The 66,244-nt window shown below is 40.8% G+C and overlaps 2 protein-coding genes across 2 annotated transcripts; one reads left to right on the forward strand and one right to left on the reverse strand.

Annotated features, from left to right (window-relative positions):
• Window positions 1-2,383: 2,383 nt before the first annotated feature.
• SHQ1 (SHQ1, H/ACA ribonucleoprotein assembly factor) lies at window positions 2,384-38,542 on the reverse strand (the record flags this gene model as incomplete). The annotated part of the gene is made up of 11 exons (XM_079540485.1): window positions 2,384-3,035; window positions 20,938-21,058; window positions 23,069-23,192; window positions 24,985-25,038; window positions 25,735-25,889; window positions 33,102-33,226; window positions 34,154-34,266; window positions 35,189-35,340; window positions 36,539-36,661; window positions 37,434-37,498; window positions 38,400-38,542. 11 exons carry the CDS (start codon window positions 38,540-38,542, stop codon window positions 2,384-2,386), a joined length of 1,827 nt encoding a protein of 608 aa, XP_079396611.1.
• A 1,773-nt stretch (window positions 38,543-40,315) lies between these two features.
• GXYLT2 (glucoside xylosyltransferase 2) lies at window positions 40,316-58,176 on the forward strand (the record flags this gene model as incomplete). The annotated part of the gene is made up of 7 exons (XM_079540208.1): window positions 40,316-40,530; window positions 46,871-47,060; window positions 47,267-47,398; window positions 53,710-53,961; window positions 55,017-55,140; window positions 57,219-57,391; window positions 57,994-58,176. The coding sequence occupies 7 exons, from the start codon at window positions 40,316-40,318 to the stop codon at window positions 58,174-58,176; spliced, it is 1,269 nt and encodes a 422-aa protein (XP_079396334.1).
• Window positions 58,177-66,244: the final 8,068 nt, after the last annotated feature.

A 66,244-nucleotide genomic window follows, 5' to 3' on the forward strand; every position in this document is an offset into this window, starting at 1 on the left:
AGGATGTTTTGTTTTCTTCTCTTCCCACTATTTTTGCTTCACGGATTCAGCAAGCCTCAGTTTTGGCTAAACGAGTTTGCAGAGCTCTCCTTTTCTTTTAAAGGACTTGTGTTCTTCTCAGAAAGGTAAAACTTCTTTCATACCAATGTTGCTCATCCTGAACACGCTGGGCATGCTGGATAACGCAGTCACACAAGAAAACTTTATGGATTATATGGAAAATCTTCACCACTACAAAGATCACTTACAATGCTCATTGCTGTTGCTATCAATATATAAACCAAAATCCATTACTGGCTCTGCAACCAATGAAAAGAATTTTGCAAGAGATGGAGCTGAGCATCAAAAATGACCACGAGTGGATGTTAACTGGACATGGAAATGGATCCTGGGGGTATAACACCACAATATCAAGTGCAGAAATGCAGAGGAACAGCAGGAACAGAAGCAGAGGGAGATGTGTTGCCAGCCTCCAAGAACCGAGCAGACACCAATATCTTTTTAGGAGGCAGAGAGAGCTCAGCCATGCATGGCCTCAATGGTGAGGACAACAGCAAAGTCATCTGTGAGATAACACCACATGTGTACCAAGTTCTCATCTGCAATCTATAGCAGTGTCACACTGTACAGGCACCAAATCTTACTCCCAGTCTGGATTCACACTTGACATCATGCAAACAGCTCACAAATGACATTAAGAAATCATGCTTTTAGGCAAAGAAAAAAGATTATCCCAAGATGTCATCCGCAGAAGTAGCCAGTCCCTGAAGTTAAGTAGGCCTGCTGGAGAAAGAATGCTTTCAACAGTATGTCACAAAATGGGAAAAACAAAAAAAGAGCTGAAGACACAGGATATGGTAAAAATTGATAGGCGTTCTGTGATGCATTTCTGAACTCATACTGGCTCAACCTTCTCCAGCCCACACTCAAGCAAAGGAAGCTTTGGAGTTCACACCTGTGATGTGGTAAGGGAGAAGGTTTCTTTTTTCCCCTCTTTAAACACTTTTTTTCCCCCAGATGAATGCTGCATAATTGCAGCGGCAGCACAGATTTTATTGCAAGCACTTAGAAGAATAAGTGCTCACTGACACGATGAGAAAGGTTCCTCCCCTGGGGAACAGAACATAGAGGCTGACTGAGCAACTGGTAGGTATTTAAGAACATAAAAAATACTGGCAGAGCAGGGTCACAGTTCTTACTGAAAAGGAGTCATCACAGGAAGACAACTGGTCTGCTGGCTTCCAGCACAGTACAACATTGGTGAAGAGAAAGTCCTTAAGCATAGGGTTTTTATATACACACTCTTTGAATAGCTGAAAGGCTGCAAAGTAATCATGGCTTGTTCCTCCAGAGGTATGGATCAGATGATCCTGTTCTGTCAAAATGCTGGGCCAAACCTGGTGCTCCATATCCCATCCTGCTTCCCCCACCAAATCCTCCAGTAGAGGCTGAATAGCAAGGTACCATTTGCAGCTTCCACCTCATTTAGAGGACTTACCTACCATTAGCAGAACGTAGCACAAAACAGAGTGAGAAGATTATTTTAACATCTGAAAGACAAAAAGGAGCAAATGAGTTGGCCAAAGCTATTCAAACAAGTAACAAAGATATGCCTGGGCAGTGCAGGTTTGCTTTTGGTCCCGTACTCAAGAACACTGTACCTTGTTTCATCAATTTGGTTGATATCACTTTGGTGCTATTAAGAGTAGATACAGAGGAAATAATTAGAACTTCTGTTCTTTAAAAAAGCAATAGTACTGTTCATGTGTGAAAATTTCAAAAACAGCACAAAAGAATTAATAGCAGTCAAAAGCTGAAATAACTTACATGAAAACCACAGCAATACAAGCTATAGGCCTTTCTAAACTGAAACTTTCCTTTATTTAAAAAAAAAAAATAGAATGCACCTAATATGTCAGGATTAATTACATTTTTAACATCACAACATCAATATTTTTAATGTAGTTAGCTGTAAAGTATTTCAATATGAAACAATGTGGAAAAATGTCTAACAAGTTTCTGCAAACATGAGAACATTTTAATTAAATCCCAACATGTAAAAATAACTAAAACACTACAAGTGTATTCAACTGTATTTGACTACAGCATCATTCTTCTACATATCTTAACAAAAACTCTTTCTAAAAGCTTACTGAAATTCCACATTCCTACACACAGAAATCAGTTCTCATTCTGTTGAATTAAAAAAAAAAACTGTGAGTACCATATAGTCACATCAATTCTTTTCAGAAGAAAACTTGTCTTTGAAACTGCCAACACAAAGAAAAAGATTAACTTCCCTCTGCAGCTTAGGATAGCCTTGGGAAGACCTCACTGCAGCATTGTGGTGCTCGTGGGTCACACTGTGCTCTAACACAGCCCATTAGTCTTCATCTTCATTTGTGCTGCAAAGAAAAAGCAGTGGATTCGTCTTCGAAGGCACCTCCAGGAAATCCCCCTTCCCAGGAGTAACCCTGGGAAACCTGGCAGGTTCAGACACACGGTTTTCTTCTTGTTCCTGTAAAGCAAAGCCACTTGCACTGGCCAATCCTTCAGGTTGTTCCGAAAGTCTCATTGCAGTGTGCATTTGCTCTTCTAATTCTTCTATCAATTTCCCAGCAACAGAAGTAGATTGCAAAGAAGCCTTTGATTTTTCATCGCTAACCTCAAGCGTTGAAGCGTTTGTGCCTTGCCTTAATCCATTACAGTCAATAAGTGGAGCTGTCCTCTCTTCTTGAAGCACGCCTTGTAAAGAATTTATTTTCCCATCTTCAGCAGTTGAGGACTCTCGCTCATTTGAATCAGACCCTTCTGTCTCAGATGATGAAGTGCTGCTTGATTCTTCAGAGTCACTTGTCTCCGACTCGGAGGATGGCAGCTGTTGCCTGGAAACCATGCCAGCAGCTGTTAACTTGCTCTCTTCTTCCAGTACCAGCACTGCTGCTGCTTCCAGCTCTTCGAGCTCAAATCCTAAGTGCGACTTTGTAAGCGTGGTTTTCTGCAAGGATTCAGAAAGTGCAGCCAACTTTTTTGACCTTTAATAAGAAGAACAAAGCGTATTATTTAACTTCACACACAGAATATTCCCAATTGATATGGAGAACACAAGCCCTAAACACTGGCTAGTCACTTGCTTTACAAACAACTGCTTACTTCAGTTATGACTGTAAAAATAAACGTTGCACAAAAAATACCAGGATGTGTCATTACTGTTCTTGGGGGTGACTTCTCCCAAGGCTGGCCATATCCCACCAAAAGACTTCAGAGATTTTCAGGAAAGAAATCTCTGATGTTTTCCCTTACTGTGTATTGCTGAAACAAGTCCACCTCTGAGGGGGTTTTCATTCTTTAAGTGCTGAACTTGCACTGTTAATGCTCCTGGAACTATTTGATGCCCTCAAGTGTCTTCAGATTTTGTACTGATTATACATATTTAAACAGCCTCCCAGCTCTTCTACAGGTGATTTGAAATTAAATCCAATCTCTCCTCCAAAACACACACACATTTAGTACCTATTAAAAACACATGCTCAATAAAAGTACAAGATTTATTTTGAGTCGCATGCATTTACTTACACAGAAAAGACAATGGTTAAAAAAAATCAGAATATTAGCAAGTTGGAGAAGCTATCCTACAACCACACTACTTATCCCACACTTCCCACTCTTTGGGTCTGTGATACCTTCTTGTGGCACTGAGGTGGCTGTGAAGAGATGCTCATTTACACCGGCTGCACACTGTGCTTTACACTTTCTTTGTATTCCAGTTGAAATTTCCATTTCTTTAAGTGTTTTCAGGTCAGCTCACGCTTTACCAGGAAAGCCCATCACAGATTTATAAGCAGAGGGAAGAAAAAGCCAAAGAATGCCTTGAAATGGGTAGGCAGCCAGAGGGGAAAGCGGGTATACAGTCGCAAGCATACATCCTGTTCCTTGTTGCACAGTTCTGCCTTAGACTATCAATCAACTTTTCACCACTTCCTGCAACAGCAGGTCTACTATAAATCCTGCAGTAACCGACTGGGTTTCATTTCCTCTGCCAAAACCTGCTAACCTGCAAGGCACGACACACTGACACCGGAGCAAGTAGCTGATAATGTAATACATGACTCCTGCGAGGCAGAAGTTAAAGCGCTCGTTCTCTCAGCTGAATGATTTTAAAGATCTTTATATTCTATTTCCCAGGGGGGATAATTACTCAGTATAACATACTCTTTTTTTTTCCTCCTAAAGGAATTGTATTTAAATGTGGAGGAAGGGAAATGCAATGCAATTCCTTACCCATTCTACACAGAGCAGCATTTCAAAGCCTAACTTGGAATGCAATCATTAACCTTCCTTGGACCAACCGACACAGTGGAAAACTAAGGAAATTGTTTACCACAAGCAACTCCAGTCTAAAAACTAAATCGTAAGTCTAAGCAACCTTCAGTGTAAACACAAGTTCCAGATTTTTCAGAAGTTGCCTACTTGGCATTATAGACACAGATCTTCTGGCATAATACTTCATTTTTTATCAGGAATTTGAACTTTAAGTTATGTAGTGTTTAAGAAGTTTCCAACCTAATTTGGAACAAAGCAAGCATTTTCCTGAAAACTATAATGAACAAAAAAACAAACCAATGAGTGAAAAGGTTCCTAAAGCCTCACAGGTAAGTGGTAAGAATAATCTGTCTTGTAGGGAAACTTGTTCCCTGAACTCATTGGAGAGAAGCTGGTTTATGCTTTCAGTCACCAAAGTTCACATCCCTTACAGAAAATCTTTCTCTTCTTTGCTTTGGAAGGAAGTAGGGAAACAGTTTCCAACATCATGTGTGCGTGTCCCCTCCCACTGTAAGGGAGGTTCATTATACCAAGGTGCAATTCGTTAATTTTGCTGTCCTGTCATATCCTTGTAGACAGCCAGGCTCCACAACCTAAACGTGCACTGTGACATAATATTCTGTACCTCTTTCACATGCAGTTCCTTCTAATTTTATGGACATCCATGAGCAATTGTATGCACAATTTCCTTTGGCAGTGCATCTTCAACTCCAGCTACCTGCTCTCCATCTGCCATTACAGACAGTCAATTTTTCAAGTTCTGTTTATCCACACATTTCTTCTATCACCTCCTGTCACCTTGTTTCCTGAAATACTATGTGTATTTCTGTTTGTATTTCCACTACTGCACTATTTCATAGATATGTTTCCTATGAGATATTCAGTCCTTGAAATCACTTAGAATTCTTCTTTCACTGTTCTCTTATAATGTTGTTAACACCTTACGTACAGGAACATGCCACAGGAAGGAGTCAAGTATTACAGAGATGTATGGCATTTTGAACATTTCTACATTAATAATACTCCACTGTGCTCCAGATTACTAATGATAAGAGGTGAGAAGAAAATACAGTGCCTGACACCACACACTGCTTTACTACAGTGAGATGCACTACAACCAATAGATAAAAGAATGGGCTGTGTAAAGCTGCAGTTTTTGAGCACTGTATACTCAAGTGCATTTCTATCAATGAATTCAAAGAGAATGAATGAAAACATTGGTGTCTGACAGCAGCAGACAAACATTGGTCTCGCTGGACAGCATAAAGCTACAAAAGGCATTCTTCTGAATAGCTCAGCTTACCTCCTAACTGATCAAAACAGAGTACAAAATAATGATTATTAACTTGTAAAACAACTGTGGCTTCAAGATTCACGTGTGCCCCTTTTTCTCTAGAACTAGAACTACAGGGAGAAGACGTGCTTTTCATCTTTACAAAGGATTATCAGAAGATGCCATTGTTTGAACAACCTGCCCTGCCATCCTAACAGCAACAGCACGAACACACACTCTGCTTGAATGGCTACATGTCTGCAAAAAGCCAACACCTCCATCTGTCCTCCTGCTATCTACAACTGCATTGCTTCAGTTCTCACAGCTGTGTCCCATGGAGCAGCGAAAGCCAGCACCACACACAAGGTCACAGAGCACGTCTCAGAATCGAGCAAGGGTGCAGACCACGCAGACCTATGCAACCTTCTCCAACTGCATGGACACCCCAAAACCACATCAGACCAACCAGAATAGGAGTCTTCTGAGCAGTCATTAAAAACCTAGAACATTACTTTCACCAACTCTTAGTATGGTTTGAGTTGGAAGGAATCTTGAAGACTATCCAGCCCCAATCTGTCACTATGGGCTGGGGCACCTCCCCCTGGATCAGGCTGCCCAAAGTCTCACGGCTATATTTTAGCTCTTAGCTGCATCAGGTATTTGATTTTAACTGGATTTAAAACAGCACAAAAAAGCCTCTTTTGGTAACTCAGATTTCTTAGTAGATGAAACACTTCCTCTCACCATCCGCTTTCCTCATCAAGTCTCTCCCAGAAAAAACTGGAAGTCTGCAGAGCTCAACATTTCAAACAGGAGGAAAACCTCAAAGTCTCATACTTCTGACAAATATACGGATAAAAACAGAACTCCAGTCCCAAAGTTCCCAATTTCTTCTATGAAAAAAATAAAAAAAATTGAACAACAGCACTATGGGTTGGGTTTTTTTTTTTTCCTTCTTTTTTCCTTAGCAGAATTACAGTTAGTATATATCAGTCCATCTCAATTAAGGCAATTAACTAATTTCAAGGAAAACAATTTCAGGCGTGCATTACACATCAGCCTTAAGAAAATATATTACTCTCTGGACAAAAACAAGGCAAAAAGCACAGGGATCAGAGCATGGAAATGCTTCTGAGAGGTACCGACTCTGAGCTGATGATTTCCTTGGCTGAAAAGCAAGCAATAATTAAGGAAACAAAAGTGAGACACCAGCAATGAGATATCATGCACTACAGATTTGCTGTAAACAAGCCCCGCTGTTTCCAAAATCTTTGGAGTAGCATTTTAGAGATTAAACAGCAAATACTTTAATTTTTCAAGTATGATTAATGGAATTGCATGATTACTTTAAGACACGCTCATTCAGTATGCGTATTTGTGGTAATGATATCTTATTATTATGGTAATAGTGTTCTTACATAAACCTGCCTAATAGGCTTTAAAGGTGCCACACAAGGTAATTATTAGTTATCAAGATGTCAGTTGCTTAAGGAAAATGTTTAATTACAGGTTAAATGATCAGATGCGTGTTTTGTTTAAGGCACAGCTTTGAGGAACAGGTAACAACAAGGCATCTCGGGTCGTCTGAAAATAAGATTTCAAGGCAGAGGTGCTGTAAAATCCTGGTCTAGAAAGCAGAACAGTTTCTCCATGGGCTAGAAGAAAAAAAAAGTTTCATACATCTCAGATTGTAAAAGAGTAGCAATTGTGTGAAAAGAAAGTATCAGAAGAGCTTTTGCAGGGAGGTTCATCAACAGCTGGAAGGAAAGCCCACCAAGCAAAGTCACCATGCCACAGAAGGTAAAGAATAAACACAGGGCACGGGGACACATCCAGACAAAACCCTCTGGTTTTCTAGGATCTAGAGGATTTCTAGTGTTACAGTAAAACTAAGTAACTATGCATCTCTATACCTTCAGTGAGAAATAGCACAAAAAGGTTTTAAAGTAGCCTTTCCATCTTCCTTGCATCCAAATCTCTTGCCTCAGTAGCTCAGTTATGTAAAGAAAAAAAAAAAAGAAAAAAAAAATCAAACAAAACCCAGAAAACTTGAATATATGAAATCAGCACCCTACACTTCATTTCTATGAGGTATGGAACTGCACACTTGATCATGGTGTGCAAGTTGCATATAGAAAATACTGTGCAAAGTATTCACAAAACATGGGAGTAAATAGTCAACTGGCCTGACAGCCTTTAAAAACTGGAGCCAGTAATATTTCACTATGCAACAGAACATTTGCTTGGAGGAGTACAAGCTGTAGCTTGCTGCTGTTTTTGTAAACAATGAAAATTATTTCTACTAATCATAAGTGTGTCTTTGCATTTACAGATGCATACAAACATCAACTTTTCTGAAGTTTGTGGTGCAAACCAGGCGTAAAGCAGATAGCAAACCACAAGTGCAATGCAATAGGATTTTCCTCCTGTCTACTATTGCTCAATCACAACCAAGTCAGTGTAAGAGCACATGTGCTGTCATAGCAGATTGAGCTGTTCACGCTCAAGTACAGTACGAAAGCAACAAAGCACAGAAACCTACATAGCAGACATTGACAATGGCTTTGGTTACCAGCCTGGTGCTTAAATGTGACCCAACTGGTCTTGGAACCAAGATTTATAACTGAAATCTTGTTATATGATGCTGTTCCAATGTGGTTAGGGCCTATTAATTGTGTTACAATGGGAATCAGTTCTCCATGCTAGCAATGCTAACTTGGTTCCACAGAGCTGACAAGCCCTGTTTCACATGTAAAACACTTTACATTAATTATCTGTAAGCCTTACAGGCCAGATAAACAAGTCTCAAAGAAACAGTAGATACTTCAAGTGCAGACTTGCCTTTGTAGCATTTTAAGTTTTACCACAGAAGAAAATGGGCCTGTTTTATTGCCAAGCAGCAGCCCTGGTAGGCCAACAACTCCTCAAGATGCATTCAACTACAACCAGCATCACGTTCTGCCAGTCAGCAGGGCTGACAAACACAGAGCAGTTGGGTAACTTGCCTCCAGCCACGGCTCTGGACACCTCAGATTCATCTCACAGCAAAGCTGCTGCATTAAGCTAAAGCCTTTCTTTCTGACTGCTGGATCACACAGTACTCCCAGCTGTCTAAATATTACACAATTACTGCATGAGAAGTTACTCAGTTTTAGGAGAAAGCCTCAGTCTATATTTAAACTACCTTTCCCAACAAGGCCTGGCAAAATTCACACTTATGAGAGAGTTTCACACACCCATTTTCTGAGATAAAACAGGTAAGATAAGCAGTAGAACCAGCCAAGAGCACAACCACTTTAAATGTTTCCAAATTACACACCTAGAAGCAGTAATTACAACTTCCCACAACTACTCTTTAGCTAGAGGCATCATAAGAATTAAAGCAATTCTGGAATTAATACTATCTCAGGCATCACCAGATACTATCCCAAAGCAGAGTCCCAGCAGTTCAGATGAAGAGGGCGTGGAAGTGGAAGTATGTACAAGATACTAAAGCACGAGTTGAACTATAAGGGATACCAGTTACCCACCTTGTAGCAAGACTGGATGAGGACTGGCTGCAATACAACATCACTGGTGCTGCACTGTCACTGGCAACCAACAAGATCAAACATCTCTCCACACTTGAATCATTACATATATTTTTTTCTTTCTAGCTGTTTGAAATTGTTTTTCCATAATTATGATACAGAACTGAAGGACAATTTGATTTTAATAAAATACTCAAGACATGAAAAAGGCCAAGTTTGATCAACTCTGACTGTAAAAGCAATAACAAGAATGGCACTGGCTGCAGAAGATAACTTCATTAATGTAGAAACACCTGGATCAACAGGCACAGACAAGCAAGAGTGGTCACTAATAAAGATTTGATAATATAAAAATCCTCCAGTTCAGGAAAATAATCCTTACAAATGGACATTTATCAGCAATCATAAGAAACTCACACTAAACACACCATTTACTTGCCCAAACTACTACAGTCACAGGTTAGGAAAGAAAACAAGCTTCATAATCTGCACAGAGATAAGAGTCTCTGATTCAATTATACCTTATGGCATCTCATATAAAACACTTGCTATATTTCACCACATTTTATTCCCTTTCCAAGGTCATTCTTAATGAGTGCTTCACTATTCAAGGACTTCTAACCACACAGAAATTGTTTTGAAAAATGCAAGCACAGAATGAGCCCCGCAGTGCTTAGGAGACTTCTAACAAGGTTTGTTTGCTGGAAGCAGCAGTGAAACCCCACCACCAAATCAAGCTCTGAAAGTAATTCATGGCAGAGGCTGTAGTTCTGGGACATTTTAAACAGCAACAAACGCTTTGCCTATCTGCAAACCCACTACATTACAGACCATAATAATGATCTGCTCTTATTGCAAAGTACCTTACATACCCTTTTCCTCCAATTTCCTGCAAGACTGGGGAACTACTCACAGATTTTATTTTGTCCAGTTCTGGGAACACAACCAGCCTCAACAGCAAAGCATGGCTAAAACTTAACGAAGCAGAACAACACTACCCTCAAATCTGAGGCATGAAGTGGAAAAGAAAATACACCCATTAACTGACGCAAAGGGCAGCTCTTTCTTGGAAAGAAGCACATTCATTCAGAATACAGATAATATTTTATCCTTGCACAGACAATACCACAGGTCCCTAATGAACAGCAAAGTCTCAAAGTCAAACATTTTCCATTCCCTCCTACAAAAATGGAGAGTAATTCCAGAAAATTCCTTAAAAAGCTATTTACAGAATAAGTAACATCTACTAAATCACTGTTCCCAGATTTTTTGTTGGTGTTACTTTATCATTATTACTGAAACAAACCTTCTTAAAGGTGGTCCATCAGAATCCTGCTTGCCTTATGAGATCTAAAGAACCACAAAGGCAGTGCCATTAACAGCCAGCAGGATAACAGAAACTGCACCATTCAACAGTTCCACCTACTTAGTTTATTATACGTTTTTATAGTGAGAGGCAGAACCAATAGATAACCCCATTAAAATCTCATTAGCTCTGATCAATGAGCAGCAAAGGTAATGTAAGAACAAAGCTGAATTTAATGTGTTTGTGAAGGAGAAACAGAACAATTTTCTTCAGGACTCAGGTAAGAAATTGACCTGAACTTTAACTAATCTTCCACATTACCTGCAGCAAAAGAAAGACAGATGAGTGTAAACACAACACATTTGTTCATGTGATGTAGTACCAGGTTACCCACTGCCTTTGTAGGAAATGAACAGCCTCCAGAACCCAGAGCTAAGAACAACTCAGTTTCTAAGTTTCCTTATGAAAAGCCAGGGGTAAAATAACATGGCCAGTGTATTTGGGATATTTTATGCAACCGCACATAAAAATTAATTCTTCTCTCAATTTCTCAAGGTAATGGATTGTGATTTCTAGCCTAAATAAGTTGGGTCTATGCAGTTAGGTGATCTTTACACTTAGTGATAATGATTTCTCTTGTAACAACTCTTAAATAATAGGCAACTTTAATCAAATTTGAGAGGCTACAAGTTGAAAAAGATCTTTAAATTCCTACATATTTGATGAAAATATTCAGAGGTAGATCTGAAATAATCACCCCTACGACAAAAGGCAGGGAGAACGAGGCTACGCGTGCAATGGTTCGGAGGGAGACCACAGCACGGCTACGCCAAGGAGCTCACCTCTACTCAGCTACTGCATGTGCTGCCTCTTGCACAGTGGAAGTGTTGAAGGACATGAAGAAACCAGGGCACAAAGACTGGGATTGTTGTACAAAGGTTACAGGCTCATTTTCCCCTTCTTCCCTTGTAGGCATCAAGTTGGAGATTGGAAAAAGTATTCACTGCACACCAAATCTTTACCTTAAACATAGGAAAACCACACGATAAAATGGGGGCACTGAGTTCAAGACGTAGTCTGGAAAATACATCTCTCTGTACAAGAGGGAACAGCCAAGAGAAACCTACCATATGTGTCCAGGTAGCAGACAGCAGTCCTGAGCACAAAGCAATGGCTGACGGGGAAGAGTCCAACAGGCTTAAGGGAAATATAAAATGCTTTCATCTCGAAATTCTGCATTTCAAAGGGCACTGCATGAATTCGGGAGTTAAGAGTGATACGCTGCAATCCAACCTGCAGCCTTGTAAACATGAACTGCTATCTACATAGCTTAAAGTATTACAGTTTGTTAAACATAAATCACATACAAAGCACAGCACCATCATTTCAATTTAAGTGACTGTATGTTAATAAATCTAGGCATTTCAAGTGACTTTCCATATTTTTTCTGAAATTCCACAGCACTCCTTCTATAATGAACCTGAATACTGTATGAGCTGAACTTCACATTTATAAATATTTTAAGCAAAGATGAAGCTTTCCAGTATAATATTTTATTTTAATTACTTAGTCTTGCTTGGTCTTTTTGGTTAGTTGCAACTATGCATATCACATTATAAAAGAAATCAAGTACAGCTTAGTTCTGTGTAAATTATTATGAAAGCATTCATAAGAAAAAACTTGTAATTAATACTGGACTATAAAAAGGAATCACTGTTTATACTGTAGGAATAGTTTAGGTGAGCTTAAAAACAGTTCAGTGTTGCCAAAATAGCTTCAGTGAGTCGAAACAAGTGTAAACGTCTAACAATGGCACAGCTCCCAAAGTTCTACATGATAACTAAAGTAACAAGTGGCAAATAGGTAACTCACCACACAACTGATGCAGAGAAAGGAACAGGTCGTGAACTGTGATGGCAAATGTTGACTGTGTTACAGAAATGGAACGCCAGCACTCATTCTACATGAGCCTCATCTTGCTCTTAAATATCTCAACTGCCATCACATGTGACTTTGTCTTGACAACCTCTCACGATCTAGGATCTTGAACTCCTAACACTGTAAATCATAGTTTGTACTATAACATGGTAATGAAAGATAATCACAAAAAGCAGTGCTGAAGATGTGAATTTTAATGTCAGAATAATGCTGGTGAGGTCATCATGCATGAGGAAAAATAATGGAAACAATGATAACAGATGGACTTAAAGGCATTGTTAATACATTAAAACAGTATCCTGCCCCTTTACAATGGGATTTACCAACCTAACAGCAGAAATCCTAGTGAGGTAGATCAGCATTCTGACTGCAACCCCAACCTGCAGCCATTCCAGTCACAGACCCCTGTCAATTCACACAATCTCAACACAGAAACACATAAACCTGAGCACCTTGCAGGCTCCTGGCGGGTCAGCACACATCTGCAGGCACCCAATTGCTCAGCCCGCTCCCACATCCTCCCCATCATCCCACCATGCTTGTAGGGCTCCTAGTATCAGGGGCTCCAGGGTTAGATTCCACCTTTAGGCACTGTAATGATAATGCCCCATCCACTGAACCAAGCCTGCTCCAGAGAAGGCTGAAAACAAAGCAGGGAGGCATTAACAGCCCACAGATCAGCTCCCACTTTGATCACAGCTGCACACTCCTCCTGCTCAGAGGCAGCAAGCACAAGCACTGCCTTTCCAAATGGAGGCAGAGGAGCCAGCTGAGATGCACGGGCTGAAAGATGTGACACCCACTGCTGACCCTTCTGCAGGCAGACAGGAGCTGCCTCCCAACAACTTTGGGAAATCAAAGCAATAGCCGGAGGGGGGGAAAAATGGCTTTCTTCTCTCTCTTCTCTACCCACAGCAAGGTGCATTCAGACACAGCTTGGAGGAATACGAGCCATAGGAAAGTGATGGAATAAATGAAAAAAAAAAAAACAAATAGAGGAAAGGAGAGGAAAAACATCAAAGGGAACTGCAGCTAGCAGCTGGGAGGAGAGATTAAATCCCTTGTTAAAAATCCATGTTTTACAGGGCTTGCTGAAACATATATAAAGGAGAATTTCTGGCATTATATCCACCTGTCTATCACACTTCTCAGCCTTCGGGGCAAGCAATGTTTTGCTTTAAGCCTCTTAAGTAATATGTTACATTACTTGGGTATTGTTATTTACAAAGTGCTCCGCACACACCTACTGCTCTACAGACAATTGAAGTGACAGCTCAGGCCTTAAATAAGATGCAACATTTAATGAGGAGCACAGCAGCACAGGATGACAGTAAACAAAAAGAAACTATATTAAAAACATGCATCAAAACAGTGAAAGATGAGAAGCACAATGTGCTTGCAAATTCCTAGTTACTATTTTTAAATCAAAGAACCGTGATCTGAGGATTAAAAGCAAATGACTTGGCATGGAAATAAACGTGGATTCTCTACCAAATTCAAGCATCGACAGCCAGCATTCTCTTCAATAAATTGGCGAGCCCTTACCTAGGTTCTATGTGCTAAATGACAGTGCTTCCTTTTTAGCACTAGAAAAAGCTACTTTAAAAAAATAAATTGTAAAGAACCTCATCTTGCTTCTGTATGAGACTCAAGATTAGCATTTGAAATACAAGGTATGTTTCTGGACTATGCTACCTTGATTGAAACAAACAAGACCGTAAAGAATAACTCAACCTATGGAGAAAGAGCCAACTCATAATTACACTTCACCAGGAAAACATATGAACATATTGCTGAATTTCTCATGTTCCATGTTCAACCAGAGGTGTTTTTGGATTTTAACTTTATGTTACATAACAGACAAATGGGCAGAAATCTCTGCCCATCACACAGACACATCCACATCAACTTCTAACGTCATCAGTTAACTACAACATTTTTGTGCTCTTGCCATACCACAAGTCAATCAGACGTATATTCAAGGAGCCTTTGCTCCCATTGCTCTTTCCAATTCTCAACCTCAATCTGAGAAGCAGAGACTAGAATTACTGTGAGCTATGCCACAAATTATGCCACCTTCTTCTGCAAAATGACACTATTCTGCCTCTTCTGCACTCACTGCTCTCCTACCTACTGAGAGAGGCACACACACTTGAGTTCCAGCAGTTCTCAAGCACGACCCAAGCTATTTTTCCTGGAGCTCTTGCCCTTAACTATCTCCTGCTCTCCACCCCTCGACTATGATCCACAATCTTTTACTGTAAGCGTGCCATCTTAGACTTGATTGTATTAAAACACATGTTGTTCAAATGAGCATATGTTGCCAATCTGGGTCGGTCTGTGCAACTCATCTGTTCAAATCATCATTCTCTACTTAAAAAAGATCCGTTTCTAACGTTACCATTAATTTTTATCTATAAAAAGATGCACAGCACTTTCTTACAGATTGCTAAGGATATTGGACCATACTCAGACAAAAACTCTGAAAATGTGGATGATCTTAATTTCATTAGGTAATAAAAGAATCCATCTCTTCCCAGTTCCTGCTTTTTTCTTCTAATATTTCCTCTAACACACCAGCAATTCCAACACTTGGTAGTACGTAAACAGAAACATGCAGAAACCAGACCCCAACAGACTAAAACAGATTGCAAAGAGACCGTTTGAAGCAGCCACTCCCATGCTCAGTAGAAGCTTGAAAAGCAGCTGGGACATCTGACAGTTTATACACTGCTACAGGCCACCAAAGAAGTGAATGAACAGCAACCCTAGTGCAGCCCAATTACTTGGAGCAGTAAGCACACGCAGCACTGCACACTGAACTCGCTGCCAGCAACAGTAATGCCAGCACATAAAGCCTGCTAAGAAGGAATTACAATAATTGAGGCTTGCAGTTGTGAGCAACCATTGCAAGTCATCACAGGACACCGAGAACAATGCCTACATGACCAGATAAAACAGCTTTCTTACTGCATTCAGCTGAGAGGTGTAGCAGTATCAAGATTTTTTGCTTTATCTCTTGTACCACAGACGGCAACAAGGATGTTGTCTGATAAATAATATAACCAGCTGCATCAGAACACAGACACTAAAAGCAGATGCTAATGGCAAGGTTGCTTTAAAAGCAGCAATGTGAAAGTAGTTTTTTCTCTGCATCACCATCAAAAACTGGAATTTAAACCTGAGATGGTCACAGCCTTCACTTACCATGGGCAGCAAACAAGGTGAAGTGACACCTGAGCTACAGCCAAGGCAGGGTACCACTGAGCATGAAACTAATTCACCTAAAAATACATCACTGAGAGTTGAGATTTTTAGTAAGGATAAAACTGCAGGAAGTACTTTAAACACTGTGCAGCTCAGTTTAATCCCACAGAACCAAGCAGCAGGATTTCCATCCAGAACATACAATTGCTGTGCCTTTGTTCTTCTGAATCGTGGCTTCTGAATCCAAGAGGTTAACAGCTGAACATTTGCATATTTCTCTAACATTTGGGAATGCTTTAAACCACTGAGTAATCCTTCTTCTGTCAAGGATTTCCCCAACCCACACACACATACACAGATAGAAAATTTAATAAACTAACGTGCTGGTAGTACATCACTGAGATCTGTTAGGGAAGTTTTGTTCCTGAATCCTCCTTTCTGAGCTTTGTGTTTTCCTAATAGATGCTCACAGTCATCATCTACTCCATGCACCCCTCATTAGGCAGGACAGTCCTTAGCTGGATGTCACAACTAAGTCACTCTTAGGAACACTGCAGTAACACAAAGAATGAATAAGATTTAATAAACACCAACCCTAAAGGTAGCAAAAAAAAAAAAAAAAAAAAGCGAGGACAAAAAAGGCTGTTTTTTCTCTATTAAAATATTTTGTGCTTCACAAAGGCCCAGACCACTACAGAAAACAAATGCCACAATCAAAATAGCTTCTACTTAACTTCCCAAAGCTTTCTTCACAAGTAACAACTGGGTCAGATTTCCTAAGTTAGCAGATGAGTGATCAGTCTAACAAATAATATGTAATATATCTCAAAACTCTAATTATATTATCTAAAAGATCATATTTCACTACACATTTAAATACATTACATGTTATGTTTTCCCAAACGTAGTAAAAGCCTGTAGTAGTTCTTTTCAGGAAGGCTGCTATATACGATCTGCATGCACTTAAATCAAGCACCTTGTATGAGGGAGCCTATATGATGACAAGCTGCAAGGAAAATACTGCACATAAAGATTCCCCACAGAGAACAGTGTAAAAGAACAGTGTAAATTAATAAGACAGAGAGCTGCACAAATATTTCCACTGAGGAAAGACTTCTGAACATTCAGTGGGACAGTGTGTTCAGATGGGCACAACAGCAAGCTATCTGCACCACTGCCATTATCAGTGTGGTTTTGGAAGAAGAGTCAGCAGGCTGCCTTACACATCCAAACCCAGGATTTGAGTGTTTGGTTTTTTTTCCCCCAGGTATTTAAATACCTTTAAGTCTTTAAACTTAAATTCATGTAGAGCCAACAAAGCTGTCACAAGAAATACAAAGAATCTTCCCACTACCAAACTTTTGCCAATGCAATGGACTAAAACTAAAATGCTGGAGATAGAAATCCTTACTCCTGTTTTAAAATCTGAGATGACAGGTGGCACTAAAACTCCTAACATCACCAATCTTATTTCTTCCTGGAAGACCTGTGTTCCTTGATGCCTTTGCAATGCCAGACCTTAAAACTTCAGGCCTGCATTGCACTGTATTGATTAAAACAGAAATGCAGACAGCCCAGGGAAAAGGAAAAGGGGGGCTCAACAATCACAGTCAATCTCATCACCCGACGACACACTGTGAGTGTAATTAATCCTACATTTACTTAGAGAACTTCACACCCTACACATAAAGCAGCAACTCCCTGCTGGCTTCAGATTAGGTAATTATGTTGTAACAAGGACTAGGCTTCCACTATAACAGAGATGAAAAGGAGAACAGAGCCATGAAGCTAGCCTACCTTTCAGGGTAGGTATCACCTGCAAATCAAAAGAAGCAGGCTTAACATGTTTAGGAATACTTGAGTTAGAGATTTTATTTAGTTAATTCAAATAACATATCAGCATCTACAGAGACTGCACAAACGCCACCAGGAATCACAGTTCTTAACTCTAAAGTAAACAGTCCATGTTTGAAATGGCATTTGTACCCACACTGCCCAAATTAGCAGGATTATGCTTGTTTCAGGTGCAAGTATATGTGCTCTGCAACATGAAGTTGTGACAGCAGAGTATGTATACCCTAAAGCTGCCTCTATACAGATATAAAAAAAAGTGGCAGGCTAAATTCCATGGGATATGCTGAAGTAATTTAGCAGCTCATCTCTCTTACCATAATAGATCTCCTTTGTCATACAAGTTGTAACTACAACAACACACAACACAAACTGTGACTTCCTAATATTTTGCAGTAAGATGAGGTGGCAAGTTAAAGAAAAACAGTGCTAACAAAAGATATATAAATTATATGAGACCAAAAACCTTATTCTTCTGCTTTCCTGGGGAAGCTGGCGGCCCTGCCTGTGGCAGGGGGGTTGGAGATTCATGAGATTCATGATCCTTGAGGTCCCTTCCAACCTGGGCCATTCTGTAATTTTGATTCCTCATACCCATTAAGTCTGGGGATGCATTAACTACAGATCTGTGCACAAATAGGTGTGGTAATTCCTGGAAAATTTCCAGGGGCCCCAGCAGTTTCACCTCCAGTTGAGTACAGGAAACACACAGTTACCAGTAATGAAGCAGTACATGCCTAATGCTAAACATGTATTGAAAGAAGGGTACTTTAAACTAGCATGGGCTCCATTGTTCTCTTCTGAAGGGATACAGAAGAACATGCATTTAACTGCCTGCCTAGACAGCAACTCTGGGGAAGCTGCTCAGCCCTGCACTTGGCTGTGGCACAGCCAGCAGATATCACACAGCCACTCTATAAGAGGGCACATACATAGAACAGTGGACAAAGAAAGCACTGGAGGAAGACATCAGGCCATGTAAGGGAACACAGCACGAGTCAGTGGGCAAACTGCTCTGACATCTACAAAGGATGCAAGGGGTCACAGGCAAAACTCTCCTCCAGAAGGGAAAGAGTTCTGCATTAAACCTGCATTTGATTCCCTTGCTCTCAGCAGCCCATATGCAGCTGTGAGACCACAACTGGCTTCCTCAAAGATCATTTTTGCTTCATCTCCTGTAGGAGACCAGAGACCTGTATGTACCAGAGTGAAGTGCAAAAGATGGAGAAAAGCTCAGATTAGCAATACACATTTGGTTCTAAATTCACCTTGGACATGCCACCATATGTATCACAGTGGTTTGTAAAATCTCTGACCTACAGAAAGAAAGAGGCATGCAAACCAGACAAATTAAATTTAATTTTATTATGGAAATGAAAGTAATAACAGAAGTGACAGCAGGGCAGATGATAAGCTCACTTAGCAGGGCGATCAAATGAAGTGATGACATGTCATTATGACCTCAGGGGTTAAAGATGCAATTTTCCATCTGGTTGCATCTGGCTTTTCAACATAAATGTTGACACCACCTGCTGGGACTTTCTACAAGCTGCCTCCCTAGGTCTTTGCATAGCTTTTGTTACCCAGGTTAATATTTACTCTTCCCTTTCTTCTGATTTGGCTGAGCAACAGGCTCCCTTTTTTCAAACCCCAACAAACAGTAAAACAATTTTACAGCGCATTTTACACAATAGATAAAATATTAACTTAACAAGCAACTCAAAGAGATGCTTCCAGCCCCTGCAATTCCATGATTCTGTGATCCTAAAAAGCAGGTAGAACCAGGTTTAAGACTGCAAACTAGAGGATGAAACTTCACCAGCCCATATCTTTCTTCAACTAATACTTTCAGGAATCTTCTTTTACTTAGTAACAGGTACCTGAATAAAAGTCAGCTTATCTGGATAAATACCTAAAGAATCAGACTGTACTCACCATATCCAATTGATTATCAGCCACCTGCATTTGTTTTTACTCAGCAGCTTAATTGTTTCCAATTCCAGACACACTGTGCTTAAAATAAATCATCTTCTGCCAGTCCAGTGACACATTCACTTATTCATCTAATTAAGCCACAGCCAAACGATGATCTCAAACCAAATTTGTAATCAGCTATTGGCAGACTGCTGGCCATAAGGTTTTGTTCCCACACCGGAATTTAAAAGCTAGTAACCACCAGTGGCATTCCATTGCTGTTAATTTACCATTAAATAAGGCTATTCTCTTACTATCATTTAACATACCCTTTACATTTTTTGCCTGAGACAAGCTTTGTTCCTAAACCTGTGTCTCCCAGAGTTCCCTCCACCAATACAGGTGAGCTAAAAACATTGCTTTCAGCTGTTTATAAAGTGCCCAGATTCTCCCTTACGAACAACCCAAAATCCATTTCAACTGTAAGCAAAGAGGCCCCAATCTCTTTGGGAAGAAAGGAGCCCTTCACAGATCTTTGAAGAGTGACCTGGGACTAAGATATGAATGGAGAAGATAGAGACTAAGAAGGTTAATGAAGCTTGCATGGGGTAAAGAACAGTTTAAGAAACAAAACAAAGTATCCAGACTGAATGGACACAAGTAATTTCATCAAAAGACCATAAAGATTTATGTCCCACTCCCAAAACTTCCCTCTAGAGGCAATCACCAGAGGGATGAAATAAGCTTCCTTCCCTGGACAGTGTGCTGCTCACCTTAGGCAACTGGAAGTATGAAACCTTTGCTCTCACCAGACCAATCATTTTTTGAATAAAAAAGTCCCATTAACATGTGTAAGAAGGCATCCCTGTTCACTTAGAACGTGCTTAACTTCAAGCTTATGTTTGCTTCACTGATAAACCGAACAAGAATGACTTAAGCACATGCTTAAATGCTTTCCCAATTCAGATCCTAAAAATAGACAATGATTTCTACAGTTCCTCTTTTCTCTTGTTCTCCTAATGACAGACAACTATTGTGCCATGTCATTATGACAAAAAGATAACTTAATTGCCCTCATTCCAGAAGCTGTCAGTTCTGCTTAACTGGTACATAATGTATTTGTCTGGAGTAAATGTGTTAATGCATCAGTCACTTATATCTAGCATATATTTTCTGCTGTATTTAAAAAAAAATTGGTTTTTATGGCTGACTTCCGAGACATTATATTCACTGATACACATAGCAGTGATATTGCTGTTCTGCAACTCATTTATTTAAGATGCATTAAATAACTTTCTCCTGAATTTATTTTTCAAGACAACTTCAACCTGAACACGAATTTTTCTCAGAAGCTTTTCTTTCCCAAACCATCAATATCAACAAAAATTCATATCTTATGTAAAAATACAACCCCTCTCTAGATGCCACTACATAAAAAAGGCCCTCATGTTTTCTCCCATGCTGTAAGAATACATGGATAGGACCAAACACATTTCCATTTATGACACACCACTTCCTCTGGTTTTACTGATACTTGTCCATAGATACAACATGCTAAAAACCTTTCCCTCACCAATAACAGCTTCAGAACTTACTTGACTCTTTGAATCCAGATGCAATAGTCTGTAATGAAGAGATCATTAAGGATGTAGGCAGGGTCACTCTCCCTAAAAATCCTGTGAATGTCCAGCAAACATTTCAAAACTGCAGCTCTTCCTAGAAATAGATTTTCATTAGATAGTTTTTTAAAAATCATCTTCCTCCCCTCTCAGGCATTAGTAATTTTGCTACCTACACCCACACAACATGAAGTGGACCCAGAGTCTCAGAACAGCAGTCAGATGACTGTGCCCCTCAGCATCCACACCCATGTGGACACAGAGCCTGACTTCAGCAGGCATTTCTGCAGGACTCCAGCCTGGAGGCTCAGCCATGCCAGTACTTCTCCACAGCTGAAGCAGCCGGCTCCTACAGCCTCCCCTTTCCTCTTCTCTGCACTGTGCTGCCCCAAGCTTCAGCACAGCCATACAGATTAGGTTATAAAGTAACTCAGAGTTACACCCCATCATTCCCTTGCTGAAAAAACAAATATAATTTGACTTGGTGTACGCAAACATCAGTCTTAAAAAAGGAAAGGCTGCCAACACAGCCCACTGCACGATGCAGTACCCAGCATCACAGCAATCACATAAGCCAAGGTAAGTGACACCATTGCTAGCATCCAACCATGGTTCTAAATCAAGCAGAACTTCCACTCTTTAGAGAAAGAGTAATTTGGCCAACTGTGCCTCCAGAAAAAAAAAAATCCATTTCAGGCTCAAAGAAGTGCCACTTAACATAAAGGTGATAAATGATTTCAAAAACAAAAAACTTGAACATTATCTTATGCCAGAGACAGAAGTCTGCAGTCAGTTCTTCTCTATAGGCAGTGAATCACTGTGAAGAGAACTGGGTAATGTAACTCAATTAGCTGGAATCACCTACCTTAGCTTGAATGTTGCTAAGGGGTTAAGTGCTGGAACACTAAAAAAAAGTTCCCTGCTTAATGAGGGGAAAAAGAAAAACATTCAAATGAAAATAACCACTACTGCAAATGGAATCTAATAACCTCCTCCCAAGAGACAGGCTCCTCCTAGGCTATGAAACCTCAACATGGATGAAATTACATTTTACAGAATATATACAAAAAAAGAGATCAGAACTCCCCCTGCTGTCTGAGCACAAAGTTTGTGTTTTTGTTGTTCAGCACATCCAGGCTGAAAAATATTGACAGAGAATGAAAGTGAAAAGAGACACACAAGATGGCAGGGTAGAGAAAAGACCTGCAAAGCATAAAGCAAACAGAACTGAAATAGTAACACTGGTCTGGAACAGAAACAACTGATGTAAAGTTAGGATAGAATGCAAAAGAAAGAATCCCAAGTATAAGTGATGAACTTGAGATTCTATCACCTTCAATGCTTGTCAAGCCAGGCTTGTCAAACTCAACTATTTTGACTACAGTGAAGTATGCTCTTTTAAGAAGAAATTATATGTGGAATTAAGATTTTGCTAAACTTTTTGGTTCTAGCTGTCAAGCTGCCAGCCTGAATCATTTACAACATCCACTACATTTACTCATCTGCCATGTAACAATGTAAATTAGTGACTATGACACTAAGTCTCAACAAGTCTTCCTTCATAAATCAGAATTTTAGATGATATTCATGGGCCTTAACAGGTCTGTCATTGGAGGAGTTGCAGTTCTAGCCAAACTCAGCTCCTTCCTGCTCAACACAGACACTCTAGTTTTCATTGAAGACCTTTCTCCTAAAGCTTCACAAAACACAGTTGGACTACATCTAATTAAGATACTAGCTCTGATCAGAGCTTTTCCCAAGGTTGAGATCATAGAATGGTTTGGAAGGGACTTCTAAGACCATCTAGTTCCAGCCCCCTGCTGTAGGCAGGAACACCTCCTCTAGACGAGGTTTCTCCAAGTCCCATCCAGCCTGGCCCTAAAACCTTGATATTCATAACACTCTCTGGAACGAACTCAGACCACAACTGCATCCACTGCACAGTAAACAAGTGGCTTCACAGGCTCTTTCCTGGTAAGTACACCAGTTTTATTGTCTCCCAAGCCCCCAAAACAGAAAACTTTCAGGAACGTGGCCATCAAGTTCTGGTGAAAGTGGCCCAAAAAATTACAAAGATTTTTTTTTTTTTTAAAGAACACAAACTTACCCAGCTGCAGTATCATGACTGTATCATTGAAGGCACGTGTCACCAATCCAAAATGTCTGTACAGTGGATAGCACACCACCCTTCTCCCAAAAGATACCAGGACATCATGAATGCTAGTGAAACACTGTGTGTCAGGGGAAAAATCTCAATTAGTCTCTGTATCTTTCAACACAAAGAACTACTTTTTCTTAGATAAAAAGTCACAGCAGAATAAACAAAAAGCACAGTTTTAGGCATTATGCATCTGAAATCTGTACTTCGAAAATCAACATACTAAAAATAGGAATAAGATACTCACATTTAGCTTGCATGGCAAGATAACAGAAGTTCTATACATTTTGGTGGTTTTGTATTAAAAATAGAATTGAGGGAACATTAAACATCTAACCTAAGCCTTTGCCATTCTTTAAATTAAAGCAATAAATTACATCTGCCTCACATTACTATGTATATAAAGGGAAGCTATAAAAAGCCTTTTAAGAATATAGAAAAAATTAAAACCACATGATATTAACAAAATACATGTGTACATATAAGATCCCTAAAAACGATACAAGAATCTGCCTCATGAAGACTACAGATATTTAAGACAGGATAAACATCTGCCCAGGGAAAGCAGCTCACTGCCCTCCTCTAACAGTGAGGAAGACTCCTAATTTACTCAGACCAGACAAATTAGTGAGTTATTACACACTCTTAAGACAGTGGTTTCATTTTCAAAAGAAAATATATTCCATTTACGAGCTCAAATAAAGATACTTATTGCATCTTGAGCTCACCATTTATTAAAATAAAAATGCTTTGTTGTTAGTGAGCACTTTTTTTGCATTCTATCACTACATACCTCAACCCAATTTTCATTTTAACAGATCACCAATAAGGTCTTCAATCATTTCTATTTTATTTAATATTTAGAGCCTAAGGTGTGTATGTGTATGGCAGTCAGTTCCAACAGCCCATAGCTGAGGCAATCTTGTTTACAGATTGATGCAAACACCCGCCTCTACATGGTTAGTGGAACAGATATAGATATTAACAGCTTGGTGCCAGGAGACTGCATTTGCTGGGTGTGAAGTATACTGTTGGCACAGGCTGCGCCAAGAACTGCTACATTACTGAAGGAGATCTGTGTGCACTCATCCTCTGTGCTAGGACACAGAACTGGGGAAATTCAGGAGTTCGGGGAAATCGCTGTACTTCAAGTGTACTCTGACTGCAGAACACAGCTACACAAATGAACACTGCTACATCAGCAGTCAGCAGAGCACATTCTTATTACCAGATGTAACATCTCCCACTCCTAGAAATGATCGTGGGACTGAACCCAAATGCCCTGGCAGAAATCTCACATTTGCTCCTGCAAACTGAGAACCTGGCTTGGTAATATCAGGGATGAGGGACGAACAGGCCCTTATAGCTTGCTGCCCACATGAGAAGTAGTGGCCTGCTGGCCAAGTTATGCCCTGTAAGAACATTTCCTATCACTGGGTTTGCAGATGCTTCTGGGCTTCCCAGCTGCTCTCCAGCACAACCTGAAGCCAAGCAGTGGAACAGAGATGCCAGAAGCCACCTCATTTGCAGCCAAGAGGAGCAAGCTAGAAGCACAGACCAATGAACTAAGAAGGCTGAAGAAAAGTGCAGCAGCAAAACTCTCAGAAGTGGCCAATAAACTGCTTAACTGTGGCCTGCCAACAGAGCAGGCCTTGTAGGACAAAAGAAATCACAACCCCTGCTTTTTACACCTTCTCCATCTTAACACACAGCATTGCTTTAGCCAGCTAAAAGGGAAGAGATCTACAACTTCTGATCAAGGAGCTACAATGCTCATTTTCTTGCCTTAAGTAGAGAGATGCACACATGGCCAAAAACAAAAAACACACCAAATACAAGGCACAAAATATATTTTTTAAACTTACCTCCAGCCAGCACAATGTTGCACTCAGTTTCCTGACATTCCAAGATGATTCAACCTGATTTAAGCAGAGAGCATAACATAAGTATTATCTAATTCCATATTCAAGACCACTGGCAAATTACTTAAGATAAAGTTCTGGCAGCAATTTAAGAACCTTTGTGAATGTAAAGGAGTAATTATATTGCATGCACTGAAATGGTCACAGGACACTATTAAAAACTGTATTGCAATGCAGATGTTAAGTGAAAAGGTTTCTATATTGGGAATATCTAGCTCATGCACAAAGCCTTTAAAACACAACTATTCTTTCATTGGTGCAGCATTTTAAGGGAATTCTGTCCCTTTTTAGCAAGCGCAGAAGCTTAAATCTGTCCAATACATCAAAACAGCTCAAGCTAAAATGCCTTGCTTTGTAAAAACAGCTCAAGACTCTGGCTTTCAGAGAGGATCCTAAAGCCAGCAGTAAACAAAGTGTCATTATTCTTAAAGGGTGACAGATTCATAATATCTCTGTGGTAGCGTGGTCTGGTGGGATGATTAAAGCTAAGAGCCAGGAAGCCTAGATCCATAATCCTGGCTCTAGTAAAGATTTGTGTGGCCTCAATGTCTTGGTTCTCCTGTTAAATAGAAGCCAAAGAAAGACAACGTGTTTTCCACACATATCATACAAAGCTCTTGCAAAAAGCATCAAGATTGGTATGAGTTCCTCACTCACTTGCAGTATCGTGCATTCTGTTTTTTATATTCTTACATTTTTGTCTCCTTCATTGACACAGATTTCATAGCAATATGCCAGAAGGATATCAATTAAACCAAGATACACATGATGACGACTTCTTTTATCCAGAAGATAGGACTTATTTGTGAACTTCCTCAGCTGTTCTCTCTCTTCCTCAGAGAAGATCACTACAAAAAGTAAAAGGATAATTGATTATGAATTTAAAGCTGACACTTTCATTTTAAAAGGTGATCATACTACTTTGATAGTCTCTTTAAGAAGCAGCATTACTAATCACAAGTCATTTATCACTCAAAAGAGTCTAAATCGTTCTTACTTTCATTATTAAATTCTGTAATAGTCTTTTCAAAGTGAATTTCCAGCCTGCCAAGCACTGTGTGTAACACCAGCAACCACAAAGCCCTCTGAAAGCACCAAGGATTTACATGGGTGCACGAATGTCTTGCAGAGACAAATACACAACTGAGACCTCAGGAAACTACTTCAAGTCCACAGTGTACGAGAAAGACAGGAAAGCAAGAACAAATGCATTTGTTATTTCAGAAGACTAAGAACTAAAGAAACAGAAGGATGAAAAAGAAATATACAGTTCTTTGTATTCTTAAACCTCATTAATTTTGCCTTGAGACTTAGGCAGAGATTTAGGAGCTTCATTTACACTGTTTGCTTAAATCTTTCTGACATCTAAAGGAGAGCAAAAAAAAAAAAAAAAAAAAAAATCAAAATCCTATGCCTACTGATGTCAGTACAAACAGCAGCTCCTTCCAAAGAGCTGTGGTTTACAGTGCCAGCAACCATCACATCTGGTTTATGTTCAGCATACCCCTTTCAGTTCAAAACGGCTGCACTGAGCCAAACCAACGAACCGTCTCACCCAGAACCTTCTCTGTGTTTCAGAAGGAGGAAAACACCACCACTACCACAGCTGTCATGCAGTGATAATGCATCACAGCAGTTCTCCAGGGAGCTGTGGTATGGGCATGAAGAGCTGAGAGAGAACACTGAATGGTAAAGCTCCTAAAGAGTACTCCAAGCACTTCAGAGAGGATGGCAGAATTACCTTAAAATAACAGCAGAGATTAAGTAGATAACTGACTAAAAGCCATCTCCACACAAACCTGAAGGAAATCAAGTAGTCATTCAGAAAATTAAAGCAGCCAGAAGCCTGAGCTAAGAGGTCTCCATCCAGGGCAGCATGGAGCACAGGCATTACAGTCAGTAAGCTCTGATCTCCTGAGTCTCAGAGATGTAGCAGGCACATCTTGGTCAGCCACAAAGTGACAAAGCACCATGCTACAGCATGTCAGCAGATACTCTGCTGCACTGCAAAGTCCCATTCCTTCACATGAGCAAGTACCAGCAACACCAGAACCTGCCCCTGCTGTACCTAGCTAAACCAGACAGCCAAGCTGCTGCTTCCATCCCTTGCTCATCATCCTTAGGATAGGGAGCAGAACACAAATGTGCTTAGAGGTGTTTGTCCTCAAACCACTGCACACAACCCATGCTCTCTCAGGGATGCGAGGTTGCCTCTATCCCAGGAGCTGTCTGAGGCTCCTTTTATGACTTTTGAAACAAACCCCTCTGATGCCAAAGGCACATACATATGCGCACACCTCATCTCAAAGCATCAAATTACAAATTAGGAAAAACAGTTTCGAGCGTTTCTCCTTTATGAACTTTCTTATTGTTTCTATCAGCTTCATAGCCATGAAATACTTGATTTAAATTCCTGCAGAAACTTCTTTACGAGCTGAACATTTCCCTGGAGTCAAGCCAGCTTCCATTTATTTACAGGCTCCCACAAAAAACTTCCCACTTTTATGTCATCTAAAGAAAGCTGATCTCTTCCATTTGCTACAATCAAATACAAAATGGCAATTTAGCAAAGGTATGCTAATTCTGAGTTTTTTCATTAATGCAACGCAGTTCAGTATCATCCCCTAAATCACCAATACAGAGCATAAATCTGCATTCTACCAGAGAATTTCTTGGTAGGTTCTTCAAGCATGCTGATTGCTGACTGCTCAGCAAGTCATCTCTGTATTAAAGCTCTCCATACAGCTATATGTGCAGTGTTGGAGCATATCTGAAAAAAGTTCAGAAGAACATTGCATAAACCCACTTTGTAAGTGGCCGCAGAGGGACATAAGGAAGTATCACATCAGGGCCTGATAGGTAGAACGAGGTGCAACTGGGAATAAAAAAAAGTATCTTCAATCACAGCAAGCTTTCCACTGAAAACCCCTTCTTGGGCAAACACACCATTCATTATTAAAACATATGCAAACAGTGCTTTCACCCTGAAGGGAAACAAAATGAGGTGAAACCAAAGCTAAAGAGGAAAAAGAAATCCTAAATAAAAACTAGACAGGTCTGTAAGCAAAGGCTGCTACCCCAGATCACAGTCACAAAGCTTAAGATCACTTTCAATGACTCTCTTCAACAGCTCTTTGCTGCCCGTGATCTCTGTAAAACCAGACCTTAAGTGGTTTTTGTAGTGTTTCTGTAATGGAGAAACACAGCTGTGAATGCTCTGCCTCTACACAGCTTGCTGCACTGCACAGAGCTTCACAACAGTAGAGCAGTTTCTTACAGAGGAACCAAGGAACTCCTCCTTAGCAGGAGCACCTATCGCAGACAACAGGACTTCTGATGAATGCAGAGCACTTACCCTGGGCTCTCGTGGCTCCAGTTCAACTCAACCTGCTTTCTGCAGTTAACAGTCAAGATGTACACATACCAGGAATGCAACTACTGTTCTTCTCCACATATCATACCATTATGTTCAGAATTGGATAAGCCACTGAGAACCCACATAGCACTGCTCTTAGTCAGTGTCCTTCAGGTGGAAGTTAGTCTCATAGACACTCATCAAAATCAACCCATGTGATAACAATCATCAGTTAAGAAACAGCCCAGTGCTGAGAGCAACGACATGTTTAAATGTTTTACTATCAAATCTGTAACACAATGGAAAGCACAGCAACGACAGCAGAGCAGCAAGGTCCAAGGCTGCAGCAAGTGAGGATTTGCTCAAACACAACAGCCATGGGCACAGAAATGAAGGAAAGCATTTGCTTACCTTCAGAAGGCCTCAGGCACACAGGGACCTCCAGCAAAATCCCCTTGCCTCCACTGCCAACCCTTAGATGAGGTCTGGGAGGGGGTGCATCCTGGCTCCATCCCTTCCATCACTCAGGTACATTGCATGCAGCTAAGCTCCCCTGGGTTGGCCCTGCCTTCTCACCAGGTGCTCAATCACTGTTTCAGGCCATAACTTGCACTCCATTACAAAAATCTTACATTTCCTAAGATCTCTATTCCAGAGGAATACATACATGCGAACCACACTTAAGTAGAAAACACAGAAACTCAGTTTAGTGAATTTCATGAAATCCCTCTCATGAAAGAGCTTTTTCTTCTTTGAACACAAACTCTGAAGCATTGCAATGTATACAACTGGACCATAACAGCTGAAAACAAGTCTACTAGACAAGAGCAAAGATGTAAAATCAGACAACTCCCAAAGGTAAACATGGCAAGATGTTCGTTAGCTTACTGCAAAGCACCAGGTGTTCTTAATAAAATAAATCTCCAGGGAAAATAATTCAAGTTTACAAACAAAGATCTATCCATTCCTCAAAGACTAAGATATAAATTATCCAGGCCTGGAACTAATTATTAACATGTCAAAATCACCACCTACTTTGTTTTCACATTTCAAAAATAAAAGTGCATAGCAGGAGATTATCAAAACAAGTAAAATCATAATTACTGCACTGCTATGCTAAGCCTGTATTTTGTACACTGGAATTACCAATGCTTTATCTAACAACACCTCCACAACAATTAAAGCAATAATGTGAAAAGCAGCATCTGAAATCTTAAGTCTGCAGATTTTCTTAAGTTTGATTTTAAAATAATTTGTACATTTGCTGGTGCCTAAACCACACATCTTCCTGCAACAGCATAACTGCATGTTCATTCATGGATGTATAAAGGAATCATACAAATTAATATCATAAACTTACCATTAGACAATACTACCAAGATCACCCTTACTCACGATGTACTTTGTTTTCTTATTTTGTATAAGCCATTCATCACTGACAGAACCCAACTGTCAGCGAAGTACAACCTAATCTCTAAGCAAGGTGAGCAGGTCTGACACTCACAGGGTGTTTTGTTACAGTAGGGTGAAATTTTATAAAGATCACATCACCTAAATTCTAGATAAGGTTTGGGGTATTCAGCAATCAGTCCCATGTAACACATGCAGCTCAAGACTGCTGTGAAACTCACCACTCTAAATGTTAGGGGTACTCAGATGAAACATGCTCCCTAGAAGGAGCCAACTGAGTGCTCAGCCTCCTAGAACCACAGAAACTTTAGGTCAGAGAGGACATCTGAAAATCAGCTTGTCCAGCCGTCCAGCAGAAGCACAGCCTTGCTCATGGGCCTGTCAGGCCAGGTGTTACATTCCATCACTTGCTCAAAGGAAACTTAACATTTAGAGCTCAGCAACTTCTAACTGAAACACTGTGCCACAGTACTAAGATTTTACATGAGTACTTTTCTGCTGGTCAGAAACTGGCAGCACTAGGCATAGGGGAAGATTAGCCAGTAGAAAGTACATAAACCAGGAATCAAGTCAGTTTTTGATTTTAATCAGTACCAAACATGTTTCTTCCTCAAGCTCTTGCCAAGATATGAAAAGAAAACAGGCATCACTGCTCTGACTAGAAAGATGCTAAGGGACTTTATTTAGGACAAGCAATCCAACACATCCCAGTGTTGGATGCTGCCTTAAATCACTGCAAACTTAAACCTGTGAGTAACAGAACAAACAAAGCAGATTTTCTATTGATTCGTCCCTTGTGCTCCAACAGTTCACTTCCTGATTAGGTATGAAAGGTCACCAACTTCCTGCAGTGCTGACACACTGATAACATCTCTGTCCTTCAAGAATTCCACAATATCTGGAAGATGGCAGGGAAGATTTAATGAAGGTACTTGTTCTGCTGTTTGTGGGGCCATTTTCACAGAACTTGAAGGAGGCAGATACTTGAGACCTCTAGAGCTCTTCTGCTGTGGGGATACTGCAAAGGCAGCACCAAGAGCAGCCTAAAGACTAAAGACAAAGATTAAACCTAGGCACTCCTTACCACATGAAGGCTTTGTTTTTTCCTCCTCCACACCCTTACGACAGATATAAACATAATCAGATGCAGTAGTCCTCTGGTTATTACAGAAATAAGTTTGACCTGACACTTAGCAGGTGAGTAATTAAACAGGCTCAAAGAATCACTACATGTCGCTTCAATAACACATCTTACAACACACTGCAGTATGCAGCTTCGGTTTTGCACTTCATAGCTGAGCTCTAGTGTTCAAAGGCTTCTTACTCCAAGCACACACTACCACCAGCAACAGCCTCCTTATCCTTTCAGGCACGTAACAACCTTGGCTTAATACACTCAGATTTCTCCCCAATTCTAAGGGATATAATGCAAGATTGCTCCAGCAATAAAGCGTAAAAACAATACAAGAACACCTGGAACCCACCCTATTCTTCATCAGATCCCAGAACAAACAGGCTGGGCTCCCTCTTGCCTTTATCTCCACATAAGGGCACTTCGAGTGGAACCTGTACTCCCTCTGATGGCGATTTCTCTCACCACAACTCATTCGGGTTTAAGAACCTCCAATGGTTTCAGGTCCTTACTTGCTGCTTGCCATCAGTCTGCTGCTACCATTCAAACAATGTTATCAGAACTGAGGTCTAAGTTGAGGGGCATGGGAGGGCTTATGGAGATTGTTATTTTGCAACCCAAAGACAGATGGTCACTCCTGCTAAATTTACTCAAGATCTCCAAAACCACAAAAGGCTTTGCAACATGAAGGTCACACAAAGTTTTTTAGTCAACTTTATCATGGAAAGAAGCTGGTTTTAACAAATCACTTAGAGAAGAAGTAACCCTCTGCATAGCCCCAGTTTCTGTCTAACCTTAATCAGTAGGCTTGCCAGGTTTTCGTGCACTTTCCCTATTGTTGCTGCTGCCCCAGAAGTCCAAAATCTGTGCACGTGTTTTTCTTCAGAACTTTGATTTGGAATAAAAGGAACAGTCTTTATCAATAAAACCATCCAGCAGCTCTTCATTTTTCTTAAATCCCTTGGCACAGACAAACGTGATGAATATTTCACTTACTAAAGGAGTGAATGGATAAAAACAAAAGAACTCCTTGCTGTTCTGTTTTCAAGCCTCTAGTACCATTGTCCAACGCTTTCTGAACTACATGCTAATGGCAGATATAATTAATTTCTGGATTCAAAGAGTGAAGAGATCAGAAATGAAGATCAGATTACATTCACAGTAAAACACAAGGAACTTAAATTCCTTTGTTATACTCTCATAGGGAATGTGAAAGTGCAGGTATTATTAGTGGACTAATATAACATCTGTTACAGCACCTCTGCTAACCAGATTATCATTATCAACCTCAGAAACAGTGTTTTCATACTGTAGAGGAAATGAGCAAAGGAGAATAAAAGAATGTGCATAGTAACTTAGCATACTCTCTGCAATCATTGTGTTCAGAAAGGTTATCTGTGCTCTGTTAACAGTACTGTTACAAGGTCATCTGCTAAGCCTGAAACCAACCCATTTTTCCCTTGACAAAGCACTAGGAGCCATAAAAACAGCAGTACAATGTAAGTACCATGAACATCTGTGACACTGTGTAAATGAAATGAAGTATTCTACAGACACTCATCAAATAGAGATAAAGGCTGATAACAGTTCAATCATCCACAGCTGATTCTCAAACTCACTGTCAAGTGTCTACACCATACTTTTAAGTGCGCACAAATACCAGTTCAAACTACTATTCTTTTGAAAACACAACTAGGAAAGGAACAACCACTTAAAGTCTGGATTAAAAGAAAAAAGTGGAGAGTGGGACAAGAAGCAGGAACGTTTGTTGGCTCATCTGTGAGCAGAAAGACAAATCTGATTTGTGTTCAGATGCCACGACTTGCCGACCCTGGCAGCTCCTCTGAAGTTTTGAGGCTCACAGCATACTCTTGAAAGACACTTTCTTCCATAAAGATATGAAACTCTAAAATGGCCTCTAACAACAGCTCACTCCAAAACTTATTACAGACACCAAAGAGATCACACTACACCAAGAACTAAATACTTCAGTATATAAATGTCCCTCAAAAAGCAGAAGGATAGTAACAGGATACTTTTCTTCTAGACTCAAGATTGTAGAGCAAAATAATACTTTTTTTCCTTGAAGAATGATAACCTAGAACATAACAAGGCTCCACAGCAAATATCATTCAGTAACAGATAAATATACAGTGTTCTCACCAGATGTCGGACTGTCACTCTGACTACTTTCCCCCTGCAAGGCCATCATTTTCTCACGAGCATCAACCCACCATGGTTTGTACTTCAAGATGTGCTGAATAGCTTCATCTTCAAAGAAGTCAGCTCTGGGATAGAAAAGGTAACTCCATGTGAGTATCTATCAATGCACACACAGTATATACTTAACTTCGCTCCAGGGTGCTTTCCAAAGCTTACACATACAACTCTAAAAAATAAGAACAAACCTGATCACCATCTGTTCTTTAACCTTAAGAGATGTTACTCCAAAGAGAAGGCTTCCTCATAGTGCCACACCAGCAGCAAACTTGACTTTATTGGTAAGTTTGCTCATTTTCAAATAAGTATACTTTGGAGAGAAATGGTGTGTGGCTAAAGAGCAAAGAAAGCAGAGATAAGGACTGACCTTTAAGTAAACAAACACATGCCTTTGCAAGGTGGAAAAGGAAGTGTTGTACGTTGATTACGGAAGAGGCACATCCCAGCACAAAGCAGTAGTAGTAAAATATCAATATATTAAGTCTGCAAGGATTTATATTAAAGGATTTAAGTTCTAAGCCTTCTCTTATCATTCTAGCTTTCTCTTCAAGTCAAACTATAGTATAAATACTGAGAATAGAGAAAAAACACATTTCTTAATACTTTATCATACCAAAAGATGCCTAAACTACTGAACACAGACTGCAGTTTGGCTTATCCTCACACTGATTTTTTATGCCTTCCTTAGGTGTCTCAAATATACACATATTAGCTTGCATAGATTCTCCTTGAAGTCACAGTTCACAGCAGAACTGCTTGAGTACCAACTGACTTCCAAGCTTAATTAAACAACAGAGTAACCTCAAAACAAGAAAGAATGCCTTGTGTCAATGTCACACTTTGACTATCCCACATCGCCCAGTCTAAGGAGACAAAGGCAGATGAAAAGTGAAGTCATTATTTCCAAAAGTCATTTTAAACCCAAGCATCCATAGGGAAGGCAAATACATTTCAAGTGAAGTATTTTTTACCAGGTGAAATAAATCAGTACTCACAGGTAATGATCAGGATCAAACTTGGCAGCTTCAGCTTCTAGGCGCTTCATCCTACGTTCATCTGTTGGAGTTTGGTCTGGATCCTTAACATCTATAACATCACCAAGTTCATCCTTGGTGCAACAAAAGGGAGGTGATAAAGCCACAGATCAAGTGAGCAAGATTCCTTTAGTAAAAGTTTAGGAAGGATGTTTGATTTTCCTGTCATATCTTTCAAATTCAGTCTCTGTTGTACAGCTAAAACATCAAGGCTTCAAGCAGAGGCAATAATCACCAATTCTAAGGCACCTTCAAATGTTATGAATTATATTAAGGCTTATTTACCATAAGGCAGCCAGGTTATTTCACACTATTATGAAAATTGTACTGTTTGGCAAAAATACACAACCACAAAGAGATTAAAAATCAAATATTGTTCTTATGACTTCTCCACTCTGAAGTGGCCATACATTAATCAACAGGCAATTGCAGTGCCTTTGGAACACCAGGATGTAGAGTTACACTAATGCTGATGAGAAATTGACTACTTCAGAAATTTCACAGTATTAAGCCAGTGTATATATCCTAACAGAATACAAATACTTTCTCTACACAGCAATCATTCTGCCCTCAGACCTTAAATGATTACAATTCATGCAGTAATGATTTACAAAGTTATACAATTTGTTTTAAATGGCTACTTCTTAAATCACTTGGTGAAAGAATTTAAGTAGAAAATTAAAGAAATATAATCCACTACTTCAATAAAAGCTCTGTATGCTATGAAAATTATCCTACCTAGCATGTTACTGGTTGTAGATTAGCTTTTGTCTGTTTACAAAGAAAATGAACAGCTGAACATACAGGGACATAGTAAGGACATTTTGAAGATCCTGTTCTACCAACTAATCCATGAAAGAAGTATACTGAGAACTGGGCAAAGGAGAAGAACTGTTACCTAACAATCTCCTCCTGGCTACAGAATGACCCAGGAAGGCCACCCAAAGAGGAAGGTACTTGGAACTTTCATGACAGGAAAAAAAGGCATGCATCTACCTGCAGCCGCTGGAACACCCCTGAGCGCAGATTCCCAAATCCATAGTAGCACTGCAGTGACAGAGGGCCTTCTGCAGCTTCTTTATGAAGGGTCTGCTCTACTTCCCAGTCAAATTCTTCCTCTTCCTCCTCCTCCAAATCAGCAGGGACACCTGGGTACATTGCATGATCAGAGAAAGAAAACTCATGCAAGGAATACATATGATTTAAAGAAAGGCAAACATTGATAACAAAATAAGCATTTTTTATTTCATCTTTTAAGAAAACTCTTGCAACACTTGGCTAACTATAACTTAAAGAAAACAGAAGGGGAAAAGAAGTAAAACATGAACCACACAACTTCAAATCCATTTTATCTTATCTAGTCGAGTGAGAACAACCTGAGAATTCCCCGATGCAGTAAACCAGGCAAGAATGCAGGAAGCCAAATATGTTCCCTCCATTGGTGCAACACTCGAATTTCTAACTGTGGACGTTCAGAGTTGTTGGACCTTTGCTGCCTCCCTCTGCAAAGGGCAGCCTTGCCAAAAGTGTAACTCTTACCACCTGTAACATGCAAAATGTCACTGCTTGAACACACAAGCCTCATTTTCCAATTCCATCCTAACCCTGAAGGGTGGCACAAGCCTGCATGTTCACATTGGACTGTTGGACTAGACTGCTGCTATTACAAAAGAGTTTGGTGAACTACAGAAAAAAAGCACAGGTTACTCAAGTGTTTAAGAGAACAGATGCACACATCAGTGAGCCACAGGTCCTGCTCTAGAATTCAAAGATTTTCAAGAATAGAGACCAGGAAAGCTAAAGCTTTGAGAATACATGCTCAATGTCAAACAATTGTTCCAGTGATTTCAGCAAGATTTGGATTTTATTCTAAGAGAACCACAAGGGGAACATAATTAAGTTATCTATGATGTAAGGCAGATACCCACAAAATTAAACATGGTCACATTTTCTGAAAAGTACTTATGTTAATCAAGTCATCCACTAGAATGTGTGGTTTTAATTAGCTTCTGCCCTTAGAGCCAGTTGTGCTATCTTGCAGAAGATTCACATTGTGTTTATCATACAGCCACTAGAGGGGTACAAAGATCTGCAGAGGATTAGCATATGTTAAACACGTTTTGAAAAAGAGTTATCATAACTAAGCCTACAGATAGAACATGCATCAACTCTTACAAGACATTCCTTTCAATAATCCACAATAATTCCAGATTCATTCAAACTCTGCTTCTACCTTGGTCTAGTCAATATCAGAATTACACTTTTTATTAATTACTAGGGAGATCTATTTCCATAGCTATTTCATTTTGTACCTATACTGATAGCATAAGTAAGTTTTTGTCGTACCTATCTCCTCCACTAAAGGTTTTGCTGTCCTTGATTTCTTCGGTGCTAAAAGAGATGTCAGCATGTCCAGTCCTTCAAAATACTGCCCAGGACTCTCCTTAGGTAACTGAATTGTAAAAGTCCCTTATATAGTAAAGGCAGAACATAGTTATTATCACATTAAAATAATCAAGACAAACAAAAATGCTCATTTTCTCCTCTATTGAGATAGGTTCATGGAAACTGAGATACATGCAAGTAGCAATTTATTATGCACCAACCTGCACGCGTGTTTTTAAACTCCCATAACAAATTTCACAAAAATCAAAGATATTACAGCATGAAAGAGATTATTTAACGAACTGTGGTCACCCACACAACCAACAGAAACAAACTTCAATGGATTGTCCTCAGCAGATAACTATAGGAAGCCATTCAACCTTCTGATTATTGTTTCAAGTATGAAACAAAAGCTTTGTAGGCCTTTTTGTTTATGAATACACTTGTTTCAAAAGGTGCTTTATTCCAGAAACACTTTCCAGCAGTGTGGCTGAAGTGTTCTCTCTTAAATCTTAGAGAGGAGAATGCCTCAGGACTATCTTACTTCTGCTTACTGCTACTCTTCTTCACAGACTTGGAAGATTTTACATGTTTTAACAATGGCATGCTTGCCTCCAATGGGCTTGAACCATTTCATGATTAGGACAGTTGCATGTCATTTGAGCTTAATGATAGCCTACATACAACAAATCCTCAGCAAGTTTCTTTTTCTTTTAATACCACGTAACATAGGAGAAGTTAGGCTTATTTACAGGATCACACACTTTGCTAAAGTTTTCTTGCAGTGAAAATGCACAGAAACAAGTAAGTGAAGAGTATTTTTCAAGACAACTATACTAAAAATAGTAAATGATACCTTTGTCTGTATCATAAGATGCCTTTTCTCTGCCATTTTCTACTACTCTTCCAGGAAGTGTCAGTCTGGATGAAAAAAAAACAAATGTCTCATTGAATGCCTAACTAATTCTGCAACCTCACATTTCAGCACATAAAAATGTAAGGCACATTCCAAAGGCAGCACAAATAACTATATGATTCCTGTTAGTAATAATGGAAGTTATGAAGTAAAAATCTCTCTGTGGCTCTAAATCAATGACAAAGTCACAGCCAGCACAGACACAACACCCTTGGCACTATCTGCAGCATTTGGAAGATTCTGTGTTTTAAAAACTCTAAATTAATTTCATAGTGACAGGACATGAGACAGCCAACTCAGAGCTTTCCACTGAACTCATAAAACCCTTTGAGTCTACTAATATATTTATAGAAGTACATCCAACAAAACAGGAAATAGAAAATAAGAAGGGTTAATGGCTCACCAGCTCTTACAGACCAAAGGTTCTCTCAAATCTTCCATACTGAGCTGATGATCATTCCATTCCTATAGCACAGCAATGAACTGGCTAAAAGACAAAGCTAGGAACATCATTCCCTGGCACCTACACCACATGGATTTATCAGGAATGTATCAGATTCTTCCTTCACAAAATATATTGTATCTGACTCTCGATGGGGAAGAGACACACCCTGTAACACTTCAGTGCATTCAAAGAATTCAGCTGTCAGTTCATTACTAAAAATCAACATTCACATAAAAGTAAAAATTTAGTTTTTTAAGTTTTTAAATTTTAAGGTGACTTAACACCTGGAAACAAATATACCAGATCCATAGAAACAATTCCATGCAGAAAACAGGCTGTGTGCAGCCTACAGCATAAGAGCAATAGACAAGGATCATTCAAGAAGGACCCAAAACAAAGGTATTTTCTACCAACATTTATTTTATCAAGTCCAATGGCTTTGAAATGCTTTCACTACTCACCTAAGAAAGTAAGGCTTCACATAAAACTTAAAGTCTTCCCCTTCAAAGAACAAGTCAAGCTCTGACACTCTTGCATAAGGCACTCTGATGATTATTGTAAGAAAATCTGGATCCTGGCTCAGCTCAAAATCTGGGGTTATCATGATGAATCCAGCACAGGAGAACCTGCCAGCAGGAATACAACCCTGTAAAAGAGGGGAACAGGAAAAGATCACTGCAGCTGCTGCTTTATAGCACTAAGAAGCGTGTGTGAGGACTCTCTAAGGCCATTTCTGATTCCTGCAGAGTCAAGGGGAAAATATTTATGAAAAGAGCACAATAAAAAAATGCATTCCCACTGATGACCTGAAGGTATCACCTTGCTGCACCGCAAGAAAACAATTTTACATCAACAAACAGAAACATTTGGAGCACATGGAATTAATTACACTCATTACAGGCACATCACATCCAGTCCCAGAATGTCAGCTTCCGTAAGTTCTGCTTCAAACCCCGCAGCGAGCTGACCATAAACCAACACCTCACAGCGAAAGCCAGCAGCACACAGCGAGCACACCGCACCGGCCCGCAGCACGAGGGCTGCGCCCGATCTCGGGGCCCCAGATCCGGAGCACACGAGAGGGAGCCACAAACCGCCCCGCCGCTCCTCACCGGACAAACGCGGAGGCCGCAGCTCAGCGCTCCAGCCGGCAGCTCCGAGCGCCCGCTCACACTTCTGCTCCGCGCCCTCCCGCCCCGGCCGAGCAACTCCCACCACCCGCGCGCCTCTCACCGCGCCTTGTGGGGCCGAGGCGGGCGGCGCGCATGCGCAGGAAGGGCTCCGCCCCGAGGGCCGCCCGCCCGCAGAGAACGGCGGGAGCGGCGCGCGGTTGCGCCTCACGCTGCGCGAGGGGGATTTGGCCGCGCTGCGCGTGGGCTTGAGGGGTTTCGAGTAGAGACTTTATGAAACCAGCGGCGGCAGGGTGCGAGGTGTCCGACCTCCATCAGCCATGCGGGGATGAGTGCCGAGTCACACAGATGTGTTGTGTGGAAAAAAATCACCCGGCCCAACCCTACGCATCCCCGCGGACAGGGCGGTACCCGAGCTGTTCTCGCCATGCACGGCAGCGTGTGCCGGTGCTCTTGGCTGCCGCGCCTGAACCAGCCTGCCGCCCAGCCTACAGCTCGGCGAGAACTCGGTGACCTCAGCGCCACGGGATTTTGCGAGGCCGGCTATTAGAATGTATTTGGGAGCGCCCTGCGGGCATTCGCTGTCAGGCTGACCGCTGCTGTCCGCTGTGGGGCTGTTGGGTGAGATGACATTTAAAAGTCCTTTCCAACTCAGACGATTCCGCGATCAGACGCTGAACATCAACCACGAAGGGAGGAGAAAAGAGATGAAAAGGCGTACCGAAGTCCCAGCATCTCAATGCTCGTAGTCCTTCGCTGTTCTGCAGCCGGTCCCGATACAATCCAGCAGCCGAGGGACGGGCAGCCGGGCTGTGGGACGCGCGCAGCAGCCGCCCGTTCCTCGGGCAGCCCGCGTCCCCGCTCACCTCCCCCCGCTCGTCCATCCACACGCGCCCTTCGCTGCACCGAACCCTGACACGAGCAGAACTTTATGAGCTTGTAAGCGTGAGGTACCTTTGGGTAACGCAGCGCGCACCGCGAAGCCCAGCCTCCTCCTCCCGCCGGGAGAGGCGACGATTGGCATTAATTCGCCGGCATCGGGCTTCGCGCGAAGCGGCCGCGCTCCTGTTCCTCCGGCCGCGAGCGCTGCGCCGGGTGAGCGGCTACTCCAGAGACTACGGTAGGGTGCGCCCCGCCCCTGCTGCCGGGCGCCGGCCGGGGCTCGGCGGCCACGTCCCCGCACCGGGCCGCGGGCGATGGCGGCGGCGGGCGCGCAGAGGGGCGGGCGGGCGCGCTGAGCTCGCGCCATGCGGCTGTCCTGCAAGGTGGCGGCGGCGCTGCTGGCGCTGGGCAGCCTGCTGCTGCTCTACCTGCTGGTCGGCAGCGCCGCCGCGCCTCCGCGCCCGCCGCCCGCGCCCTCCGCACCCGCCCGCCCCGCCTCACCCCTCGGCCGCCGGCAGCCGAGGCTCAGCCGGAGTCCGCCGCGGAGGAACGCGCCCGGGGGCGGACTCGCCGCTGCCAGGTAACGGCGGGGCTCGGGAGCCCCACGCGATCGCCCCCGGTGGGAGCGCCGCCCGCCGCGTGCCGTGCCCGGCCCCCCGCCCCGAGCGTGCCCTGCCCGCCCTGCCCTGCCCTGCCCTGCCCCGCCCTGCCCCGGGAACTCGCTCCGCTCGGCGGCCCTCCAGGCACTCTTTCCCTCATCCCGTGTCTGTCCCAGAACTGCGTGGCGGTGGAAACCTCCCCTGGTCGCCCTGCTTTAAGCGTGCAGGTCTGTGTGTGTGGTTTAACTGAGCGCGTGCCGGAGGTGCCACATAAGTGGAGGCTCTGCGCTGTGCGGGCAGGAGCGCCTCTGCGTGCCAGCGATTTTCCGAAGCGGCGGCTTTTCCCGGAGTTCTGGCCTTGTGTCGAGGGCTGCCGCGCGCTCTCAGGCTCAGGAGCTGCTGTCAGCGCTGAGAGCAAGACCTGCTCTGATTTAATGCTGCGGGGAGATGAAAGGTGGCCGGCTCCTTTTGTACTTTACCGCTGCTTTCCAAACTGCTTGGCACCGTCGGATTTCGAGCCGTTCGTATTTGGTTTTGAACATTTTTTTATACGTAACTGTAGCAGAAAAGAGTTTGAAATTGTGGTGTGTTGTATTTCCCTCTTCAGGGCCTTGGGGATGGATTATTTAGAAAAAAAAACGGTATTCTCATTGCTTCAAAAACGATACGGGCAGTGTGCTTTCAGTGGTGGGAGGACTGCTTTCCCTGTTGCATTCCAACTATATTATGGTTAGTGTGACCTCATATCTAATTAACTTGGTATGTCTTTGTGTCTTTGATTCATGATTTCACAGAGATGTTCTGAATGAAAGGCCACTCCTGTTTCTCGAGCTCTTGTCCCTTAACTTACTGAAGCAGTGGGTTTCGTGCAAGCATTGTTACCCTGCTGAATGCAGGAGATGTTTACTGTGGCTGGGAATGCATCATGGACAGAATTCAAATGCATCTATTAAAGCAGGATTATTTCCACCAGCAACTGTACCTCCTGAAGTCATTTTTCTTTAAGGCATATCTTTGCAATTATCATGGAAATCAAGAACTCTGAAGGAGGGAGCACAGAAAGTATGAAACTGCTGGAGAGTGTAAACAACTGCTCCATTTCAATGAGCTTTTCACTGAGCATCTTCATGTTCCAAAAGTTGACGTTATCAGGCTTTTCTAATATTTAATGACTTTGCAAGTACTTTTTACAAAAGCTGTAGAGTTTTTGTTGCTGTTGTTCTGCGACACAGAACAATCATAGCAACAGAGTGAAATGATAGATTTCAACCTTGCCTTTGCTTCCACTTTGGGTTGGTTTTTTTCCAGCAGTGTATGATCCTGTGCTGCTGACACCAGCGAGGGTTGCATTGCTGAGAAGTCCAGTTTTAAGTGTCCAATTCTGATGCTTACTGAAAAATTGTGCACTTTGTTAGATAATATCAAAATAAAATGCAGTTAGTTGAGGGTACCTTAAAAAAAATAATTTTTGGTGAATGATGTAAAGTGGTTGGAGGAGACGCCTGCCTTCTGGGGAAAGAAAAGCTGTCTGCTGACATGTGCTGCGCTGGTACAGATCACATCCACACCAGCACGGGAAAGGTGTCAGGCAATGGGATCTGCTTGTCTGAACAGGTCTGATCCAAAATACACTGAAAGCAGTGTGGAGACTGTTCTCAGAGGCTTGAATTTGAAATAGAGGAAACAGGCAGTGCATAGGTGTTACATAATTTACATAGGTGGTAGCTTCAGGAGTGAGCCTTCCCCTTCCTTCAGGAGCATTTCCTCATGCAGGTGCTTACAGTAAAGCACATCAAGTGTAATATGCTGAATTGAGGCCATTGTTACCTGTTTGTTCCTATAAAATAATGATTATTTTAGTTACTCCTTGTGAGACAAGGGAGATTTTTTAAGTCAATGTGAGAGGTGGCGTGTGATCTGATTCCTTCAGGCTCAGAGATCTGATGATGTGAGATGTTGTGGCCTGCTGGTGGTGTGTTTGTGGGCTGAGTGAGCAATTCAGGTAACTTCAGCAAAGTTATGTCTGTGTGAATGCGAAGAGTTGTTTCATTCTGTTTTCCTACGTTGACTGATACAGTGTTGACAGAAGAATGCAGGTTTTTGTCTGAACAGATGGATGTGCTCTGGGTTTACGAGGTCGTGCTGCAGGGTTGGCGAGCTGTAGCTCCACTGGGATTCTCTAATACTGCTTTCTGCAGTTGCATGAGAACAAGAGAAGACATTCGTTTTCAATTCTTAAGGCATGCATGTTTCTTCTACTCTAGTCATACGTGGTAAGAGCTCTACTAGTTGTGCTTTACCAGTTCGCTGGTGCCTGGCAACTGCTGGCAAACTGTTATGTGCCCTGCCTTGGTTGTTGGATGACCTGGGCAAATCTGAAGGTAAGCATCATGTTCAGGTTAGCTTGGAAAGCCAGGTTTTGATGGTGGTTTTACTGATGATTCCTTTTGGAAGTGGCAGATCCTGGGGCTTCAACAGGATTTTCTTCATATGAAGAAGTACACGTGTGTGCCAGATCAGTGTGTGTGAGGTATCGTGAAGCACAAAAGTTCTTTCACATTTGAAGGGCAGATGTGACCACACTTTCTTCCTAAACTAAGCATGCTTAATAGAAACTTTGCCAAAGCTAAACATATCTTCTATGGCAACCGGTCAAGATATTTTTTTCTCTCTGCTGCCTGTATGCAAGACACATGCAAGTTTGGCTTCAGTTTGATAGGCCATAATATGCTGATGGCCCGAATGCCTCACACTTCAGTAACAAAGAACATTCTTGATAAAAGAAGATGGAAACATTCATTCTGGTTTGTTTTCCCTCTTAGTCTGAGCGGTGAGAGGAGGTTGAAATTTCAACAGTTCTTTTTATTGCCAGTGCCTACAGTGGATTTTATGCAACTGCATTAAAGTGAGAACTTTTATTTTAAAAACATTTTGACACTTTCTAATTTATATTTTAAAGAGAGTGAGAGAACGTGTTTCATATAACAGAGCCAAAGTTGGGGCATTGACTCAGCGCTGACTCTCAGGAAAGGAGCCCATTTAGTGAATCACCCGTTTTGATACATTGCCTAAATCTAACCTTGTTTACACTGCGAGAGCAAATGAGATCATAATAAGAAGAAGGTTTCAAAAGCTAACAACTGTATTGCATTTTGTAAGAATCTGCATGCATTATCTTTCTCTCTGGAATAAATTTGAAGGCTTGAATAGATTAGCAGGCTCCATAATGAGATGGGAATGCATTATTTTGAATGGATCTGGATTGATTTAGACAGGTTTTGGGTTAATTATGTTTGAGACACTTTGCCTGTGACTAATAAGAAAATTGCATGTAATCTAAACTTTAAGGCCTAGGAATGTGCGCTGTTGTGCTTGAGCACTCAGGCTTCTGTGATGTCCGTAACCGTGCCTGTCAGAAAAAAAATGTATGCAGTGAATCAAATGCCATTGGGTAACTGGATGGGAGTTGGTCTGTTTTGTTGGAAAGTCTTTGCTATAGCACTGTATCGTGCTACATCTCACTGAGTCAGGCTTCAGCTGTTTCACGGGGATCTATTCTGCAATTATTTTGTTATGCTTTCTGCAATGCTTAGTCTTAAGCAAGTGTTTAGTTTTGAAGCCATGTGGCTGGGAACTGTTGAGCCACAGCCTGAACCACTGATTGAGCATCTGGGGAAAGGACCAGGTCAGCCCTGGGAGCACAGGTGAAGGCAATTCAGCTGTGAGACTGGAGGGGTGGAGCCTGGCTGCACCTCTCTTAGACCTCATTTAAGGACCCTCTCTGGGGAAGGGTCTCTTCCTGGAGATTTCTCCTTGGTGAAGCTTTCCCCTGCAAACCTGGAGTCTTCTAATACAAGTGAGCAATATTCCTCCCTTCCTTTATAGCACCTCTCTATTGTGCCAGTCCTTTTGTCATCGTGCCTTTATTGTAATGTCTTTCCTATTGTATTGATCTGTTCAGTTACTATGCATGTAATAATGTAACAGGGGAACAGGAAATAATTTTCTCTAAACAGATGGGTAAAATAGAGAATGGAGCAGGACAGTTTGATGTAATGTTATTTTAGTTAGACTTCTAATATATCAATGAGATACCCTTGTTACTGAATCAAGAAGACGAAGAGCGAGGTGGCGAAGATCCTCATATTTGCCTTCCCTGAAGTCTAACTTTTTCTGTAGTCCTGGTGTTTTTTTTTTTTTTTTTTCTTTTAAGGCTTTCAGATAATAAAGATTCTGTAAAGACTAAGCTGAGATATTTGTAAATGCTTCCTGCTGTGGCGCTTTCTTATCTCCCTTTCTAGCTCATCCCTGTTCTTACATTCCTCTTGGTTTCCTAATGTACTTAAAGATACAAAATGTTGTGCTGTGATCTCTCAATGTTCTTTTGTACCTCATTGCTATTTTCATCTTCTTATTCCCAGTAAGGTCAGGTTCTCATGATTTGTAATGACTCTAGAACCCAGCTCTCTCCTCCTCTCTGGGGCCAGGAAGGTGTCTGTGTTGGCAGAAGGTGTTCCTCTTGTTCATCCGTGCCCCCATGGGCTTGTAGGACTGTCTGCTGCTGTCAGTGGATTTCTTTTGCTGAGTCTGTCCTTTGGGAGCCCTGTATGCATATACCGAGTTTGTCAGTGTGCAATAGCTGCAGGTTGGAGTTCACTGTGGCTAAAATTTGCAAAACAAAAACTTAGTGATTTGGTGTAGGGCTGTGAGAAGTCGAAGCTCTGAGTTCAGTCCCTCTCCCAGTGAATTCTACTGCCACAGGCCCTGCTAAAGCAGTTCTCATCTTGCATATGGCTTGATTTAGAGACTCAATTAAGAGGAAACATTAAAGAGATAGGGGGTGGGGGGAAGCAGGCTCTGTGTGAGCAGCTAATTATTCACTTTAATAATTCAGTGGTTTTTACGCTAATAGGTTGGAAAGTAAATACCACTTTATATAGATGTGGTATTCTATTACTTACACACTGATAAAATTGAAGTTTAATTAAGACTAAAGCCCAAGACTTTAAAGCATTAATGAAACACATTGCTTGTATAGCAGGTAAAGTACCACTACTTGGTATTCGTTAACACAAAAGTTGGTTACTCCATTGTAGAGAAGGCTGCTGTTATACTGAGTAGCACTTTAATGTCTGGAGAAGATAATTACAGCTTTATTAACTATAATTTTTATTTAGAGCTTTTGTTTAATAGTGTTAACTTCACTGATTAGTTATATATGTATAATTGTGTGTGCTGAGAACAGGCAGGGATTGATATCCTCTGTTCAGTGGTATGTCAAGAGCTGCTAGCGAGCTGTGATTAGCCTTCAAACTTTACTGTAATGATGACAATGCTTGTGGCTTCCTTACTTTGTCACTACTAATCCATCCAGAGGAGCATAAATGCCATCTGTTGGAATGTGAGTACAGTGCAGTAGCATCATTCTCAGAGGATGTGATTTTCACCTCTGTCCTGACTGCAGGGGAGGGCATAAAAACAAAAGGCCATATTTTCAAAACGTCTCCAAGTCCCCAGAAAGGACTCTGATATTTCTGAGTAGCAAATAGCCTGAATATGCTGTGTTTGTGTAGATTCAGGCCAGGTAAAATTGTATTAAAGCCTGCACATGGGGGCTAAGTGGAAAAACCTACAGCTTTGCCTTAGGCTGCTTGTGGAATGTAGTCTGATTCATCTGGGACAGATGAATATGTTTGTTTTGAAAAAAAACGTATTTTAGCCAAATCTCAGGGATTCCACCCAGCAAAATGCAGAGCAGTCCTTTGAAACAATGCCAGTGCCTTCAGGCCAGGATTAAGGCATGCATTTTTAAAAGCAAAATTAACTGTTAGAATAATTTACATGTGGATGGATGATTTTTTTTTTTTTTAAAGTAAGGACTAGTTGTCTTATTCCAACCTAGCCAGAAGTTGTGATCCTGGTAATGAAAGTACTGGCTGTAGTTCTGTAACCTGCATTGTGTTTGAAGACTGGCCATTCTGGCTGTGTAACCTCAAAGCTAGGAAGGAAAACACTTGGTAAGCTGTGGTCTGGTTTGCAGTGCTGTTGAATTGGTTTCATGTGTGGGTGTAGTGTGATTTATGCAAGATCAGAAAGGTAGGAAAATTCTTAAAATAGTGTATTTATTTGTGAAGTAATTTTAATACTTGGTTTGTACCATTGACAGAACTGGCACCCAATTGCATTTTCTGTGGGTGTCTAATCAGGGAAAAAAACCTCCTGATCCTCTACACGATGGAAAGGAAAAAAGGAAACAGATCTTGGTGCAGGAATCTCTTCACGTTTGCCTCAATTTATTTTTGTCTATTTATGAATTTTCAGGAAGCCTGGAGAACAAAAACGTTCAAAAGAGCCTTCATCTTTACAATGCATGCATCTGGCAGTTGTGGCTTGTGGGGACCGGCTGGAAGAGACTCTCATCATGCTGAAATCAGCAGTTCTGTTTAGCAACAGGAGGCTCTGCTTTCACATTTTTTCTGAGGATTCCCTTAAGCCTGAATTCAACAAGAAAGTGAGTTCTGTGTTGTTCAGTAGATAAATACATGGGTTAGTCATAAGCTGCAGATCCCAGAACACAACTGCGCTGGCATCAACAAGTAACAGCTAAGCATTTTATTACTGGAAGTGGTTTCTAAATTCCCTGTACATGCATATTAACAACAAAAACAACACCTTATATTGTATGTACTGTCTAATTCTTCTCTGAATGTCTTTCAGTTACAGGAATGGCCCTCCTCGTATACAAAGAAATTTGAATACAACATTTACCCAATAACCTTCTCAGTAGGAAATGCTCAGGAATGGAAGAAGTTATTCAAACCATGTGCTGCCCAGCGCCTTTTTCTTCCGGTAAGGCACCTGGCTTTCTGAGTAGGTTGCTTCAGGAGGGAGAGAAAAAAGAAGGGGGGAAAAAGAAAAGATTATTTCCACAGGAAGGAAACTTTGCTGGTGTAATATTAAAAGCTTTTGGGCTGAAACATCTGCTTAAAGATGTTTTAATCTCTACTTTGCTGCTTAAAAAAAAAAAACAAAACAAAAAAAAAAAAACAACCAGAAATCCAGCCTTGCTTTTTTTTTTTCTGCTAGTGAGGAATATGTTTCTTATTTGTCTCTAGTTCCACTAGGCTCTCAGTTGAACTTCCTCTTAAGACTCAGTGTGAGAGCTCCTGCAGGGTAGATGCTGCATGCCTTTCATAAATAACATTCTTTTCAGCGTGCAGTCATCGTATCTCTTTATCCACTATCTCCCTCTCCTTATGTTGGTCCTCAGAACGATGCTTTCAGTAATCTCTTCCCTTGTGTGAGAGTGTAACGTGTGCCCTTATGGAATAGTTCCAGTGTATGCGAGGTGAGATCTCACGCACATGCCTCATGTGCTATGGAATACTCATGTCCACAGAGAACTTGTGTTCTTTGCTGTATAATTCTTAGAGTTGTAAATTTGGAAAATACTGAAGGCTGCTGGAGTGAAGTAACATGTTGGTAACAGTTCTGCATATGCAGAGTTTACTCAGTGAGGCAGTTTCTGTGGAATTGAGACCAGACATCCAAATATCGTGCACTGCTGGTTGGTTGGGGTGACTGCAGTGAAGCGACATGCTGCTCACACAGTCCACATCTCTTCATTGCCATCTTCTGAGAAACGGGGGACAAAGAAATCTTTACTTTCTCAGATGGAAACAATCAGGGGACAGCTGCATGTCAGATACTTTAGACTATGAATACATATGTGAGAAAATATGTGCTGTCAGCAGTTCTGTTTATCTGCTGTTTAGGGCTGGGCTTTCAAATGCACAAAGGCCAGATGGGCTGGAAGTAATTCCATCTTCAACTGGGATCCTCTGTTCCCTGAGTAAATATTTATATCACCTGGAAAATAGTCCTTCAGTGTTAGTTTGTTCTGTATAGATTGGTTGTAAGGATTTACTCATCTGGAGCTGTTTTCACTAGGTAAACACAATTTTCTGCTCTTCCTATATTTGCAGTATTTTTGTCATTTTGGTAGAGACACTTGTCACAGAAATGGCTTTGTGATCAGCTTTCTGATGATAGAGAATTATGCATTCATGCTGATTCATTTAAGCTGGGCAGTGCTTTCCTGACTCCTTCCTTGTTGCTTGCCCCATTTCTGAAGTTTAGTGCTCCCTAGTAACTTCTTGCAAGGAATATTATTAGATCATTGCATGTTTTCTTAGGAGAACTGTGAAGCAGACCAAATGGTGAATGTTTGTTTCTCTTGGGGCAGTTGCAAGATGTTGTGTGTAGCCAGGCTGAGGTTTAAGGCTTTCAGTAGGCATAGCTGTCTGAGAATAGCAGTGGCTGATGCTAAGTTGATGTGGATATAATGAGGAAAATGAGTTGTAGTGATAGCTGAGGTGGTAAATGTTCACTTAGATTTCTGCTGCTCAAGTCCACAGCCTCAGTCTGAGTAATTTCAGCCACCATTATTTTTTACTGTTATTTGATAACCAGGTTCTGATATCCCTTTAATAAGACAGTGCTGCAAAAGCCCTGTCTGCACATGGTGGGAGCAGATAATCTTTAGTGCTGTTGTTTAGAGGACTGTTTTGGCTTGCGTATATTGCTTATCCTTTCCTGTGCTCAGCGTTTTCTACCACAGCAGTGGAAAATGACTGGATTTAGGAAGGATCCCAGAAGAGCAGTAGCTGAGTTTATCAGCTGTTTAGCCCTCAGTCGTGCAAATTGTCTTGTTCCTGATAATGCTAAGCCTGAGTGGAATGTGAGCCTTTGATTCACAAGTGCCTCTCCTGCCAAAGAATCTTCAGCAGCACCAGCAGGCATGTGAAAGTGGGCAGGAGGGGATGAGGAATGTGTTAAAGGAAAAATGTGTGAGAATCTTTCAGGGGTTTCACTGGCTGATAAAACTAGAGCCATGGGATGTGATCCTGCAGCTTGTACTAATGAATTGGTTTGTGCTGGGTAACAGGTAAATGAATGTATTTGCAGTTTGTTGAATCAGCTCGAGTTACTCAAATATTCAGTAAGATGATGGCAGCCTGCTTTTTTGTAGAGGCATTCTGTGACATTAATCTTATATTTGCTACACAAATGCAGAGGAAGTTGTTTCTGAGTAGGTAGGTTCCATGGAAACTCAGAAGTCTAAACCTCTTGCTGCAGTCGGTTTCAATAAAACCATCAATGTGGTCTTCAAAGGCAGAGTAAGGAAGATGTGGATCCTAACACAGGTTCTAAATGCTTAAAAAAGATGAAACTTAAAAAAAACAAACTAAAGGAGAATGCTCTCAGCAGTCACCTGACATCTTCTGAAAGCAGAAAGGTAAACATTTCTTTACTGAGTAGAACTTATTTTCATGTGCTGTCAAATTCAGAGATGTGGTGATGATGGGCAGCTCTGTACGGCCTGAGAAAGCTGTTGTGCAATGCGAGGAAGGTTGGCAAAATGCAGCCTGTTGAGTGTTCAAGTAGCCCTGTAATCCCTGTCAGTGTTGTGTGTAGTTCATGTATGTAGAAACTGGAAAATTCCTTTTATTCTCTATCCCAAAAATTATGCAGGAAGTGTATGTGAAACTAAGACTTCTTAATTCTTATTCAGTTCCTTTTGTATGCCAAATGGGTTATGGATTTTTCTCCTTCCTGGCTTCTTCTTACACCCCAATAAATAAATTATCAGCCAACACCATATTTTCTTCTGTTTTTTAGGTAGCTTGGGGTGGACAGACCATAAAGATTCCTAAGGATAATCCTAAATATCTGTTGCTTTTTTTTTTTTTAATAAGAGCACAGTTGTGACATTTAAACTGTTTTGTAGTACTAACACTGATGTTAAAACACAGTGTGTTCTGACTTGATGAATGTTGCACCACAGAGCTGACTTTCAGCTGGTTCTAAGACAGCAATACAGAACTGCTGAACAACCAGGTAAAATAAACATTTTGGGATTTTTGGATGATTTTATTTGTAGTAGTGTGATGTGATCCTGCAGCTTGTACTAATGAATTGGTTTGTGCTGGGTAACAGGTAAATGAATGTATTTGCAGTTTGTTGAATCAGCTCGATTGAGGCTTTTCTCAAGACACTGAATCTACTGAAGGTAGGCTAACATTATCCCCACGTTCTCTTGAGAATGAAGAAGTAATCTACCCAATGGATCAGTGGAGTAACACCAGGGATAGATGTAAGGGCCTCATTGAGACAAAATTCTGTTGTAACTTGAGTTAATTGCTAATTACAGTTTAGTTTAGTAACTCTAATTTGCAGTACTACATTAGCATCAAGATGCAAACTTAATTGTGGCTCACTGATTCATCTGTAATTTTGGATAAAGCTCAGCTAAATTAACACACTAGCTGTTGCAAGCCATCATGTAACACAACTTCTCAATATTCCAATATGTGTTTACACAGTAGCATGTTATTACTTGCCAGTCTTGCTAACACAGGAGACTCGACAGAGACAGAAGTTGTGAAATTACAGATAATTGAGAATTTAAGTGAAGTGTCAGGCTAAATATAGCAAGTTCTGTACAGAACTTCTGATTTACTAAGAATACTCCCTATTGCTGGAAAAAAACACCACCCCTCTCAAGCAGTAAGTGCCCACAGTGCAGGAGATAAGTGCAGTCAACCCATATTCCTGACTGTCAGGCATGTCTACATGATTTGTGCCAGCAGGCAAGCTCAGGGTACCAGGCAATCCTGCATTGCTTCTGTTGCAGGTCAGATGTGCATCCGTTTTAAGCTGCAGTCAGTTGTCCTGACTGGGGCAGAGCCCAAGAATTGAGGTCTGCTACCTCCACCTGCTTTGTGTTGCATGGCTGTTCCTGACATCAAAAATCAGCAGCCAGAAATGCCCAGCCTTCTGTCACTTGCTTTTGGTTCATTAGAAGTTAAATATTGTTTTGAGTTCTGTGGAAATCATAACATTTTTCAGAAAGCTATATGTAGGTTTGGAATGCAATGTTTGAAAATAGAACTACCTGAAAGCTGTGGGATAAGGGGAATGCCAGAATTATTTAAATGAACTTTTATCCACTGTGTAATTCCACTGAAATCCAGGGAGTTAAGCAAGGATCTCTTAGAGTTGTAATTTCTGAAATTAAATTCTTCCACCCAAGGCGAAGTTAAATGCACAGCCAGAAGGAGATGTGATCAATTCAAACTGACATGTAGGTTTTAGATAAGTCTTAACACTTTGCATGTGAAGAGGAAAGTGTGAAGGGCTTATAAAGAGCAGCACTGCTTTTCTTTCAGCCTGTTGTCACTGCAGGGCAGCAGCTTGGACAGGAGAGAAACAGGAATCTTTTGGCAGACCAGGAAAGGAGGGTGTATGAATCTAAGTGTAGGATGACAAGGTGGAAGGCATGGAGTTGAGGTACTGGCTGCACAAAGAACTGGAAAATTTACTTGGATCTATTTATACACAGGAAAGCTATTACAGTCCTTTGACTTTCACAGAGTGAGTTTTATGTGTATGTTTGCAGTTACTGGAAAAAAACCCTAAGATTTTCTGCTGGAAGAGGCTCACACTGACAGTTATGTTTGAGAGGGGCTCCCAAGTGCACGTGTTGAACTCTCCCCTTAATTCTCTGCTGGGAAATGCCTAAATCTGTCTCTGCTGTGGCGTTATTTAAAAAAAATAAAATAAAAATCGTGATTTGCTCTGCAGTGCTGCTGTCCCTCAGGCAGAATCTAATGGCTTTTTATCGTGCTCTTTGTGTGTTTGAGTGTTATCTCCCATCTTGGACTAAATTTGGGGGGATTTTTCCTTATGCTTTCATTTCATGGATTAGGTCTTGTCGGTGCTACATAATAAGATGCAGTATTAAGAATATCCCTAAGCTAAAAATTCTTTTATTTTTTTCAACTGCCTGTCCTCTGCTGACTGATAGTGATTTTTTTGGTGAAGTATTGGACTTCAGCTCTTTGTGTTACTGAGTTAATGTCATTCATTTATTGATACCCTCGCGTGCTGTTTTGTGTCGAAGAATTATTGACTATGTATTGCTACAACCTGCTGTACAGTGAAGTGTTCTGGACTGTGTTGGACTTATTTATATGGAGATTCTTGTAAGCCAGACGTACAGACATTTGCCTTCTCCTGCCTGCCCTGCTATGTAGGAAGAACGTATAGTTATGTCAGGAATCTGTTAAACTTGGCTGAATGTCAGTTCAAATTGTAAAGTGTTCCATCAGGTGAAAAATCTCACTTGATCAGTACTCACAGATTTGGCAATGTAAGGGATGTCTGTTGACCACATCTTATCAAGTGAACAGAATACTTTTTCAGAATCTAGTTGTTCTCTCTGTCTTTCACAAATAACCTTTGTCACAATACATTTCAATTCATGTAAAAAATCAATTTATTTTGTAGTATTAAGTTATCCGTAAATAGGAGAGGTGGTCATTAGTATCACTGCAATCAGACGAGTGACCGATGGTTCCAGTCCAACACCTGGTGCAAATCAATAGCCCTTTGGATTTGCTTTTCAAGTAGAGAAGGAGAGAAATGAGGTTTGGAGATGAGAGCACGGTAAAAATCCAGGAATGTTTGAATGGTTTTCTGAAATAATGAAGAGCAACAAAAGTTCAGTTGAACCTCTGATGGTCAACCTGAGCAAGTGATATTTACTACCTTCCAAACAGCTGCTGCACACAGCTGGGAGTTTTCTCAATTATTGAAGCAATATATGATTTGCCCTGCTGAAATTAAGGAATGAGCATGTAGGCACCTGGATAGCCACAAGGGGGAACATTGTTAACAAGAATAGATGAAATATTCTGGATCTAATTTACATTTACACCCCTGCAACTTGACTAACTTTACTGTTATTCCTGATATAGTCTGACAGCAGAGATCTGACCTGATGAGTTTTAATAGAACACTTCTCACCGAGGGATGTTTTGTTCTTCAGGAGTACAGTGATGCCTTTTTGTGATTAATAAGGTTTTCTTAATTAATGTAAAACATGTTTTTGTGTTAACATTGAATGTAAGTTTCTTTGTGTAGGAACACGTGGTTGTAATAAGAATTGTTCCTGTATGTAATTACATTTTAGATGATAAATCAGCAACTTACTTTATACTAGCAGTTTACTGTAGAAGTACCTTTCGCCAGTAATCTTCCTTTTTGTTATCTGTTTGGTTTCTTTTTCATCTCTTCTTACTGTGCAAACCCAAAAGGTTATTTTAAAGGATGTGGATTCTCTCCTTTATGTGGACACCGATGTTCTCTTCCTGAGGCCCATCGATGACATCTGGCACATCCTGAAAGAATTCAACTCAACGCAGCTAGCTGCTATGGCCCCCGAGCACGAGATACCAAAGATTGGCTGGTACAGTCGATTTGCACGTCACCCCTATTATGGGACAACTGGAGTCAATTCTGGAGTGATGCTAATGAATTTAACACGGATACGCAACACTCAGTTCAGGGTGAGAAGAAATACAGCTGTTGCAGTAACTGGTGACTTGTGGATTCTTCACATCTTTTAAAATGTAGTACGAAAATAAATGCAGTTTAGGTTATAAGGAATCTGAAAAATAAGGAATGCATATTGCAATTCTTTTAGTATTAAATAAAAATGGTTGTTAAAACATGAGAAATATCCTCATGAGGCTGAAGTGCTGAGGTCTTGCTGATGAAGCAGTCTCCTTGCAGTAGTGAAACTGACTTCTTCAGCATTTCACTCTCTCTCCACAGGTACATTAAAGAATAATTTCGAATAAAATTCGAATTCTTTATTAAAGAATAAAATACCGAGGGACCTTCAGTGTAATCACTGTTAGTTAAAATTGAGAAGCTTGATGTAAATATCCAGATAAATTGGTAATTGTTTGCATCAAAAGTGAATAAAATGTTGTTTTCTGCTGCAGGCCGAATGATTTTGTGAATTGATAAAAATGAAAAGGGAATGTTTTCACTGCCTAAGCTGACATCTCTTCTTCGTGAAAGGCTTATCGTGATAAACCTTGCTTGTTTTGTTGAGCGTGTGCTCTGTAACCTCTTAAGAAACTTAATTTGCCCCTGAGGGATCTTATTCTTCAGTCAAGGCCTGAAGTTGCCTATAACATTTCGGGAGCAGTTTGATTGAAAAAATTAAACCAACTTGCTCTTAATGTCAGAATTCCCTAAGAAAGGACAATAATTTTCAGTTTGCTTTTTTTTCTCACCTCTCCACCTCAATTTTCAGCTCATCCCTGCACTTACTTTCCACTTCTCCCTGGTGTTGCTCAGTATAGGAAGGTTCTGAATAACAGGAGCTGACATCAAAGCACAACTTTCATTTCCTGTTTAATCAGATGAATAGAGCACAATCAGCTTTGCTGTTCCAGCCCTAACCAGAGCAGTATTTCCTAGCAGTTCTTTTTTTCTGGCTATCTTGACGTGGCTTTGCAGACTTAGAGATATGTGGTTGTTGTGCTCTGATTTGTACATCAGATCAACAGTGACAGCAGTAATTCACTGTTTTTGTTTTTCTGTCCTGCAGAACAGCGTGATACCGAGTGGTTTGACTTGGGAGGAAATGTTATACCCACTGTATCAAAAGTACAAAAACTACATTACATGGGGAGACCAGGATTTACTAAATATTATTTTTTACTTTAACCCAGGTAAGTAAGCTTGCTTGAAGTGATGTTTACCTGCACTAAGAACATTTATTGACTCTACTAAATGCAAAAGAAGTGCTTTTTGTTACTTCAATATGCATATTGTACTCTGGCATGAAGGTAATGTGTAAGCACAGCCAGGATTGTATTCCCTCAGGTGAACTTAAGAACAGAATCAGATTGGATTTATCTTTATTTACTCCATCTTCTTTTCTTCTGTTCTAAGGAATCACAGTATATGTAATTGGATGTAGTCACATGCAGCTAACCTAAGGGAAAGCAAAGGAAGCTAACATTTGTTTATTGCAGACTGATGCCAGACATCAGTGTCCTCAGTGTGCTTTGTGCTAGTCTCAATCTTGGGGAAAAATAAAGTGAAAACAAATCTTTGTTATGATATTATAAATTAACTTCAAAAAAAAAAAAATCAACACAAATGTTAGAGTCTTCTGGAGGAAGAACATGAAATCAGATTAGTTGTGAAGTCAAACTCATGCTGCTAATTTTAGTGTGGAGGAGGAAGAAAACAATAATAATATGATCAGCATTCTCTTCCGTATTGTGGTGTGCCTTCTCCTTGTAATTTGTAAATAATTGTTTTACAAACAAGCATTAGACAGCACAAGAAAAAGAAAGCCAAGTAACTGGATGCTACTAAAATAGCAGAGCAGACTTTGGAGGTAAATTGTTGGATTGTTAAAACTGGCCTGGGAAGAAATCACCTGAGACTGCTGCAGGTGGCTTTTTGTGGATACAGTGTGCTGGCTTAAAACTGCGTGGATCTGTGTTACCTGGCATCTGAAAAGATGCACCCTTCTTCCTGTCTCCCAAAGCTGCTTTGATAATTAATGTATTTGAGGGATTGTAGAGCAGCTGGGATCCAAGTCCAGCTGTGACAGCAAAAAGTGTGTGGAAGAGCCATGGTGAGAAGAAGATCAAGAATAATGAAATGGCATGTAATAAGCTGATAAGCACCTGATGACATCCTCTCCCCATAGTAACCTGCTGAGGGGTTGTGCTCACAAACATCTGCTCAGGCTTACTGAAAGGTCCCTGTTAACTGTAGCAGGGTTTGGATTGGTGCACTGCAGCTCTTGAGCTTTTAGCAACACTGGGGAGCAATTCTGGATGTGTGATAGGTCATACTGAACAGAAACCACTTACAATTCACTCTCTTTGGAGCAGTCTTCTGCTGGAGAGCCTTAGGGGAAGAAGTGTTTCAGAATAGTGTTCTCTTACTTCCTCAACAATCACACAGGACCAGCTGCAGACTTTCTGGGAAGCTAAGAAAGGCCAAGTGGAGAATTCCATCTTCAGTGCTTCTGGCAGAGACTGCCAACACAGTGCAGTGATTCATTGTACTCCATTTCTATAGCAAAAGGATCACAGGCACTGGCATGATTTATTGTAAGCATATTGCAAATACTTGCATGAAGGAAACTTAAAAAGAAGATTAGTAGGCTTCAAGGCTCTCTTGAGAAATTAGACTCATCTTTAAAATAGCCTAGATCTTAAAACTTAACAGAAAACAACTGTTGAGAGCACTGTGGATAAGATACAGCACCTCTTGTGCTCTGCTTTGTGTCCATATAAAAAATTGTTGTAGCTTCAGTGAGGGATTCATCAGCAAACACTGGATGTGCATTGCAAGCTTTTGCTGCTGTCTCCAGAAGGATTCAGGATTCTGGAAAACAGTGAGTGCTGTGTGCTTGCCTAACACTTCTGTAACTCTCAAAACTTCTTCCTAGGGCAGAAAACTCTGAACAGAGCCACATTCTCTAGATTTGATTCAGTCATTTTTAACTTTGTGAAATGAACTCTTGATTTGTTTGCACCCAGTCTTTGCATTGCCTTCTCTTTTGGCTAGTTCCAGTCTGATGGTGGTGAGACAGGGGTAGCCATCCTCAGAGGAAAGGAAGCTTTTATGTCTAGTTGCTGCTTTGGACCTTTATAAAGGAAGTAACTGCATATTTTTCTTCCTGACCATCAGTCCCCACTATTCTACAGAAACACAATTTAACTTGGAACTCATTTAATGTTTTTCTTTTTTTTCCTCCCCTGCCTCTGACTGACATTGGTAGAGTGTCTCTATGTGTTTCCATGTCAGTGGAACTACCGACCTGACCACTGTATGTATGGAAGTAACTGTAAAGGTGCAGAAGAAGAAGGTGTCTCTATTCTGCATGGAAATAGAGGTGTCTACCATGACGATAAGCAGCCTACGTTCAAGGCACTCTATGAAGTGATACGTGATGTAAGTCTTCTATTTTGATAGAGGATGTCCTTTTATTTCAGTGCGGATTGTAGCTTTAGCCAAGTCACTCAGATTGTCACTACAGCAGTTGGAGCTGAGCATACCCATCAGTCACAAGTTGACAAAGGCGCTGTGGTCTGTCCTGTTTCACAGCCCTTCATGTTATGGTACACGTGTAATCAGAAAGTCTGTTGAATTGCTTTTCTGTAGTACTGGATGGAGGAGTAACTGGATGGAGTTCTTTCTGCTGGCACAGTGTCGCTGGTTCATAAATGCCCAATAAAATCTTGTACTCCCCAAGCAGCTGGAGCCTCTGTGCACATAGAAGGCAGAGAATTGTTTCAGTAGCTTGCATACAGACACAGGTCCATATTTCCTCTTTGAGAGGAAGCTGTAGACTTCCTGGTCCATTTGCAAAGTAAGAGACTGTCACCAGCTAATGTAGTTAAACATAACCTGCATGTGGGTAGATATGTGAATTTATGCTCAAGTTCCAGAATTCTTCCTTCTTTTAAAACACTGAAGTATCCCCCCACTGTTGTCCTTACCAAAAGGAGAGCTGGACTAAAAACTAATAACTATTTTTCTCTATTTTTCTTTAGTTTCCATTTGAAGACAATCTCTTCCAGTCTTTGTACTATCCTCTTCAGTCTAAGTTCCTGGATACAGTGCACACTTTATGTGGGAGAATTCCACAAGTATTTTTGAAGCAAATTGAGAAAACTATGAAGAAGGTGTATGAAAATCGTGTCATTGTCTACCTGGGGGCCAACCACAGATACTAAATGTAGTTGTATTTTTACGTGAAACTTGCACCTAGGTGGCTTGTGCCTGGATGTCTTAAAGCATTTAAATGAAGGATGTCACTCTTTGTCTTAAACTCAGACAAAAAAAATCCTTATTCAATTTCCTGGTAGCTCTCTGAAATTATAAAGTCTGAAGAAGTCCTGGAGATCCACCTAAACAGTCCTTTCGTTCTTTTCCTGCTTGTTTGTCTTTTTTTTTTTTCCCTCTTCTTTTTGGTTGCAACAGGAAGAGTTGATGACTCTCACGTTGTTTATGAGTTTACTTTATTTGTTTAAGAGCAGCAATATTCACTATAACTTCTTTTTTTTTTTTTTTTTTTCAAGTTATACAAAAGTTCGTTCTGAACTTAAGCTCAACAAAGAAGTGGCATTTCAAGCTACTATGTATGGAATGTAGTTTCAAATGACACGGCAAGCATCTTTTTCCAAGTGCGAGAGGTGTGAAAGTGTTGGTGACACATCCGTAAGAGTGATGTGTGAAAGACACAACATGGCACAGTGCATTGCTGCAGAATCATCTGAGTCAAGAAGGTGTTAAGATAGGGAGCCTTGTGTCTTAGCAGCTGCAGTGCAGGCCTGTGCTGGTTCTAAACAGCACAGAACAAACAGAATCAGTCTGCTCTCACCTCTGTGCTGCAAATTCCAATCAACAGTTTGTGCATGTTCTGTGACTCAGAGATGTTATCTTAAAGGCTTTGCCACATCAGTGTAAACGGACTCGTAAAGGACAGAGGCACCTCTGCACTTATTTTGATGGAAAGCCCAGAGTTTCATAATGGGAACCAGAGACATTTCAACTGAAGTGTAGGTGTTACCCTCTCCCACAGCTTGTCTTATTTACTATTTCAATTGAAGATTTAGTTGCAGCTTAAAAAAGAAAGCGTTTCTGGATACAGTGGAGTTTGAAAATGTAACCTAACCTAACCTTCAAAAACCAGGAGGCGATGAAGGGGAAACTCTGTGTGCTGTTTTGAGAAGTTTAAGATAATGTAAGTCTGTGATAAGAGGTAAGCCTTTGAAGTTGGCAGTAAGGAGAACATAAAGAAGTCTTAGTTTGCTTTTTTTTTTTTCAAATTTTATTTTCAAATACCAGAGTAAAGCTGACTTTAGGTCGAATGAGGATAGATGAGATGCATGCTGGCCATTCTGAATCCCTCATTTCCATGGTGTCTGTAAGCCAGAGAAAGTTGCAGAGCAAAAGCCTTGTTGCCCAGGCAGTTTAGGTCTGGTGCTAAGTCTCGGAAGTTTAGAAAGCTGTGACTGTGTAACTATGATTCAGCAGAACCCTCTGGCTGTGGGCATGTTAAAATGAAGGAATGGAATTCATTACAAAACAAAGGCATTATTACATATAAAACGTTTAGGGATCAAAGCAGTGCTTTTTATGTTTACAGGAGGTGCTACATTATTTTCAGAAAGAGCTATTAAAATATATGAAGTATATGCTTTAACATGAAGACTCCTGTTAGTATAATAACCACTTGCCAGAAGAATGGGAGAATTCTTCCTGCTGTGCTTTTTCTGGGGGGGCAGGAGAAGCTGTAATTTGAGCTCTCCAAAATGTATTAAAACAATTAACTTTGATTTTTGTTGTTGTTGGAATTATTAATTTATATTCCATTACAGCTTCCTAAACCATATTGTATTTGATTTTAACAGTAGTTGGCTCTAATATTAATCTTATTTAGAAACCAGTTTTCATTTATTTCCTATTTTGTACTTGTGGTTAATTCATGTAAATTAGCCATCCATTATTTCAGTAATGGAATGTGTAAATACTTAGATGGGCCTTACCCTCTTTGCCCCTTCCTTTCATATTTTACTTATTTCCAGTGGTGTGTCACACTGAGGAGTGTCATTGTAATGTAGAAAGGAAAACCAACATTTTTTTCTGGAAATTCATAGAAACTCCAACAATCCTGAATGTGTTGCTAACAACAAATCTCCTTTCACAGTGACAAAGAAACAACAGGGTGCAGCCCAAAGAACTGCGTCCTGGTTGTGTGAAAGCAAGCCCTAACCCAGCAGCTGTTTGATGCTCTGAATTCTGTCTCTAGTTGGTAGGCCTTATATGCAGTGCATAAAGTTAAGCATGTAACCGAGACCTTGCTGTATCAGCGTCAAATATTCAGGTTTTCGATTTGCTATGTTATACTTGAACTTGCTGAAGGTAGATAAGTAGGGGCTTTACATGAAGAGCTGCTGAGCACCTCCTTTTGGCCCAAAGCCATTTAAGAAAGCATCAGGTTACAAATGCATGTTGTACAACAAAGAACTGCCGGAGTAGGAAGCACTTGGGTGTGTTTCTAAAAGGTGAGAGTTTTTCTAGGTTCTTTGCCTGTATATTATAAAGTGGGCTTAGATAGCTTTGCTATCATTTCTTTTTCTTACAAGTGGAAACTGGAAACTGCTCTGTGAGTGTATGCATGTGTACACCTATGCAACGTGGGTGTACGTGTAAGGAACTATGTAGCTTTCTTGTATCATTTAATTCCTGTGTATTTTTATTTGACAAGTGCACCAATTGTTTATAGCTCCCAAGGAGGCATAGCAGTGCATTTCTGTATTAAGATCCTCTGGCTTAAAGTACAAATAAATGACATTTTAAGCAAGCTCTGTATTTTTTGCTGTTTTTTTTTTTAAGATTGTGTGTGTGTGTGTACTGGGACTTGTTGAGTTAGATTAGTAGAAGCTATGTTAACTTTCCAGTGTAGTATCTTTTCTATGCCCTTTTTGAAGAGTAGTTACTTTATATACTGTACTATATATGTCACCAGAATTCTGAAGTCTGTTTTTAAATTTGCTCTCAATACTGCAATATCCTTTGTTGTGTTTTGACCTTTTCCTGTTAAAAGATGTGCGGAGGTAGAGCCGCAGGGAAATGTATTCTTTTAACCTGTTGTTGCATTTAAAATGCTTGTCTTGTCACCTTGCTGTACTGCATCCTGCAGTGGTACTTATGGCCTTTCTTGAATCTCTTCTGTAGTACTTATGGGATTTGGTCATTTAGCATCATTTGCCTTCTTTCCCTCCTGCTCCCTTTTCTTTTTTGGCACTCATGTATGGTCATTGCTGCAGCATCCTTGGTTTTGCTACAGTGCCTCTGTGTGATAGAAGTTCGTGAGCTGTCGCTTCAGTCAGGCCAGTAGTCTGCCTGGTTATGAAATTGTTTTCTCATTGGCTCAAATTACTCAACTGCGTGGTATGTTGGGCTCAGTCACATTCTCTTTGAAGTCGAGACTAAAACTCCAATTGAAACTCATGAGAAAAGGTAAGGCCAGCTGTAAATCAATACAGTGTTTCTTCATTTCAGGTATGAGGAGTGTATAACTGTGTTGTGTTCCATTAAATGCTCTGTAATGCCTTGTCTGTGCTATTCTGATCCAAGATGTTTCTAGCAACCATGGCTTTAGTCAGGACTGAAATATGTGGGGAGAACATGCACAGATTTTCCAAAGTACAGGATGGGAAGAAGGAAGATGGATGCAATAGCAAACAGGACAAGCATTTCTCTGCCCTTTGTGATTCAGAGGATGGAACCTGAACCGTGATTTCCCGCATCCTCACTGCCATACAGCTGGGTCCTTTGTGTCAGTATGACTCTCACTGGTTACAGCTGCCCTATGCGGAACAAATAAACCCTGAGTTCCTCAAAGCAAGGCCTTGGTGCTCAGTTACCACGGCGAGGATCTGGGTGCTGGGAGAGTTTCTTCTGCCGTGCTCTCACTGCTGCATGTGCTTTGACAACCATGACTGACTCTAGAGACATCCTTGTCACACCTATGTGGACTGTGGAGCATTAATGGAGCTCAGAACAGGTTTCATATGCCTCTTCGTAAGTATGATCATAGTAGAGGTGACTTCTCTCTCTGCCTGGGACATCTTTAGCTGAGAATAAAACACCAGTACCTGGAGAGGGGGAAAAAAACTAGGGCTTTTCTAGTAGGATGAATCTTGCACATTATCGGCTTTAACAGAAACCATCGATCGTTTCACTTCTTATAATTCCCTTCCAAATGCTTCAAGAGAGTCTTCTCCTGAGGATCAGCTGCCTGTAACCATAAGGAAGCCAGCTCTCAGAATGTTTTGCACCTTTGCATCAGATAGAGTCCAATATTATGCTGGGAAACAGACACTATGTACCCACCCATAAATGAGACAGCACAGATGCGTTGGGAGAGTTCCAACAGCGGGTTCCTGTATCTACCCTGGGATCCATACAGACTGCAGCCTCCCGAAGAGCTATAGTTGATATGAGATAAAGAATTGTTTGTGCTTCAAAAGAAATGGCAGCGTTTGGAAATTTTGCTTTTGTTCTGGATCAGAATGAGAAACAAACTGTCAACACCTCCTTTGAAGTGAAAATGAAAATTGAGACAAAACATCAACATGAGAATCGGCACTTAAGATGAACAAAACATGTTCATTTTGTAAGGTAAAGTATTTGGTTTGACTTATACAGCTCTATAAATATACCAAAAATACTTGTGATATTTTCTAAAAATTACAGTACAGTCCAAAAATGTTTAACTGATTTAGAACTAAAATACTTTGATCACACTGACATGATGCTTTTTCAAGAAAAGTGCCGTAGATTGACCTGCTCCTGCAGAAATGTATTTCCATAATAGGGATGCTGTTCCTGAATCTTTCTGACACGGGTTAATTAACCTGCTGTGCTGATTAGGATCATGCAAAAGAGGTGCCTGCCTTCTCAGGACACACCTCTCAAAGATCTCCTTCCTGTTCTGCTCAGTGCCTCTGAAGGACAGGTTGTTTTGAATACCAGATTCCTCACACCTTAGGCTCCAGGTGAAAAACCAAATCTGCTATTAATTTGAATGATCTTCTGGTTTGTTGGGTTTTGTAAAGGAAGCTTTCTGTCTATGTACTGGGAGGGAGGTACGAGAAAGCCAGCTTGGAATAAGTGCTGAACCTGGCACTGAGTTGCTGTGGGCTCTCATAGCTCTAGAAAACATGTGGGAACTTAATGTGTGGTATTTTGGGGGCTGGTGGTTAATTTAGCTAAAGCCTACAATATTTACCAAGTATAATCATATCTGTATATTTCAGTGTTTGTACACTCAAAGTAAAACTCCATCCGCCACAGCTCCTTTTTTTGTTTGTTTTCAGCTTTTTCTAGATGTTATGCACAGTGATTGAACTGGTTTTGCCTTCTGGTACTCCCCAGCCTTCCAGATCTGTTAAAAGTCATTTCCTCGGAGGAGGAGGGACTTGAAGTGGCATTGAGGTACTTTAAATGGAAAAAATATCTCTTATTTTGTATGGTTCAGAAATGCACAACTTTTTAGTGTCATTTTATTGTACCACGCTTGAGTTCCTGCAGCTATTGACTTGAAAACAACAGAAAACACCCAAATCCTGACCTCTCCTGTAAATCCATTGGTGTATATTGAAGCATAATATTTTCAGAAGATTGAAGTCTTGAAGCTTTGCCTTGAGCATAAGGAAATGAGAACAAACCTGTTTTGCTCGTATTCTGCTGCATTGCATATGCTTGATGTTGTATTCAATTGCTACAGATTTTTTCAAAGCATGCTAATCAATTTTTGTTCAAACCCAGTGAAAATACCTTACAAATTGCTGTCTCACATCAGTAATGAAATTACTTTACGGCTCAGGTTAGGTCAGGGCTCTCTCAATACCTAATCTAAACTTCATTACTGAAATCTGCTGGTCATACACCTTGCATTGCTGTCTTTAGCATCAGGGTATTGATCTGTGCCCAGGCGTTTGGTAATATGTAATTCAGTGCAAATTTTCTTTAGTGCTTTAGTCCTAAAGCTCAAAAATCAGTTGGTGGATGGTTGTTGTTGTGAAGACCTTCCAGGGCAGTGCAGTAAACTAGCACAGCTGAGTCGTGACTGCTGCTGAGTGCAGAAATCCTTCATTCCTCCTCTTCTCCACATCCTGCTGCTGCTTCCCCTGCCCAGCATGAGAGTGGCTGGTAGTGGTGAGAGCTAACCCATAAAAGGAATCATTTTCAACTGGATTGATACAAAGGAAGGAATGGGACATACAGGAAGACAGACCATTTTTGGGTAGTGCAAATTAATCTCTTGCAGATCCATCAGAACTGGCTATATTAAAGTTTCTGCTTTTTTTTTTTGTCTGCAGAGTGTGATGTGATTGGGTTGCTCTCACTTGGTCTCTTGTTTGTTCTAATTTCTGCTGATACTGCAGGAAGAGGAGAATGTAGAAGTGCATTATGCTGTATAACTTGTATGTTACATCTTCCTTCAGTGCTGATGAAAATGAATGCAATTCTTATCAAATCAGTGCTTGACCTGAACTTCTCAAGTAAGAGATCAAGTGGAAAAAGAATTGTCCAATTGTATCAGGCAGAAGTGGATTCATCTTGTTAACATATTGGACCCCTTCCTGCTCTCTCTGAAAACTCTCAAAAAGTGCTTGCAGAAGTTTAAAAGAAATCCAGAATGCAAATCTAAAATGGGCTTTATGTGAATTTAATGCAAGGAGAGAAAAATAGGCATTGGAAAACGGTTTCTCATGCTTTCGTTACGTGTTTAAAAATGCCTCTTTTTCTTTCCTGATGATGAGTTTTTTCATTATAGTTCCACAGTAAATACTCCCTAAGTAGCATGGGGATTTAAACAAAATGATTTGTGTATGCTTCTGTGTGCCAAATAGCTTCCAAAGAAGAGTAATTATCATTTCTGTTTTGTTAATAAAGACACTCAGGTGTGATTGCCCAACTCAATTGCTTGAGATCACACAACGTATCAATGATGAAACTTCACACAAGCTTTTTGTATTCTAAGATTGTATTTAAATGTTTATCCCCTGAAAATAGAAGAGAACGACAAATTGCTGTGAATGGAAATATTTTTTTTCAGTTTGCTGAGGGGATGTGGGTTTTGAAACATGCGGGGCTGCTCTACTCTCAGCTTCATCCTAAAGTGCATTCTGAGAACAAAACAAAAAATAGTCTATTTTGATGAAAATACTTTTCCTATAGAAAACAAAGCTTTTGAAGTATGTACTTTGAAATTATTATCTTTTTGTAGTAGACGGAGGAGGAGAGATAGGGCTGAAAAAGATTGGGAGTGTGGATTTACTGTTCTATATGAGCTGGGCAATGACACCTCGAAAAAATGAAAGATTGCTGTCTCCTTGAAATACTTTTTTGTGTAAAGGGAACGCTTGTACAGATTTTTGTAAACATTCTTTATCAGTTAGTATGAAAAAGAGGACTTAAAGAAAGTGGATATTTTCTGCCTTGGCAGTGTATGCAAGGATCCGAAGATGTAATGAACTGTAAAATTGAAACTTTAATGTATGTTTACGCCTCTCTAGGCTCATTTTGGCTGGTGGGATGGAGAGAATGAGACCACCTCCAGAAAGTACTGCAAAGAGCAAGTTGTGCAGTGGAGGTGAGACTGTGGTGCCCGGGGGAAAATACTGCTGGGGCATGGAAGCGAGGTCAGAGAAACTGTGTTCTAGGAAAGGTACGTTCTCCACTCTGTTGTGCTTAAGGTTGCAAAGGAAGGCTATTAGTTTTGTTGCTTTAATTGGACTTTCGTACTTTCTTAAAAATGATGAAGTTAACCTCAAGGAAGAGAACATAGGGCAGCCTGTAACCTGAATTGTATTGTCCTGTTCTGTTGTTGGTGTGTAAGCACTGCTGTTCTCAGCCCAGTACACAGCTTCTGTGCGTTGAAGAGACTTATCACTTGTTCACCCCGTGGAGAATTGACTGATGTTTTGAGGGACAACGTTCTTACTACCCTAGGGACTGCATTGCTGTCTGCCTCATTTCAGGCGGTGGGTTTCTGATGCCAGAAAGGCGAGTGTGCAGCAGGGAGGCATGGCAGGGCTGAGCGGGCACAGGAGCCAGGGGGAAATTGGGCTGGCTGTCATTGTTGGCTCTGCAGGGAAACACCGCACAGTATTTGCCTTCTCTCTTGTGCTGCCATTGCTGATTCTTCCATCACATCTCTGTGATGAGCAAAGTGACCAGAAGAAAACTGGCAGCTGAATTCATTAGTGGTTGTAATGCCAGCTC

This window comes from Tetrao urogallus (genome assembly GCF_951394365.1).
Source record: "Tetrao urogallus genome assembly, chromosome: 10".
Taxonomy (NCBI): domain Eukaryota; kingdom Metazoa; phylum Chordata; class Aves; order Galliformes; family Phasianidae; genus Tetrao; species Tetrao urogallus.